At 43.6% G+C, this 72089-nt stretch overlaps 1 protein-coding gene and 1 long non-coding RNA gene across 4 annotated transcripts in view; both read right to left on the bottom strand.

The window, feature by feature from the left end:
• Positions 1–154, bottom strand: part of SOX9 (SRY-box transcription factor 9) — a 7923-nt gene extending 7769 nt beyond the window's left edge. The window contains exon 1 of the mRNA XM_081180902.1: positions 1–154. This exon is cut by the window's left edge and continues 788 nt beyond it. The gene's annotated coding sequence lies outside the window, so the exon portion shown is untranslated.
• Positions 155–26230: 26076 nt separating this feature from the next.
• LOC308579899 lies at positions 26231–48680 on the bottom strand. Of its 3 annotated transcripts, none has more exons than XR_014004613.1 (4): positions 48609–48680; positions 27908–28054; positions 26770–26888; positions 26231–26543 (listed from the first exon to the last, which is right to left on the bottom strand). It is a non-coding gene; the product is annotated as an uncharacterized lncRNA (long non-coding RNA). The 3 variants fall into 3 exon arrangements; XR_014004614.1 differs by having other exon boundaries at positions 26231–26625; XR_014004615.1 differs by lacking the exon at positions 48609–48680 and adding an exon at positions 44561–44711.
• Between the last annotated feature and the right edge of the window lie 23409 nt (positions 48681–72089).

Genomic DNA, 72089 nt, shown 5'->3' on the forward strand with positions numbered 1-72089 from the left:
GAAGAATATATATTAAAATATATATTCCACCCCTTTCAAAAAAGAAGGAGAAAAAGTTCCTCGGAGTTTGGAAGGCAGAGAAGGAGAAAAAAGAATATATATATATATATATATATATATATATATATATATATATATATATATATATATATATGTATATCTATATATATATAGGCTCCCAAAATCACCTAGTCGGCTTCAAGCTCAGCTCTACTAACTTTCTCTCTGGGTCTCTTTAATAAATACTCTCCTCTGCTATTTCACCTTAGAAACTTTCAGCCAATGGCAGGCCTGCCCCTGGAGGGCTGGCACACAGCTGATTGGCTGAAAAGTTTTTTCTCTCTCCCCCTCCTTCCTCGCCGCTCTCTGAAGGGAGGGGAGAAATGAGCGCAGATCTCAGAGAGGAAAATAGGGGGGAGAGAGAGGGAGGGAGGAGGGAAAGAGAAAGTTTGTCGCGCGCTGCAGTTGAGCCTTTGTACTTCTCAACTCTTGCGCTATATATTCCTCCGAGTAAACTCTTCTCCTTTCTTTTTCTACTTCTTGATCTGGGCAGATTTCTGCTGAAGAAAAGGCACGAAATCTTCCCTAGCAGATACGTCATCGCCCGGGTAAAACTGCAGAACAAATGCTTGCTCGCTCGCTCTCTCACTCGGAAAGAGCTTTAGAGATCCTCTGTATGACTCTCTGTCTGTCTGTCTATCTGTCTCCCCCCTAGCTTTGAATCCAGTGATTTTTCTGACTCACCTCTCCTATGGGAGGGTTTGTTGTTTTTTTGTTTGCTCATCCTAATGCTTTAACCATACTTAAAAGTTTCAGGAAGAGAAGGCGAGGGTGACTTCCTCAGCGCTGCACTGCAATTCACGGCGTGAGAATCTGACCCAGAGGTTCAGTTTTAAATACCACCACCCGTTCTACGCTATATACTTAGGCTAGGACGACTCCTTTTAAAAATGGTTATCTTTAATATCCCTAACTCTGGTCTTACACTGTGCAAAGTAGGGTTAGTTGTGTGTGTGTGTGTGTGTGTGTGTGTGAATGACAGTAACACCCTCCTCCAAAATATCACGCTGAGAGTGATCTGCTGTGTAGGAACATAACATGACCAAATTTCTATTTCAAGCAGATAAGACTTTCCACCGTAAAAGTCAACAGGTACAAGCTACTATCCAACCCAGGGGCTTAACTAGGGAGTAAGCGCCACGGAAAGCAGCGAAACTTACTTTCAAGTAAACCTGCACATGGGCTACGCATCTTTTTTAGAAAGGGTTGATCTTATGGGAATGATCATCAGCTACACATCCTGCCGGGAGGGATCTAATATATTTTAAATCCCTATAATTCAGGATTTTCTTCCTCAAGCGTGATCCTTCATCGTAAAGACAGTACTTGGATTTACTTGTTAGGCTCGCTGACATCCTCTCTTCCAAGGCCAGACGCAAAGCAGGCGCAAGGGGATGCATTATGCCTCGAAATTTATCCCCATCGCTCCCCGCCCCGCTGCTCAAACCACGGAGAAAGAGAAAGAAGTTTTCTTCGTTTCATATATATATTCAGATGGATCTCGTTTCAGAGACGTCTGTTGTGAAATGTTTTTGATTTTTTTTTGAATCAGATGCTATGCCTACTAACCTCAGGTCTTCTCTATATATACACACGCACATACATATAAATACCTATTGGCATTGCAATGTTTCCACAATATTTCCTTAAAAGTAGGTGACACAGCAGGAGGAAAAAGTTTTCCGACGGATATAAAGAAAGCACAGCACGGGGATGCGCTCTGGCACAGCCGAAAAGCTTGGCTGCGCCAGAGAAACGGCTAAGGAGAGAAAGTGGGCGCAGTTTGCGATTGATTCGCCTTTTGATAATCCATCTATCGAGACGTCATGTGCGCATCCCACTGTCTCGCTTAGCAATTCGACAGCCCGTCAGTTGTGGGCGCTTCCCGCATTGCAAACTCTTTAAATCATTAGCTGTCATGTTGCCTTCCCTAGGACAGACGCCATTCCATTGCCTTTTTGCTTTGCTTTCCGTGCACTTTTTCCACTCTCCTTTCAAACTTTTCTTGGAACTTTTACAGTGACTTACATATATAAACAAATCACCTTTGCTGCAGATCAAGTGTCCTTCTCCTTTCCATCCAGAGGGGGCACCATAGGCTCAGAAAAGTAACCCCGACGTTTTCAAGGCTGCTAGACGCTCCTTCAAGGTGGCACACGCGCGCGCGCGCGCGCACACACACACACACAGAGAGAGAGAGAGAGAGAGAGAGAGAGAGAGAGAGAGAGAGAGAGAGAGAGAGAGAGAGAGAGCACCGCACCATCTGAAGAGCACGCGCACACACTCGCACAGATTAGTCTCTGGCGATTTGATATATCAGGGCTCGACTCCCCCTTGCCACCCTTACACCATCCAATTGTAAATATGTAGCCAGCCTCTCCGGGTGAAACGGCTTCGGAGTCAAGGAAACTGATAAAGATATCAAAAGTTTCAGAGACAGTTCATTTTAAAACAAGCAAACTGCTTGGGATAACGGGGGTGGGTGGGCGCAGATCGTCACCTTACACGTCTCTTCTTTATCTCCGCACCCGCAAAATTTCCCCATGACAATCCCTTTATTTGCCTATTGCATTTGTGCCCCCCCTTCAAAAAATACCGATTGCTCTCGAAGACCCCTGACTATATCGACTTTTCCTGCCCCCTCCAACCTAGAAAAACTAAGTTATAAAGGGGAGGGGGATTAAAAGATGCAACCCTGTGTACAATTTCCAATTGCGAACGTATGTGTAATAAACCCCTATTGCTCCAAGCACAATAAACCCCATTACGCACAAGCCAACTTCTAAGCCAGCATGTCTAGGATCTACTGCAGCGATTCACACGTACACGACGTGTTCCACTATGGCTGAAACTTATCTCAGTGTGTCTTATCTCCCAGTTTAAGTGGTACCAAGGGAAGGAAAAAGGGAGCCACCCTCCAGTTGCTGCCTCTTCTCCTTGTTGGATTCAAGCGATAACTTAAATATTTTTTCCCACATCCTAGTTTCCCCTCATGTGTTTCCACTCTCAGGGTACATGGATAGGATCGGGCTGCAGGTATGTGTTTTGAAGTCCGGGGTGAAAGGACTCTATGCATCCCCCTCCCCAAGAGAGGACTTGATCGAGGGGCAATTGCATTGCTGCCTCGAGGCAAGGTGGGCGCATGTGTTTGCACTTAGTTGCACACGGAGAAGAGGGCTGAGCCCCTAGGCAACCTAGGCAGGGCTTCTTTTAAGGGCGGGAGGGGGGAGTCGCACAGGGGGGTGCCCTAGATGGTCGAAAGGACTGTCGTGGAAAGGATCAGGCGGAGAGTTGCCCGACGTCGCTTGCCAGCCACGGCGCCCCCGCCGTCAGTTTGGGAGGACGCGTCTTTTCCAGATTAAAGAAGGCGCATTGTTATTATTTTTTTAAGCAAACAAACCCGAAAGACAGCACGGGTTTCTGCCTCGGCTGCTTTTGGACTTGTGTCCTGCGATCAGGGAAGGGTAAAATCCTGCGAGGACTCGAGGAGTCAATCTAGCTTGGATCCCACTTAAGGGACCCAAATCTTCTTTTCCTTCCACCACCGAGGTAGGCAGCTTCCTGCCGTTGTCACGGGCCTGGTGGCGAGGAAGCCACATGCTGCCCCTTCCTGAATGGCACTTTTTCCTGGTGGAAAACCCTCGTTTCTTCCCTTCCCTTCCCGCTCCCCCCCCCCCCGCCCACGGCTCTTGTGCTGCCCAGCTATTCTGCCAGGGCACCCCTGGTCTGCGAGAATCTGCGCCTTTTATCTTGTAAAGTATGCCTTTAATACGACATTAGGACGATGCAGAAACAGAAGAAAATTAAGGGTATAATTGTGAGATCCATTTCCCTTTTGCTGTCTTCACAATAAAACAGTTATCTCCCCCAAAACTGCGTAGTTAACACTGGAAGAGTTGAAAGATAAATGGGCTTTGAAAACATGGTTTGGGAGGGGGGGGGAACCTTTGACAAAAATAACTCGAAGGGGGAAAGCCCACGTTTTCCAGAGTACAATGTAATCTTCTTATCCCTTGCAACGCTTAGAGTAACTTTTCACTCCCCTGGAGAGAGAAACAAATGATTTCGTTTCGCACAATATGTACCATGAGTTTTTCCTTTCCTTTCCCCCCTTTTAAACCTAGATTCAAATTTTGAGCAGCAACCGGAAAAGGCTTTTAATTTATTTATTCATTACAAAATATATACATGACTTTGGGACAAGGTCTTTTTCTTTCGTCGAGAAGGTGGCTTTGTTGCATTGATTTTCTGTGCTAAAAAGCAGAATATTTCAGCAAAATCGCAGCGAAAGATTACTATTCACCCGGCCCCCCTTGCTCGAAAAGAAACATACGGACTCGGTTGAAAACTGAGTAGACATAGAATCGGTCGGATGATGCTTGATGGGCGATTGGCAGAACTAAACCAAAAGAACAATAGTTTTGTTCGGTTGAAAAAAATAATCATGAAAACTACAGCCTATTTAAACAAGTTTTCATTCAAGAATAGAAGCTCTTCAATATTCTTCCCTCGATATATTTTTTTCAAGGAAGCGAAATATTCTAAGATAAATACATTAGCATAATAACCATGATACAAATTAATGATAATCCGAGATCCAGAGATCCGTCTTAAACTCGCTGGTCATCGATTCTTCCTATCCATACACAGACAGGAATCTCAACCACCTTCCTCGTTTCACGTTAGACCTCCCCTCTTTTCAAAACCCAAAACCTAAAAACACCCCAGCAGACCTTGAAACGATGTACTAATAAGAGTCGCTTTTAAGAGGCGTTTTATTTTTCAAAAGGAGCGTGCTTTTTCCTCCAAAAGGGGGCCAGACAGCGTATATAGCGTTAATTTCGAGGGCTTCCCTGTTGTGCTAATTCAGGTCAGTGTGGGATTCTCGTGTGTGTGTGTGTGTGTGTGTGTGTGTGTGTGTGTGTGTGTGGTGGGGTGCAAACTCTGTTTTTCAACCCACTGAGCGAGGAAATGAATTCCAGAGAGATGGCTGTCTCGCAAAACAACGGCAACCTTCGAGCGGTCCGCTTCCCCCCCGGGCGCTCCAGCGGCTCGACTTTTGCGCTCTAGGCGCATCTCTGCGAGGGGCAGAATCTCGCAACCTAAAGGCGCGCGCAAAATATCTCCTCCTCCGCCTCCTCTTCCCCTCCCCTCCCCTCCTTTCCCCCTGCAAACTTTAGGGATTTCTAAAGCCCCTTTGTAACGGATCCTCCTTTTCCTTCCCTCAGCCCGCAGGAGCATTCAACGCGCTGAAATCTCAGGCACCAGAGCCGCAGTTGGCAAAGTGTGATGTCACCCACAGATGCTGGTGACGGAAGCTTTGAGCAGACGAAAGTGGGTGGCGGCGGCAGCGGCGCCGGGGCGGTGGGGGGGAGAAAGCCGTGGGGGGGGGAATGCAGACTGTTTTGTATCTGCAGGGTTGAGGGGGAAAGGAAGGGTAGGCAGCCGAGATGATGCTCTCCCGGCCCGAAACTGCCTAAGAATGGACACTTATTTGGAGGAATAAAACTCAGCGGAGTTGGCCACGGTGCGCCAACACATCCCGCTATGTTCTGGAGGCGCACGAGAAGCCTGTTTTTTAAACACATGCACGCACAGAACCAGAGGCTAATGGAAAAAAAGGACCCTGGGTTTTGCTTTATGCAAATTGCTCTTAAACTAATGCATTCCACAAACGCAGAGATCACCGATAAGATTAGATGCCGTTTTATACACCCCGCTCCCCAGTATTTCCTAGGCATGCAAATATCCAAAGTTAAATAAAGTATATTTTAGGGACCTTTCCTTTTTTAAAAAAGTTCCCCTTGAAGCCTTTCTCTTGCTTTTTAAGAAGGGTTACTCATCTCATATCTCCGAATAATATTTTATGTCTTCCTAAACCCCCCCCCCCTACGTTCCAGGGGAGGAGCTGGAATAAAATATGCTAGATATATATCCAAATGGCATTCATTTAGTTTTTAGAATTAAACAAAAATGCTTTCATGGAGGATATAATATTTCTGTTTTGGCTGTTCTAATTCTGATAAACGGATGTGTTGGATGCTGTATATTTCAAGGATACTTAACCTGCTCTCTCACTTAATAAATGAAAAGAGATAGATGCTCATCTGACCATCTCCTAAAAGTGGCTTGCAACCCCTTCTATGAAAGTGAAAAGTAAAGTCAGATTTATTTATTTTTATCTGTAAAGGCTGAAGAATATCAGCGTGGCTGTCCTATAGTAGGAGAGATACTATATATAATATGTATTATACTACATACTTTACTGCACTAAATAAAGCATTATTATAGTGTGGCAGCTTTAGTGACTAAAGGTTGTAGCTGTAGAAGTGTTTCTCTTTATGAAAGACTGGTAATGTCTTGTTAAGGGGAGCAAAGCTTAGCCACTCAATAAGTCTAAATTCTACCAGTCTGGTTGTGGATTTGCTCTGCAAGTGCTTGAAAGTCTCATTATCCCCTTTGTTTTGCCACCACCAAGAATACAGCAAGGGGTGTTGATGAGGAGGGTTAATTTACATTTTGGTGCTAATGTGTGGATGAATATGATGCCTTGTTTTTGTTTTTGCTTTGCGTGTATTAAAGAATTAAGGGATACTATCTCAAAGCTGCCTTGAAAGTTTTCTAAAGATGCAACGTACAATTATAAAATAAGTAAATAACATAACTTAGAACTCTGGTGCAAGAAGGGTCCTCTTAAATCAAGCCATTCTCCAATATATACTATTTGTCAAAAGAAAACTTTAAAAGTCCATTAGTCTAAATTGCCTCCTACATGTAATGACCCAATTCAGCTGAAATGAAGGTCTTTTTAAAATCCTGCTGGTTTCAGTCGTAGATAATTTAGCAAGTGCTTAAACACTTTTCTCCTGCAAGCAATGGGATCTAAAAGTGCTGTAACTCTTGAGGAAGTAGAGGATGGCGAAAACAACAACAACAACAACAGCATTCCTGCTTTTATGTTTAAATTAAAGTTCAAATGCTGTAATTGGTTATATATGTTACATTTAGTAATTTAGTCAAACAATATGCTTTCCCTCCATTCCCAACATCACAATCAGAGTGTCAGGGTTCATTCTTGTATCCAAAAAAGGATCATATTGATACATTTAAAGAAAATAAAACTTCTTTTAAAAAGTCACACTGCTTATTAGAAAGTAGGATAAACTGTTGCATTGAAAGCAACACATCTAGGTAGAGGGCAAGTCTGCAGCCCTGTACTTACCTACCTGGGAGTAAGCCGCTTTGAAGTAAACAGGGACTTGTTTCTGAGTAGACATGTGTAGGCTTGATTGCATTGTGAATCATGCTATTAATTTGTAATTGGGGAGGTCAGTTTGATGCATGCATGCTCTGCAGAATAGTAAAAGGAGAGCAAGCGAGGGATTATTCACTTCCCTACTTCAAAGTAGATCAGAAATCCCACAACACCAAGATGTTAACTCAAAGTCATAACATCAGATTGATTGTATCATGTCACTTGTTTCCACAAGGCGCTCCAAATTCAGAACTTTTGAAGAGCTATTTTGCCTTGCTGTCAAACTCTAGAAGGGGTTTTGGTTATCTGAATGGCTTAGTCAATGTCTAAAGCAGTAAAATAATCAGAAGTTCAGATAAGAGTATGTTTTTCATAGAGTTTTTGTTTTTCCATGTGGCAGAGGCACACACGGAATCAAATAATTTTGAATAATTATGATATAAAGCTTCAGGTTAAATTTTCATAAGTCTGGCTATTGGTTTATCTGATTTTCTGCTTCTTTCATGCTTACAAAAACCTGTCAGCCATTTCCAATTTGTGTTTTTTGTGTGTATAATTTTTATATATAAACAACAATGGCAAAGTGGTTTTGTTTTTTTGGGGGGTGGAAGCTAATGGAAACAGTCCCAGCATGGGCTAGCAGAGCTTGTGCCATAAAACACTTAAATGACTAAATGGAATAAGTATAATCAGTTCTTTGCTCAGAATTGATTTCTGAATCAATAAAATTGCATTGTTTATCATAACAGATTCCTCTCGGATGTAATATTTATTTCTCCCTGTGTATTCACATTCCAAGAGTTGCTCAAAGAAAGCTTAAGTTGAAAAACTGGACTGTTTCCCCAAATGAGAACTTTTGCAGATTTATCCATAAAAGTGCCCATTTTCTCCTTTGAAACCCTGCTGAAATATCAGACCCACTTGATCCTGCTGGTGTGGACAGCTGGATCCTTCTCCTCCTTCAACCCACTAGAGGAGTTCTCGACAAACCCCACCCTGAGACTGCTTTTTGCAGACCATAAAGGGATTCTGAAGAGGCACTGATCTAATAATATCTGCTCATTATCCATCTCACATGATTTCTGTTGTTGGAACAGAGTTTTGCTAGAGAGGAAATAATCTCCCGGGATCACTTACTAAAGAGCATTGACCTGCCTTTCTTAAGAGAGACATCAATTGTATCTGTACTTGTATGTTTGTATAATTTCATGCCGACTAGCTTTTGTACTATGCTTTTGATTTGCTTTTAATGGTGTGCCTTTGTTGCTGCTTGCCTTGGGGCTGTCAAGAGAGGCAGGGCTGGGGCATCACCATCGCCATTAAAAATGCAAATGATCAGCCTGGATAGATCAGTTGGTTAGAGCGTGGTGTTGATAACGCCAAGGTGCCAGGTTTGATCCCTGCATGGGACAGCTGCCTATTCCTGCACTGAAGGGGATTGGACTAGATGATTCTCAGGGTCATAGGCGCCGACTCCATGGGGCTTGAGGGGGCTCGAGCCCCCTCAAAAATTTTTTTGGGGGGGCTCAGCCCCCCCAATAATTTCGGGCGGGCGCCCTTCCAGCAGAGCGCCGCCGCCGTCCCCCGCCTCCTCCCCACTGCTCCTTCGCCAGCCAGCCAGCCGCGCGCCCTAATCGGAGAGCCCCGGCCGGAAATCCCGCGAGAACAGGGGAATCCCGACTGGCCACACCTCCCAGCCAGCCAATCGGCTGGCTGGGGGGCGTGGCTTGCCCTATTTAGGGCCGGAGCCACTTTATTTGCATATTCATGAGCTTATTTATTATTCATGAGCTTTCCCGGGCCCCCCCAATATTTTTTCTAAGTCCGCGTCCCTGCTCAGGGTCCCTTCCAATTCTACAATTCCATGATCATGCTTTTAATCACACAGCCAATCAAAATAACCCTTTACAATATCTAAATATACACAATACTCAAATAATTCTGATGGCAGTTTCTGGATTCATCGCATCCAAGATGGTAGCTAACAAAATAGGAGACTCTCTTTGACAAACAAACATATCGCAGTTGCTATTGAGAACCAGCCAGCCATTATTAGACACATTTTGTTCCCATGTATTTTAATGAGGTCTGCAGAATATAAAACTGCTCAGATGTGGTTAAGATTGTGCCTACCAATACTACTACTTCTATAGCATTAGAAGTCCTGCCATGTGACAAACTAGTGTGTGTTTGTTTGCTTTTTTGCACATGAGGCTATATGCGCACGTGAAGCCCCCAAATTGTTTCAGAGGGATCCTCATTTACAAGGTGTGCAAACCTGGTTGCTCTACTTCAGAAAACACAGAATTTTGATTCCATGGGAGCTTCCTGCAATTTCTGGAAGATCTGATACACTCTGGTTTGAGAGCACCAAAGACATCAGAGTGCTTCCTCTTTTGGGGTGTTTTCCAGGACCCAGTAGATTGCACCCCTGCCTGAATAAAAAGATATAAATCATTGATAGCTAAGCTATCAGTAGGATTCACTCTTCCCAGACATGCAGTCCGCTAAATATTAGCATTTATTTCATTCTGAATGTTTATAGTCTAAGGCTGCACAGTTAGGCTATTTAAATCTTTTTGGCCTCGATCCATCCCAAGGAAGTTTAATCATGCCTTAAGTTCTGTTGCAGTCAGTAGGAGCAAGCTAGCTGTAACAACCTTAATGCCACAAATTTCAATGTGCTGTAGGTACTACTAACTTTTGTTGGTTTCGGGTCATTGACTCCAGTGATATTTAATCATTCTAACTGTATGCAGGATTGCAGCCTAAACCATTAATGCTTTCAGCCAATATAAAGTCATTAGTATTTTTTTAGTAAATTAGTCACATACAGCAAGGACATAATGGTAACATTGAAGCTATAATTCCTGTTCCCTAATTCTTTAAATTTTCTGTTGCTTTAACTTTTTTACTAGTTCAATTCACTTTACAGTTTTAGGATAAGCCCCTTTATTGGCTTTTAGCATGTGTTCCTTTGTGAATGTACTGTACAGATCGCAGTATTTTTCAGCGACATTCATGCATGAAAACATACAGTGATCTGAGTCTCTCAATACAATACAATTTTATACAGGACAAGAACTTGCTAGCTTTAAAAATGTTAAATTGTGTCAGAATGTTGTAAACAATTTGATTTTACTTATCTCCATATTCATAATCTATTCTTTTTATTTTCATTATTATTGCTGCTCCTGTTGGATTTTTCTCATTTAAAAATCCGTATTTTGGCAAGCGGCTATTTAATTATGACATGTACGTCAAAGCTAACATGCTGTGAAAATTATACACGATGTTTCATACAGATAAATAAATGACAGTAAGTTAAAGCTAGCCGTATTCTATTTAGGAACCAGGCTAGTTTTAAATTACTGCCAATGAATAGTTCAAATTACATGGCCAAGCGACGGCTTACGAGAAATCCATCAGAATTGGAGGAGAGAATAGAACAACCATTCTCTCTACCTGTTTGTGTAGCTCCTTGCTAATGCAGGACAAGCCAGATTGTTTATTTGGAGAAGTAAAGTTGTGGAAATATACTTGCAGGGTGTAATGTGGACAGCACGTGTTCCTATGAGCTACCTGAAGTCTGTGTCCTAATAGTTTGCAGATGTCCTTGGGTCATTGATTTCCTATGGGCCAAAGAGCACAGCCCCTCGTTTCCCTCCCCTCCCAGCTCTTCAAATTAAAAAAGAGAGCGAGAGAGGAGAGGGAAGGGGGATCAGGGAAGTATTCACTTCTGGAACTTGTAAAATTGTTTGTTTGAGTTGTTTCCAACACTGCCCCAAATATTGAATCATTTGGAAATTCTAACTGCCAGGCCCATGCTCATTTAAAGCAATGATTTATTTGAAAAATAGAGAAATCTGCTCTGCGATTGCTTGAAGTTTGCTCAAGGTGGGGAGTTTATTTACACTGGGGGAATTTATTTTAAAAATCTCAGTTTTGCTCTACTGCATAATAAACAGGGATTCTCAGGCATGTGGCTATATATGTGCATGCACACACAGACGGGGATCTGTGCTTAGGAGTGTGTGTTGCACACACATTTTGCACACACACATTTATTTAGATGTAATAACGGTCTGTATACCCATTGGTTGACCTCCGCCACTGCACAAAGATTAGGGTACTTTGTGTGCATATGCACAGACATGCCCAAAGATGGTTGGGCTTCCTTTAATGAATGAGTGACTTATAGGAGGAATAAAAGAGAAGTAGACAAAGTAAAGTTAGTACGCATGTAGTCTTAGACACTGATTCCTGGAGGTGTCAATAAACGAGATGCGTATAGGTCTCTTATCCAAAACAACACCAGCTTCAACATATTGTACTCCAGTCAGCAACAAGTTGGCTCACATGAAAGTGCCCCTTTTTTCCATATATCTCAGCAGTTATTCCTACATTGCCTCTTAATCCCATTCTTCCACCAAGGATTTCAGAGGAGCATGCTTGGTTTCCCCCCACCCCCACCCACTTTCTTTTTATAACTAGGGATGGAGAAACACGACAATTTCAACTTGTTTCAGTTTCTCATTTTCCAATCTTAACTTCAGTTTTCCACATCAGCTTGTGATTTTACTTTGTGAGAAAAAGTTCACCAGCACCTTAGTGCAAATTTCTCCCAATAGATGCAGTTTTGCATGCAGTTTCCGCAAAGGATTAGATTTTTTTTTTAACAAAGCAGTTTCCCACAATATAATGCATTTCTGTATGTTATTCTCACCAATGTATGCATTTATACGCAAGCTTTACCCAGGTATATGCTCTTTTTTTTTTTTTGGTACACATTACTTGGCTAGACAACTTTATTGCAAAATTCAGAGAAGTGCAAATTTCAAGAGATGGATGTGTCTTGGTTTGGATATTGTTTTGGAAACAGGGAACGTGGTAACTTTGCCTTTAAACACAAACAGAATTGAATTTCTACCCCATCCCTACTTACAGCAAATCTGAGCAGCTGAAGCAGCTGAAGGATGAGAGGGTGACGGACCGAGGTTCACCTGCTGAGTGATGATTTGAACTTAGGACTTGCTGATCGTAGTTTGACACCCTAAATACTGCACCACACTGATAATTCTTGGATCAGGGATGTGGAGTTTCCAGTGACCACCAGAAACTTACCTATACTTGGAAAATACAGGAACTAGCATTTACTTGCTAATGTGAAATGGATGTCTTTGTGCGTACTCTGTGACACTCCAGGCTCGATCCAGTCCTGCTATGTGAGCAGAATCCACATATACTGCGGGATTCCCAAAGAACATAATAGTGACTTGTTGTCCCTCATGCTTCTTGTGGCGCATGCAAGTGGTCACTAAGTGTCCTAGGTTGTTGTGGCAATACAGGAAGGGCCCATAGGTCTCCCTCCTCCAGAATGGTTTGGTATGGTAAAGGTAAAGGGACCCTTGACATTTAAGTCCAGTCACGAATGACTCTGGGGTTTGCGGGGCTCATCTCACTTTACAGGCCGAGGGAGCTGGTGTTTGTCCGCTTCCGCAGGCAGTTTTTCCGGGTCATGTGGCCAGCACGACTAAGCCGCTTCTGGCGAAGCCAGAGCAGCGCGCGGAAACACTGTTTACCTTCCCGCCAGAGTGGTACCTATTTATCTACTTGCACTGTGTGCTTTCGAACTGCTAGGTTGGCAGGAGCTGGGACTGAACAACGGGAGCTCACCCCATCGCAGGGCCTCAAACCGCCAACCTTCCGATCGGCAAGTCCAGTGGTTTAAACCACAGCACCACCCGCGTCCCTGGTTTGGTATGGTACCCACCCATATACAACAAGCTAACTAGGGGAGAAGAAGGACACAGGAACACAAGAAGCTGCTTTATGGATCCTTGGTCCATCTAGGTCAGTATTGTACGTACTAACTGGCAGCGCTCTTCAGGATTGCAGACCAAGGACATTCCCAGCCCTACCTGGAGTTACCATGGATTTAACCTGTAGCAGATGCTCTGCCACTAAGCTGTGATCCTTCCTCAAATACGGAACTGCACACTCAGTATTTTAGAAGTAACAAAGGCAAACCCATGCCACTGATCCGAAAACCTGGAAGAAGTATCCACTGGAAATACCATTCTAACCCAAAATCACTTTAAGCCTGAATCATGGTGTTTTCTAACCTTCTCTCCACTTTGGCAGCCTTTACAATTACAGTTGCAGAGACCCATAGAGACGTACTTAGGAGTAGGAGCACAATTGTATCTGTACACGAGTATAATTAGATAATTGCATTTGTACACGAGTGTGTGTGAATGGAAAGCGTACGAGTACGTGCTCGTGTCTGCTCATGTCTCCCCCTCCAGCTGTTTTGCATTTTGCTAGGGAGAGGACTTTCTCTCAAAGAAAACATTCGAAACAGCAGCAGCAGCAGCAGCAGCAGCAACTACCAATCCAAACTGTACATCAAAGGATTTCATTGCATCTTGTATTGAAAGGACTTTGCTTTTTACAAATCCTTTGCAGGAGAGAACACAGTTATCCAAATGGCTTGGGGGACATCCAGAATACTAGGATCACTGGGCATTGGCAACATGGGATTATATTAACGTGAGTCTGCATAGTGAAGTTTAAATAAACAGTAATTTGACAAGAATGAAATTGGGATCATGGAGGATTATTACTCATTATTATGTATGTGTATCATGTACACTTACCCTTTAAAAAAATCACTCCTCACTGCAATATTATTACAATATGAAAACAATATTAACACAGCCATGGAAGTTGCTACATGCTCCCATACCAGATGAACCACGATGATGGTGATAGTTACATTTATATAGTGCATTACTACAAACATTTACTTGGAAGCAAATAAGTCCAGTGAGGTTTACTTCCAGGTAAATGGGAATAGTATTGCAGCATTAGAACATTCAAAACAGTTTACACACCTTATCTCAGTAATCTGTACAACAACTTTATATGGTAGTCCGCTATTTTTATGTCTCTATTACAGGTGGGTGGTGGAAGAACATAGAATAGCTGTTTGCCCAGGGCCATCTAGTGAACTTGTGGCTCTGAATCAGGTCTTCACAGTTCACAGCGCAATACTTTTATCTCTGACGTGACACCAGCCCAAGTTCACTGCACATTTTCTCTAGCTGAAAAGTGCCACGGTAGGACTGTTCCATTTCCCAAACATGTGCTGAAAACCCCTTTTAAACTTCCCCATAGGTATGGACTAAAGGAAAAGAACCCCCCCACCACCACCACCATAAATAGCATTTCTCTGAAATGATGTATGAAACGAAAGCGGAAAATGTACCTGGGAAAGGTGAAAACATACCTTGACGGAGGAGGGCTTTCGGCTTTTCTCTTGCTATTTGGAAAAAGGGTTGCTGCCTTTTCCCCTTTTTGCAAAGGATTGTTTGACAGGAAGACTGTGGTGGAAGAGTTCTGAAATGCAGTGTTTCAAAACATGCTTCAAAACTAGCTACGATTATCCCCTCTCAAAGCTGTCCCCAGGTAGTTAACATTCACCAAAATATTGATGGCAGTCACCTTTCCTGCCAGAGCTTATCTGAGAGGGCTTGAGAAGGAGTTTGGCACAGCCTGAAAGGACCTATTGTATTACCTTGATTTTTTAGAAGAGAGAGATGGGTGAGGGGAGGGGAGGAAGCCTGGAGCACAGGTTAGCAACAAAGGAAGAATTTGGATACTTTCTCCCTATGACAGGCTTGTGATGACATTCCTTGACAATGGCTTATCCTCGGAGATTGCCTGGCAGTGTCCAATGTTGCTCTGACAGGGCCCGAAAACAGCATGTTTGATCATGGCTCCAGCAACTGGTGGTTCTATAGTTAGAAGCAAAAGGCCCATCCCGACAATCGTGGACTGCTGAGGGGAAAGTTGCCTGGACAGTGGAGAGAGTTCCAGGAGGTGAATTGTGTAACCTGTTGCTGTATCTGTATCAATCCTGTGTCAGAGGTTGGATTCAGGTTTTACAATCCCTCGAACAGAAATACAGCGATACCTTAGAAGTCAAACAGAATCTGTTCTGGAAGTCCATTTGACTTCCAAAATGCTTGGAAAGCAGGGCACGCCTTCCGATTGGCTGCAGGAAGCTCCTGCAACCAATCAAAGCTGTGGAACCCACGTCAGACGTTTGGGTTCCAAAGAACGTTCACAAACCGGAACACTCACTTCTGGGGTTGCGGTGTTCGGGAGCCAAACCGTTTGACTCGCAAGGCATTCAGGATGCAAGATATGCATATGCTTCATCAGAAGTAGTTGCATAAATATGCCATGTGTTTGACTGTGTGGGTGAGTGTGAAGGGAAGGGGTTCAAGTTCACATGTGCTTGCTCATGTCTCCACCTCTTGCAAGGGTGCCAATTCCATGGGGTTGATACCTCGACAGTCCCCCAATGTCTGGTGGGGTGGGGCTCAGCCCCCCCATCTTGAGGGGGCTAAGGAGGCCTGGTAGTAAGTTGACTGGCTCAGGGGTCTTATAACTCCGTACCCTCCACCATTTCTCTGATGAAAATAGAAATGTCCTTAGGAAAAGCGGGACATTCCAGGATCAAATCAGAAACCGGGATGGCTTCTGTAAATCCAGGGCTGTCCCTGGAAAATAGGGACACTTGGAGATCTGCATTTTAAGAAGAGGAGCACAAGACGGTACAAAAGCACAAAGTCCTTTTTCGATGAAGAGGAATTGGCCTTATCTAGTGCCCAACCAGATTCTTCATTGTCATTCCCCAGATGCTGGTTAATTTCAGGCATCTTGTGCCTGACTTAGTGATCTAAGATCATTGACTCAGAAAACAGGAAAGGTCAGGTTGACTAACATCCAGCCCAGAGGCATTAGGCCTCACAGCCAAAATAAACAGACGTTGCAGAGGATGCAGACTCCCGGAATATGATTCTTATGTCGCAAGAGAGAAAGAGGCAGATTCGGAGGGAGAGAGGGAGAGAGAGAGGGAGAGAGAGGGAGAGAGAGAGAGAGAGAGAGAGAGAGAGAGAGAGAGAGCAGACAAGCAAGAGGATATGATGTGATTTGTCAAGCACGTTCCTGCCATCATGAAGGAAAAATGAAGTTATCCATCTTGAGTGACTTCTCTGGAAAACAGATGGTGGTGGTAGCTGGGTGGATCAAATTGGGAGCTGGAAGAAGACAGGGCTGAACAGAAAATTAAGAGGATATGGCACAGGGATTGCTTTTGTTAATTAAGAGAAAAACACACAGTAATCCTTAAGAGATCCAAGACAAATAAAGCATCTTTGTTTGGGGCAAAAGACGTTGGCTTTTAATCCTCATTGAGCAACCTGGGCCAACACCCTCCTCCTCCTGTGCTTCTAAAGGAATGTTGGCCATCCCAGCAGAGCAGGTGGGAGGCACCCCAGACAGATCTGTAGAGAGGAACAATTCCCAGGGCTTTTAGAGCATGACTATCATGTTCTGTTTGTGCAGACAAAAGGGAATGCAGGTGTTTTCCTAAGTGGAAATGCTGCTTCTGAGTCATTAGCTGCCTAGTAGAGAGAAAAGAGGTGCTGGAGTTCCGGTAGAATCTGGTCATCATCTCGGGCAAAACAATGTAGATCATCATTTTCAGATGCACAATTGTAATACACTTGTTGAGTATTTTACAACCCTGATTTCATTTGTCAACATATCTCTTCAGTGAAGTAGTTTATATTTTTTTAGAGATGGAGCACAGAGGCAGAATAATCATGGCTTGCCCCAGGCAACTTGAAGAGTTGGAACAGCAACCCTGGCTTCAGTTTCACAGAACCCACCCTTAATCTTTCTGAAAGCACCTGGGCTGTTTTGTGGGTCCGCCTCTCCCCATATGAACAGATTCAGACCCTGCAATCATCATCGGAGGCCCTTCTTTGTGTGCCTCCTTCGTGAGAGGTCAAGAGGACAGCAATGTGAAAGCAGCCCTTTTCTGCTGTCGGTTCCCCACATATGAAATGCTGTCCCCCAGGGATGTTCGCCTGGCAACTTCATTACATACCGTATCTTTAGGTGCCAAGCAAAGGTAAAGGTAAAGGGACCCCTGACCATTAGGTCCAGTCGTGGCCGACTCTGGGGTTGCAGCGCTCATCTTGCTTTATTGGCCAAGGGAGCCAGCGTACAGCTTCCGGGTCATGTGGCCAGCATAACTAAACCGCTTCTGGCGAACCAGAGCAGTGCACGGAAACGCCATTTACCTTCCCGCCAGAGCGGTACCTATTTATCTACTTGCACTTTGACGTACTTTTGAATTGCTAGGTTGGCAGGAGCAGGGACTGAGCAACGGGAGCTCACCCCGTCGCGGGGATTCGAACCTTCGACCTTCTGATCGGCAAGTCCTAGGCTCTGTGGTTTAACCCACAGCGCCACCCGCGTCCCTTCCTTTTCCCCTAGGTCTAATTTAATTGACTAATTAAATGATCTGTGGCCTTTTAAACTGGGAAGGGGGTGATTTTGTTTTTGTTTCTTACTATGTCACATTGGCACCATCTCTTGGGGCTTCTGGATGCTGAGGCACCCACAACATTTTCACTGGGGTTGCCTGGCTGGGTGACGCAACACATCACACGTGTGACATCAAACGATGCACTGAGGTCCAACAAGGCTTGTCACAGCTGTAGAAGGGTCCGACAGGGCTCATCACACCCTTCATCGCACCCCATGGGCCCTGTTGTGCCTTGTGACATGATGCGTTCACTGCATCGGGAACATTTCTAAGGCTTTGATAGGAACACAAGGCTATGGCCATCCGAGTGCAGTCATCACCCGAAGCATCAGAAATAGCAAGGCAAGAACCACCATCAGGGGCGGAGCAAGGTGGGGTGTTGGGAGCAGACCGCCCCGGGTCTAATCACTGAGGGGGGTGACATTCGGTGCACTGCCCGCCTGCGGCTACAGCCCTACCCCGAGCTGTCAGGGGAAGGGGGGCAGTTGACTGCTTTTTGCCGCTTTGTTTTGACAGCCCTGTGCTCATGGGCTGGTGGAGGAGGCATGTAGGCAGGCAGGGAGAGGATGGGAAGAAGAAGAGTAGTTTGGATTTGATATCCTGCTACCCAAAGGAGTCTCAAAGCGGCTAACATTCTCCTTTCCCTTCCTCCCCCACAACAAACACTCTGTGAGATGAGTGGTGCTGAGAGACTTCAGAGAAGTGTGACTAGCCCAAGGTCACCCAGCAGCTACATGTGGAGGAGTGGAGATGCGAACCCGGTTCACCAGATTACGAGTCTACTGCTCTTAACCACTACACCACACTGGCTCTGGAAGGAGGCAGGCGATCAAACAAGCAGAGGGTGGAGGGAAGGAGAGAAGCAGAAGCTCTCTCAATTCAGGACCATAACCCTGCAACCCCCCAAAAAGCTCAACAACTTTGGTCAATCCTTTCCTAAATCCTTCCCTCAACAACTCCTGGCAATGACAATGGGTAGATCACAGCCAGTCTTTTTATACTGTGAGTAGATCACAGTCTCTTGGGAGTCCAACTAGATTTCAATGTGTGTGTGTGACAAGAAATTTTCCACACCGGGTACCACCTGACCTTGCTACGCCACTGGCCACAGTAAGGCCCTTGCAGCAGTAGTTTGATGCTCTGGTCCCTCTTAGCATGCAGCCATAGCTCAGCAGTTGATTTGACTTAAGCATTTATTTCCTTTCACAGCAAGGACTGGCCAAAGGTCTCGCTACCAGAGAGCTATGCTCAGGCTCCATCCGACAAATTAATTTATCCGAAATCATTACTCATCTTCAACTCTCCTGTGGCAGATTGGAATCGCTTTCCCACACAAATGGGTATCGGAAGGCAATCCATGATGTTGTATCATTCTTTGATCATGAGCATGGATCGGGGTGGGTGTGAGCAGGGCTGCAAGATAACTAATGAACAGCCTGGGTTCTTGATTAACCACCATTAGCAACCTGGATGTCTCTAGGCATTCATAGCTGTGAGGCGATTCCGACATTACCTGTGGGAACTGCTGCAACTGCGGCTGCTTCCCACGTTGCTCTGGCAACAGTCATAAGGAGCAGCCGTGTGGGTCAGGCAGATGATGTGGCTATTTCACTTTGAGTCATCAATGCTTCTCAGCGGCTGGGAAGTTGCATAGCACCACGCAACTGTTTATTGCAGATTCTGTTGCCAGCAGTGTAAGAAGAAGCAGTTTCAACAATGTAACTCCCTTGAAGATTGGGTTTGACATATGTACAGTCATACCTTGAGTTGAATGCGCTTCGGGTTGAGCGTGTTCGAGTTGCGCTCCACGGCAACCCAGAAGTAACGGAGCGCGTTACTTCTGGGTTTCGCCGCTCGCGCATGCACCGACACTCAAAATGACGTCACACGCATGCGCGGAAGTGGCGAAACGCGAGCCGCGCACGCGCAGACGCACCGTCGCATCTTGCGTTCCGTTTAGGATGCGAACGAGGCTCCGGAACGGATTCTGTTCGCATCCCGAGGTACTACTGTATTGATCTCTTTTCCCCCAATCACAAAATTGCTCACTGTACAACCTAGGCAGCCCCTTTTTGAATGCACCCATAGTGAACACATTTTTTTAAAAAAATTATGATTGTCACCAGATTAAAACAACCCTCCCATCAATTAATTATAATTTTAAAATCATTTAATTAGATCATAACTTAAATTATTAAAATATTACAATTCATGGGCAGGATTCACCTAACAAACCTACTCAGTGGAAGCCCTGCACAACAAGGTTTCCCTCCCCCTCTGGAATTGACACAAGGGTGTGTGTGTTGAGAGAACCCCCAGAACAGCACAAAGCTGGGGAGGAAATCATTCTGTCTGGAAACCTGATATGCTTGCACAGAGAAAATGTTTGTCTTAGTGTGACATTGAATTCTCCCCATGATTATTAATTTTAGTCCATTAACTGATTGATCAATAAATTACTTCTGAAGGGGAAACAAAAATCTACACATACCTTGTTTCTAGATGATACACACGTGTGCCACCAACATAGAAGTGGCATTTCCTTATGTTGGTGAGACAAAGGTGACCTGCCTCTTTCAAGGACTAAACTAGATGTTACTTTCATAACATAGCAAGCAGCTATGTTGGTGGCTTTTCATTATTCTGCTGCAAGTGCAGGGGACTCTGATTTCTACCTGGGCCACAGTTTGCAGAGTGTAAGCCAGGATCCCAATGGAAATGGCTCCTCCACGTGGCTAGCATGCTTGGGGAGGCAAACTCCCATTGGTGTCAATGGGAGCCCCTCCCCCTCCCTCCCCTCTCTCTCTGTGTGTAGCCAAACATGGACAATTTTTGTGGGGATTGCAGCTCTGGTAGGGAGAGCTATACATGCCCTCTCTCCATGCTATGGTCCCAGTAAACCAGAAGTGGTTTAGTCGTGCTGGCCACATAACCTGGAAATCTTTCTGTGGACAAATGCCAGCTCCCCCAGCCTGAAAAATGAGATGAGCGCCACACCCCATAGTCGCCTTCGACTGGACTTAAAACCATCCAGGGGTCCTTTACCTATAGATGCTTCTATGTGATGTGTCCCCCATTCTTCTGAGCCTTGCGGATTGTTTTGCAAACAGCTCTAGAAAACCACCGTAAATCTTCTGATCCCCCCCACTTCTATATGCGCAATGGGACCTTTTGATGATAGACCTACAATGATAGTGAAATGAATAATCTTTTAATGTGGGAAATCTTGCAACACCCCAGAACCTAAAGGATGGATACAGGACACAGAAACATAGGGAGATGTCTTATATTGAGTCCTTGGTCCATCCAGCACAGAATAGTCCGCAATGATTGGCATGGGCTTTCTAGGTTTTTAGACATGGCACATTCTCATTCCTACATGGAGATCCCAGGGATTGAACCTTGAACCTTGTGCAAATGCTATACCACTGAGCTATGGCTGTTCCATTCCTGGAGGACCTTTTGAAGCTGGCAGCCCACACACAATGACATACCCTCCAGCATTTCTCCAATGAAAATAGGCATGCCCTATTCTATAATAATAATATTAATAATTTTATTATTTATATCCCACCCATCTGACTGGGTTGCCCCAGTCGTTCTGGGTGGCGTCCAACATATACAAAAACATAATAAAACATTAAACATTAAAACAAACCTTCCCTATACAGATGTCTTCGAAAGGTTGTATAGTTACTTATCTCCTTGGCTTGGTGGTAGCATAACTCCATACCCTGCAACACTTCTCTGATGAAAATAGGGCTGTCCTAAGCTAAGGAAAGGGACGCGGGTGGCGCTGTGGGTAAAAGCCTCAGCGCCTAGGGCTTGCCGATTGAAAGGTCGGCGGTTCGAATCCCCACGGCGGGGTGCACTCCCGCTGCTCGGTCCCAGCGCCTGCCAACCTAGCAGTTCGAAAGCACCCTCGGGTGCAAGTAGATAAATAGGGACCACTTACTGGTGGGAAGGTAAACGGCGTTTCCGTGTGCTGCGCTGGCTCGCCAGATGCAGCTTTATCACGCTGGCCACGTGACCCGGAAGTGTCTCCGGACAGCGCTGGCCCCTGGCCTCTTAAGTGAGATGGGCGCACAACCCTAGAGTCTGTCAAGAGTGGCCCATACGGGCAGGGGTACCTTTACCTTTAAGCTAAGGAAAAACAGGACATTCTGGGATCAAATCAGAAACCAGGAAAGCTTCTGTAAATCCAGGACTTTCCCTGGAAAATAGGGACACTTGGAGGGTCTGAGCTGGCTGTTCCTTTCCCTTGTTTGGTTTGCCTTCATTGCCAAAGTAATGTGGTTCCAATGGCTAGAACAGCTTCATAGTTCGTGACATGGTGTTTGTCTCAGGCTCTCGTTGGCTTTCTGAAATGCCATTTTGTTTGCCTCTGTTCTTGGCAGTGTCAAGCCAGCTCTCAAGGAAAAGCTTGTCATAGCTTGAGAACGTGGTCTAATGAATAATGAGGAGACCAGCTTGCTGGCATAATTGCTCCATGTTTATATTTGAAATGGGATAGCATGCTTCTACTACAATCCCACCATCCCAGGCCCTTTCTCTACCTCCCCACAGAGATTAGATTTCTAAATAATCTAGGACATTAGAGAGAAATCAGTAGCTGATTAGCCATCCCACTTGGCTGCAATCACACCTTTCAATATTAATTATCCATTCCTTGAGTCTGATGACATTGAACATTGGCGGCAAGGACCACTCAGTGTTTTGCATCATCAGTCTAAGACAATGATTTAAAGAGACAAAATAACCTGGCAAGCAGGAAATGAGAGCTCATTTGCAAATGTGATTGGAGAATCCAATCAGAATCTCCAGTATGTACATATATAGCCTGTGGTGGGTAACCCAATTCACTAACACCACTTTGTATATGTAACACAGCAGGAGCTATTGCATAGTAGACTTTGTAAATGTTTCTGGACACATCCTGCTTAGACAGACCAAGTCCAGCTAATGTCAGCACCATTTTGCACTATTGGAAAACCCATAGGAGCCTACTCCTAAAGGCAATGGTCCCTTCAGCCACCCTAGTACATTTCTGAGCACAATTCAAAGTGTTGGTGCTGGCCTTTAAAGCCCTAAACAGCAACGGCCCTGTATACCTGAAGGAGCGTCTCCACCCCATCATTCAGCCCAGATGCTGAGGTCCAGCTCTGAGGGCCTTCTGGCGGTTCCCTCACTGTGAGAAGCGAAGTTACAGGGAACCAGGCAGAGGGCCTACTTGGCAGTGGCACCCACCCTGTGGAAGGCCTTCCCATCATATGTCAAAGAAATAAAAAACTATCTGACTTACAGGAGGCATTTGAAAGCAGCCCTGTTTAGGGAAGTTTTTAATGTTTGATGTTTTATCTTGTTTTTAATATTCTGTTGGGAGTCGCCCAGAGTGGCTAGGGAAACCCAGCCAGATGGGTGGGGTATAAATATTAAATTGTTATTATTATTATTTACACCCTTCCCCCAAGTTGATTTGCATTGCCATTCAAATAGTTGTGTGCACCACATCATGTGATCAATTATGCAGGGTGGAGCTTACTCCCCCCCCCATTTTATTCAAGTTGGCACCTCTGGGAGAACCTGATGCTCTTCTCTAATGGTGGGAAAAAAGGAAATCCGCACAAGGGAGCATGACATATATCTACAATACACAATGATGTGATGATGCAAAAGAAGCCAACTTATAACAAGTTTTGTGTGGGTGCATGAGAACTCAATTAAAATATGGCTAGAGACGCTTAAGTGTGACCAAGAGCCAACAGCTGGGTTGAAAGCCATTAAAATCTCAACTTGTTGTAGAACTAAAAACACTGTGCTTTATAGGCTCATTAGGAAAAGGGACTGGCCACTCCAAATCCAGTCTCGGCTATCATGCTGTACCAATTTTCCATGCACTTTTTTATTATATCAAACCCAAGGAGAAATGTTAGGAGGAGAATCTTGGCTTGTTGAGACTTCTTCTCAATCGGCTTTTGCTTTTAACAGTGCAATCCTATGTATGTTTACTCAGAAGTAAGTCCTACTTTGTGGCAATTGGACAGTAGGATTTACCATACTTTAGTAGCAAGAAACAGTTCACAATTATGGATCAGTAGAAATAGTGCTTTTTTATGCACTCTGCTCAAGTGCTTTTGCTTGGTTGGAATGTGTCCTTGAATTCTGATCATGTTTTTTGCTTATCTGGATGGATGATAGAGGATGCATGAGATTGTGTAGAGACAAATGGATTGAACAAAGGTAAAATGAGCATCTGTGTAGCCCTGGAAGGTTGTCCAGCAGGGAATGCAGCCCTTGGGATGAAAAATATCTCCCACCTCTGCATTCGTGTGTTTGTGGTTTCAACATCCTTGGCTGAGCGGCTGTTCTCTTGCTTTTTGTTTCCTTTCCTCCTCCTGCTTTTCATTACTGTTGCTTTAGATGCTATTTTCCATGGTGCTATTTCTTTTCCTCCTCATTTTAAAATAAATATGGCAGTATTTCTTATATCTCAACCTCAATTGTCTGAACTCATTTTTAAAAAAATGTTTTATTGTATTTTTAAAAATTGTTTTTCATATTGTAAAATTATTGTCAAAAGGCAGTACAAAAATCTTTTAAGCTGTGTTGTCTATTAATGTTGCCTCTGTTTTTATTGTATTGTCGTTGCACTACTGTTTTGTAATCTTCACTGGCTGAAGGCACCCAGGTTGCAGCTGAAAGAAATGGAATAAAATAATTCAGTTAATAAATTTTTAACCTATTACAGTGGTACCTCAGGTTACAGATGCTTCAGGTTACAGACTCCGCCTACCCAGAAATAGTACCCCAGGTTAAGAACTTTGCTTCAGAATGAGAACAGAAATTGCGTGGCGGCGGCGTGGCGGCAGTAGGAGGTCCCATTTGTTGGGATACTGCCAGGGAGACAAAGTCCATCATGTCCCCAAGCCGTCTGCCGGACGATCCATCGATCTCCCGTAGGCACGCAGTATCAGCAATTAGCGACACGAGTTTCCTGAAATAGCTTGCCACATTCCAGAGCTCATGCACACTCTATCAGCAGATAATGCACAGCAAAAGTTGCACGCAGGAGAGCATTATTTACAAGTTTTATTCTGCGTTGATCAGAACAAAGAAAAACATGACTGCCTGCATCAGTGTCTCCAGACACAGAGAGAAAACGAAAGCAACAGGAAACATAAACATCCTGTGAACAGGAAATACACAGACTCTGTGACTCTCAAAGCCTGCTCCCTTTTAAGGTGGAACGGAAATATCCTAACACCATTATCTAAAGTTGTACCTCAGGTTAAGAACAATTTCAGGTTAAGAATGGACCTCCAGAACGAATTAAGTTCTTAACCCGAGGTACCACTGTATATCTATATTCTGTCCTGTTATGAATGGTTCTCTCTTGTGCTATATAATCCTCATAACAACCCTGTTGTAAAACTGAGAAAGCGTATGGCCAGTGGTGTAGCTAGATGCTCGGGTGCCCGGTGTGGCCTGTGCGTCCTGCAGCCGGGTTTGGGGCACACTGTGTGGAGCCTATCTATCGCCTCCCCCTCAGCTGTAGGGCAGCTGAGGGAGAGGCAGTGGGCAGATGCAAGCCCCACACTGCTGTTTCAGGGAGCGCGGAGCCTGCAGGCACCCAAGCCATCATGTCACTCCCAGGAGAGACGCATGGCTGAGGCGTGCTGCAGGCCCTGTGGTGAGTGCCACACAGCATTTTGTCACCCCCCGCACTGCGTGCAGGGCCGGATTTAGGTTTGATGAGGCCCTAAGCTACTGAAGGTAATGGGGCCCTTTATATGTCCAGCTGTCGTTTGTCAACAACAAATTGCAGCTTTTTGTGTGTTGAATATATGCTATATGGTAATTTATGGACCTAATAGGTATCTAAAGCCATTTGCACATACAGAATGTAGGCACCCTAAATATAGAAATGAGCAAATGATATTTTAGGGAGCAGACTAGCAGGCGGGGCCCATTACTTACATCACAGGAGCCTACACAACACAAAACACTGTTGCTGTATGAAGGTTTTATTTGTTTTTAATATTATATTTTGGAAATGTACATCCAGGTTTTTTCCCTTTACATTTTTGTGGGGTCCCGAGTCATAGCTTGCTAACTTATACATAAATCCGGCACTGAATATGTGTGACTGGCTCTTGTTTTTTTCCCCCTTTCCCTTTTCTGTTTTTTCTTCTTCTATATGTTCCGGGGATTTTTGTTTGTACAGTATTATTTTGGATTCAATGTTTGTAATTTTTGTTATGATTCTGCATTGAAAATAAAAAAATTCAAAAAAAAAAAAAAAGAATATGTGTGACTGGCTCAAGGTCATTCATTCAGATTTCTGGCTGAGTGAGGATTTGAACCTGTGTCTTCCAAGCCCTGATCTAACACTCGAATCGCTATGGCACACTGGCTTCTAAATAGTGTATGTATACCTGTGCCAATAATAGTCAGGAAAAGGATTGCCATTGTCTTTTAAATAGGAAGAATTCAGCTTGCTATTATCCTTAAAATGCAAACATGGATTTATTACAATGTGCTTTGAATTGGCACCACAGGTCTATATAGTACTAGCTGTTTATTGAAGTAATGCATTTCATTGTTTGGAATCAAAACAACATCAATGTCTGGTATTAGAAGGGCTAAAAGCAACTTAAAGCACTGCATGAACTGTCTAGCGTTGATTCTTCCAGGATAGGGTATGCGATCAGGAGGTGAATTCCAAGCACACAGAAAAATAGCTTGATATGTTCCATGCCGTCACTGTTCACTTGACTTAGGAGGGGCCTATGTTGAAGTGTTGCCACTTGAGGATTTTGCCTGGAAATGTTCAGAACCTTTTATTTCACCCTGTACATTGTTTTTTTCTTGAGGAAGAGTTCAGTCTGAGTCTTTGTGACAGCTGCAGTTAGGTTTTTAGAAAAAATGTTGGCCGGGATTTTCAGCGATCTGCAGTAAACTGACATCCCACCCCCAACCACGAAGGGGTCTTGGCCTAAAATCTAGAACAGATCCATCCCTTCTGCTCTGTTTGTAATATACACACCTTGGTGAATTGCCGCTGAGTCAGGGCTCGCCCACACTTAACTTTTGCCCCACACTTTCTAGGCACAGATCCATGCTGTGCCTGTGTGCGTTCCTTTCCTTTTTATCCTGGTGCTTTCCCTGTGACAATTCAAAGCAAAATCAGAATACAGTTGTACCTTGGAAGTTGAACGGAATCCGTTCCAGAAGTCCGTTCGACTCCCAAAATGTTCGGAAACCAAGGCACAGCTTCCGATTGGCTGCAGGAAGCTCCTGCAGCCAATTAAAAGCCGAGGAAGCCACGCTGGACATTCGGGTTCCAAAGAACGTTCACAAACCAGAACACTCACTTCCGGGTTTGCAGCGTTCGGGAGTCAAACTGTTCAACTCCTAAGGGATTCGGCTTCCAAGATACGACTGTATACAGTGGTACCTCGGGTTACATACGCTTCAGGTTACATACGCTTCAGGTTACTGACTCCGCTAACCCAGAAATATTACCTCAGGTTAAGAACTTTGCTTCAGGATGAGAACAGAAATCGTGCTCTGGCGGCGCAGCAGCAGCGGGAGGCCCCATTAGCTAAAGTGGTGCTTCAGGTTAAGAACAGTTTCAGGTTAAGAACGGACCTCCAGAACGAATTAAGTACGTAACCAGAGGTACCACTGTACAGGAATTTGAGTTCCCCGTGGATTGCTATTTGCTCCAATTCAGTGGAGCAAAGGGGGGAAAGTGCTGTGGGGGGGGGGAGGAGTGGCTGGAGTTGGACACGACAAGCGTGAATCTGTGCCTAGAAGCGAGGCACAAAAGGAAGCCTGGATAAGACCTCCGTTACACTAAGCAGCTTTGCCCAGAAATGCAAAGGGATGAGGAAGATCAGGGAGTCAACACACTATCCTATGATACAGTTCCTTGTATCTTAAGGGGAGGTAGATACCAGGGTTGGCATCTGCATGACAGACCTCGACACTTGGAGAAGGGCATGGGAGACTTCTCAACTTGATTTCTAGCTGCACCGTAAAAAATTGGGACAAACATTGGAGGTAAACTGACAAAACGGTATAACCCCATGCTCTGGAGCCCAGATTCCATTCCCAGCTGCTTGAGCAGGACATCTAGAGACGGGATGATGATAACTTCAATCTGTTTCATTCATCCTTACCTTTGCATATTCTGTGTTGCCAACCATAGAAGGAAGGAGTCATTGTTACTGACAAATGTGCTGTTAAGTGAAGAGGCCTTGCCTCAGCGGTGGCTGCCGGTACAGAGACTGGCTATGTAAGCTAACATTTGCACAGGAACCTTTTTCCTATAAGGGAGAGAAATAGGTTTATTGGCATTGGAAAAGACCCAATTCTGGTCCCTTCATTCCCTTCCTTTGCTTCCCTCTCTTGGTCCATTTTATAAACAGCATCCTAATAATTTTAAAGGACTCCAATGGAGAAATAAATAAACCGCTTCAACCTTCACTGAAAATAATTCTGCTTGAATGAACTAAGAGCCTGCTGATTAGTATTTTAAAGGTTTTAGTAATAAGGGGTGTATTCTCTCCTGCCAAATGTTACTTAGCCATTTCGCTGTTCAAGTCACGAAAGCATGCTTTGGAAGCAAATCTGTGGGCAGCTACCACCCGATTTACTGACCCTGTTCACACATAATGCTAAGGCTTAGCATGAATGAGAATGTGTGGGGCCCCAGAGCAAAGATCACAACTGATGTGTTTCTCCTGTTTCCCGCTTGCACTCCTTCCAAACCTCCATCCATTTTTTGCTGTCTCCTGTTCCCCCTCCATCTCTCCCTCCAGGCCCCCCTAAAAGGTAAAGGTAAAGTTACCCCTGCCCGTACGGGCCAGTCTTGACAGACTCTAGGGTTGTGCGCTCATCTCACTCTAAAGGCCGGGAGCCAGCGCTGTCCGCATACACTTCCGGGTCACGTGGCCAGCATGACGAAGCTGCTCTGGTGAGCCAGCACAGCACACGGAACGCCGTTTACCTTCCCACTAGTAAGCGGTCTCTATTTATCTACTTGCACTTTGACGTGCTTTCGAACTGCTAGGTTGCCAGGCGCTGGGACCGAGCAACAGGAGCGCACCCCACCGCAGGGATTCGAACCGCCGACCATGCGATCGGCAAGTCCTAGGCGCTGAGGTTTTACCCACAGCGCCACCTGCGTCCCTACCAGGCCCCCCTACACATGTGAAATTAATCTGAGGGCAAGTTTCCACCCCTACTGTAAGATGCTGTGGAACTGCCCTACCCTCGTTTCTCTGTTGTAGGTAGCTAAGGTATCTCACTGTGAATCTGAGACAGTGAATCTGAATCAGGACTCACATGGCAAGTGGGGAGTTCTCTGTGCTATCTCACACTTCCAAAGGTGGAGATGGAGAAACTTCCTTAATACTACGAGTGGTATGGCCAACAAAGGGCACTCACGCATTTGGGAGTTACTGATGACATATTTCATGGGAAATGCTATGTCTCTTATCCGCCCCCCCACCCGAAAGTACAATTGTAAAAAAATAGCATATGGATGATATAAATCTGTATTAGAACTGTATGACCTATGCACCAAGAAATTCCACCAATGTGACACTCTTGGGGTTCTCCTTAAAAATCCCCAGATGTTCTGCTTGAGGGGAGACCCTTGAAGATGGTGTAAATTTTGCTTCAGCCAAAATTCCAGTGACAACTCTCCATCAATGAATAGGTTGCTTTTAAAGCGTGGACACCTTCAGATTTTTCTTTCTCTTTTTGGGGAGTGTTTTTTGCAACACATCATTTGCAGCACACCATTGACACAACAACAGTATATTAATGGTGGATTTATACTAGATGGTCCAAATATGCTGATGGGAATAAGATGTAACTTCTTTGCCTGTTTCCACTCCTTGCAGAGAAAAACTCTGCCCAAATTATGTAAGATTTATGTGTTTTCTTTTACATTCCAGCAAGCAAGAAGGATAAGTATTATCCTTAGGCTGCAGATAAGGAACAGTGAAAGATCTGTCAAGAGATTCAGAACACTCTGTGCAATATTACCACCCCAATTAATTAAGTTCTTAAGTCCTGATATTGTCAGGACTTCCACTCTTCTGAGATGCTGCCGGCCTTGTGCTCCTATATCTGTCAATGGGGAAGCTGTTCAAGCTTGAATTTCCTGCGTAATCAGTTGCAAAATAAAGAAAGTGAAAGGATGTCTTCTTGAAAGACAAGTCATCGCTAGGGACTTGGCGTTCCAGTAGATAATCTGTTGGACTTGGACTTCCAGGGAACAAATTGACCCAAAGCTCATCACAAGAATGTGAATAGAGCCCGGCATTATCAATTCAAAACCCCTGGTTCAGCATACTGTTCTCACATCGTCCAATCAGATGTCTATGGGAAGCCTGCAAGTAGCTTCTGGGTCCACATCAGAGATGCAAGGAGTCAGGAATGGCTCCTCTGCCACCCTCCCTCCCTCCCTTGTTGGTTTGAAACACTTGATCTCCTACCCCTTCAGTGTCACAACTTCCAGGATGGCTTATGATTAACAGCAGAGCAGGACACACACATACACAGGCTGGGGAGATACCAGGTTTTCAATATTGTGATCTCTCACCAGCTAAACATCACAATATATATATCACCAATATATCACAATGTCTGCAATAAGGATGGAGCTATGTAGAAGCATTGACTGGTTCACGGTTTCCCTGCATCATGATTTTTGCTGGCGCCTGCTCTTGCGATCCACTGCTCCCTGCATGAGAAAGGCCAGCAGAGCCAGCAGAGTTAACAGAGGCTGCAGGAATCAAGGGAAGCATCGGCTGGCTTCACGGTTTTCCCCACATTGTGATTTTTGCATGGCACACACACACATCATGATTCGTGTTAATTGCCAGGTCAAAAATTATGAAACTGTTATCATGATATGGACTTCAAACCGGCTTTAGACGATATATTGATATACTGCCCAGCCCTAACACACAGAAAGAGCATTGGATCACCCAGACAGGACTAACTCATGGCACATACAGGTTGGCTGCAGAGATCAGACACACTTATATATACACTACATTCCAGCCTTAGAAAAAATGCCCCATGTTGGTGTGGTTTCATATGAAGTGACCCCATTCACCTTTAGCATGTTGGTGAAGATAATTCACTTTTAGGAGGATTGGAGGGGTGGCACATTTCTCCAAACTCCTGTTTGCAATGCAGGAGGAAGAGAGTTTTACAAAGCATTTTTTTTTTTGAAAAAACATAGCTTCAGATGAGAAAGGAAAACATCACTTTCATTCTCGGCAAAGAGGATGTAATAGGTCATCTTCTCCTATCAAGATCAGATTCCTCTCTAGTGTGTCAAACCTGGAGATTGTTGTTTGCTTTTCGAAGCTGCTACATTTGGGATTGATGTGGCAAAGGGCATGTTTTCTGAGTAAAGAAGAGTGTAAGCCTCAGCCAACGTTTTCGTGGAAAAGAGGCAACAAAGATCAGAGTTGCACCAAACTCTTGAGGGTCTGGATGATACTGAAGCGAGGCGGTAGCAAAGTGGGCTGCTGCCTAATATTTAGGCATTATGTACCAAAAAAGCCCTGTAAAGTAAGGAGACATTATTATCCACCATGTTGCAGATTGGTGTTGGGGTTGAGAGACTGCAAGTTGTCTAGTGAGTTGATGGCAGAAATGAAATTTGAACCAGGGACTTCCTTACTCATAGGTAAAGGGACCCCTGACCATTAGGTCCAGTCGTGGCCGACTCTGGGGTTGCGGCGTTCATCTCGCTTTACTGGCCGAGGGAGCCAGTGTACAGCTTCCGGGTCATGTGGCCAGCATGACTAAGCTGCTTCTGGCAAACCAGAGCAGCGCACGGAAACACCATTTACCTTCCTGCTGGAGCGGTACCTATTTATCTACTTGCACTTTGACGTGCTTTCGAACTGCTAGGTTGGCAGGAGCAGGGACCGAGCAACAGGAGCTCACCCCGTCGCGGGGATTCGAACCGCCGACCTTCTGATCGGCAAGTCCTAGGCTCTGTGGTTTAACCCACAGTGCCATAGCTCTGCCCTTTAGCCTTCAGGCTGCAAGGGTAAGCACCAATCTGGACTGTCACAATGTTAAGAAAAGGATCTTAACAGCAAACAGCAAGTAAGATTTTCCCTGGATTGTCATTTGTTCTGGTCTATCGATAAAGAGTGGGGTTTCCCTGGGAAAGGAGTGGGGCAAAGAGAATACCACTCAGTCTAGAAAGTGAGGGTCAAGCGGAAAACTTCTTGGCCCCGTGCTTTTTAGGTATGGCACAAGTGGAAGTGTGGATGAGCTCATAGACTTGAAAGGTGTTTGAGGGCCTCTTGGATATAAGGCAGGACCAGTCCATGTCAGGACAGGACCAGTGGCCCAGCCATTGGGCAGAGTAAGCCATCTGCCTTAGTTGGCAGATGCTAGGAGGTGATAGTGAGGTGCCTACTAGTTTCTGTACATAAAAAGTAAGTGGGTGGTTGCCCCTTTGTCCTTCTCCCATGACAGTAAAATGTTTGGGGCTGGTCCTGAGATCAGATAATCACCAACTCTCAAACCGATCAACACTGACAATCTTGTGTCCTAATAATGGTTTGGTAGAACATGCTGGAAGGTTCAGGGAGGCAGGAGAGGATATATTATTTATTAATATCCTTCCTAACTTGTGCCAGCAAGTTCCTTTACTTAGCAGAGTTTCACATTCCCCCTTTGAATGCACAGCAGATAGCTGCTTGCAGGCTTGTTTAAGCCTCTCAATATTAGGTTCCTGGTAAGTTCCCTTATATCCCTCTTAAAAGAATAAACACGCCACAATCTTGTGTAAAGTACAGTAGTACCTCAGCTTACATATGCTTCAGGTTGCAGACGCTTCAGGTTACAGACTCCGCTAACCCAGAAATAGTACCTCGGGTTAGGAACTTTGCTTCAGGATGAGAACAGAAATCGTGCTCTGGCAGTGTGGTGGCAGAGGGAGGCCTCATAAGCTGAAGTGGTGCTTCAGGCTAAGAACAGTTTCAGGTTAAGAACGGACCTCCAGAACAAATTAAGTTCTTAACCCGAGGTACCACTGTATATAAAAGAAGTTTACTCACATCATCAGTTCACAGTTGGATCCCTGAAGGCAGACTTAGTTACAAAGTATATACATGTGGATCTATATGGAGATAGTCCCACTGTCCTCTTTCGGCTCGAAGCCAACAGAGCATCTCTAGCTAAAAGTAGCTGCTCTAAAAATGGAGGAAATCAAAGAGAGGAGGTGTGCTGCTTGACTTGCCCTTCTGTTACCTGGACAGATAAGGTCACACCCACCTCTAGTCACATACAAAAGGAAGTATGTCCCAGCCAGGAGGAAACAGGAAGTTTTCAACTGGCTGGACCAAACATTCCCCTGCATGTCCACTCTAGGAAAACAAGGAATGTTGTACTTGACTGCTACTTATGTATCACATCCCACAAAACATAGTACAACTTTCAGGTGTGTTTTTTTTTTTTTTACAATAAAACATTCACGCACCCTGTTTCTCATGCAAACTCCTTTTCTCACCTCAGAAATGGCCAATCATTCACTCCAGAGTGTGGCTGATGTCATGCTAATCTTCCTTGCCTTTCAACCTTTCCCCACAACACTGGCTTTAGCATTGCTTTGTATATACAATTTGGAGATGTCAACTCAAAAAAATAATCTCCGCAGCATTTCGCTCCTCTGCCTTTTCCAGAGAATGTGCTCACACATTTTTGAGTTATGAGATGAGCTCTATCACCAGGAAACTCCTATGCAACTCCCCCTTCACAGAGATGGCTCATCTCTCAACCCTTACCTCTGACGAGCTGTCTTCTCAGACTGAGCTCACTTCCTTCCTATCCAATCTTACCCCTGATTGCTATTGGTTTTGGCACTACCACTTAGGGGCAGGCAGGCAGGCAGGCAGGTTTCTGGAGCAGGTGCATCAGGATTGATTTCCTTGCTTGCCAGGTAGAATAATCTGAAGCAGTTTCAGCAGCTGCCATAGGTATGCGGATCTACAAGGGATATATTAGTACTCCCCACCCCTGTGAGCAGATTTACCACCTTTAAAACTGCTTCTCAGGTGCGGGAGGCTGAACCCTGTGAAAGTGTCAGTGTCAGAGCATATTGGGTCAGAAAGCCACCTTTGGCACCATCCGAAAGTCCTTGACATGTTGGGTTACAACACAGATAAAAACAGATAGCAGAAAGTGTGGGAAAGTCTGCCAGATTGATTAGGCCTGGCCTCTCTCCTCTGCCTCCCTGCTCATGGTCTCCCAGGAATGCTTGCCTCGTTGTTTGCACTGAGTGGTTAAAGTCCTTGTGAAGAATGAGCGGCATTCCTCAGGGACCTCACAGAGGTGATTTATGACTGCGGTGTGTAGGAGCTTTAAGGTGGATGAGGTTTGACAAGATGGCTGCTTTTTCTATTTGATATTTTTCAGCTGTCCCCATTGGCAACTGAGCAAAGGAAATAACTTGAAGAGAGTATCTATGGTCTATGCATAGCTGTCAACTTTTCCCTTTTATTGTGAGGAATCCTATTCGGAATAAGGGAATTTCCCTTAAAAAAAGGGGGAAAGTTGACAGCTATGGGTCTATGAGGTGCGCAGCCCTTTCCAATCTTTTGGTACTGAGTCTAATGTTTCCTTTTGTGTTTGTTTTCTTGAATGTTGAAGAGCACCTCCCATTTCGAATGGTTTGGATGCTAAGAATGAAATGTCATCCCATTGCCCTGTGTTCTTCCCCTGGCCTGGGCTCCAGGGCACCATTTTCCTTCTTTGCTCTTAGCCACATTTACCCTGACAGAGTGATAGAGTGCTGATGACATCACAACACTATATCTGATCTGATAACATTATGAACATCTGTGAACAATGCCACATGCCATCACAGGCAATCAGATTAAATGGTGCTTCAAACAAGGTCAAGGACATTGTGAAAGGAGAAAGAAAATGGCACTAATAAAAAACAGTGGAAAATGTTTGGTGCACCCTGATTCCTAAAGGCATTATTGCTGTGCTAGTGCCAAGTCTACCTGGGTATGACAGAACTATGTTAATACTTCTAACACAAAAAAATGAAAGTCTGAAAGCCTGTATTTCAGTATATAAAGATTTACTGGCTTCTTAAAAACAACAACCCTGCTGTGTGTTCATAAATATTACCTTTGCACTTGAGAGGCAGAACACTATCAGTGTGCTCTGCCATATGTTCTCATTAGAAAGTTCATTGCACAGTTTATCTTGGGATTATTTAGTATTGATTAATAAAAGACACTGTGAACTTCAAATGTGTGTATATTTAATGGGGGAGGGGGAAATGTTGATGATTATTATTTTTAAAAATCTGGCAGATGGTGTTTTTCAACCTTTCTTGAGATCATTCCAAATGATCTGGGTTTGTTTGCTGACAGGATTTGTATGTGAGCTAATTCTAGGGTGATGGGTTTGGACTCTGGAATTAACGGACAGATGCCTAATGAACACTCAGCTGTTTAAAGCAGACAAAACCCACTTACTGTTTTTTATAGTTGGAAAAAAGGGACCTATTTACACATGGGCTCCCAGCCTGAGGTGGGCTGATCGTGCGGTCTAATGCTAGGTGCAAGATTCAGTACGTTGGAAGCTGAATCCTGCCTGTGGCAGTACTGGCTGAGAGCCGCTCAGATCAACATGGGCATTCAACTTCTCAAGTGACCAGCAGTGGCTGCCATTGCAGGTTGTAAGATTACACATTGAATTGGCATCAGTCTTAATAGTGGTGCGAAACATAAGTTGTGTTTTTTTAAAACAGCAGCAACAACAAAACATTAAAAAGTGCCTATTTGTTTTTCTCTGTCTGGGGAACCCTGGAAATAAATCCCAGCTTTTCTGTTTCAGATATTTAGTATGCAGCTGCACTGCACTTAAACGAGAGATGGGATGACCATGCAGCGGATGAGATTCTCCCACTTCACTTGCTGCAGGAACTTTAGAGGACAAATATAAGTGCACTGTATCCACACTCAGGGCCGTCTTTACCCAAGGGTGCAAGGGGTGCGGGGCACCCTGGTACTGAATTCTGGGGGCGCCCAGAGCCCGCCACTGAAGCCGCCTAAGCGTATTGTACTGAGCTGCTATGCGGCAGCGGGGTAGCACCTTGACACGACTGATCTTGCGCCGCCTGCTTGCTAATGCCGCTGCAGGGAGAGCTCTGTGGAAAGTCTCGCTCACCAAAGCCAAGAGGAGAGGGAGTGACAGGAAAGAGGGAGAGACAGACAGAAAGAGAATGCGCCTATTTAGCGACGGGAGTGCACATAGGCGCCGGAACTCGTATATGCACGCTCACAAGGGCCCTCCCAGCTCCTCTAGAAATAAGGTTGCTCCCACAATGAAAGGCTGCCTGATATGGCTCTCCCATTTATGCGCACAATGTCCGCCCGTCTCATCTTTCAGACACCTCCCTACGACCATAAGTGCATGCGTGGAGTCTTTACACCGACTCCCAATGTGTTCTTTGTCTTCTTTAGAAAAGCTGGTTTAAAACAAAAAATGCACAAAAAAACCCCTTTTGGAGCTGCGCAGGTGTGAGCACTATTTATCAAATGATAATAGTGACATAAGGCATAATAAAAGTTAATTTGGGGGCTAAACTGGGTGGATCTTTGCACCCCGGCGGCACATATGCTAAAGACGGCCCTGTCCACACTACAGCTGAAATATGTTTGAAGGGAAACAGTATAGATTAAGCACATAACTTGCAAGCAACGCTTGGGAGGTCGGCCCACTAGAGTGAATGGGGCATTGACCCACCAACCTCGTTCCGCTTTGCCTGCCTTCCTCTTTGCAACCAGCCTAGGTGCGTGGCACTGACTGTCAGCTTCCTCCTTCTTAGGGTTCACCCACACCTGCCTTTTGTCCTTGTGCTTTCCCAGTCGGTGTGCCCTTTTCTTCTTCTTTTGCCCTGCCACATTCTTTAGGAAAACCCTCTCTTCACTGCTGAACCAGAGCAAATGGCAATTTCAGACCCTCCAAGTGTCCCTATCTTCCAGGGACATCCCTGATTTAGAGAAGACATCCCAGTTTCTGATTTGATCCCGGAAAGTGCCACTTTTCCTTAGGATGTCCCTATTTTCATTGGCGAAATGTTGGAGGGTATGGAGTTATCCGACCCCTGAGCTGTCTGAAGGCAATTGGAAGCTGCCCAGAGTGGCTGGGACAACCCTGTAAGATGTGTGGGGTATAAACAGTAAAATTATAATTATGGAATGGGACATCCCTATTTTCATCGGAGAAATGTTGGAGGGTATGCAATTTGGGTTTTCCATGAATTGCCATTTGCTTTGATTCAGTGGTAAAGAGAAGGGTTATTTTGTGGGGAAAGTGCTGTGGCAATAATAATAATAAATAAATAAATAAATAAATAAATAAATAAAATATATAAATAATATAGAGGAGATGATGGAGGCAAAGCTAGAATTTTAGTTGGATCTGCCTGTCACTGGCCCTAGCTCACCTACTGGTAAGGCAAGGTAAAGGAAAAGGACCCCTGGACAGTTAAGTCCATTCAAAGGCGACCATGGGGTTGCGCTGCTCATCTCGCTTTCAGGCTGTGATGGAAGCTAGAGCACACGGAAACACCGCTTACCTTCCCGCCACAGCGGTACCTGTTTATCTACTTGCACTGGTGTGCTTTCGAACTGCTAGGTTGACAGGAGCTGGAACAGAGCAACGGGAGCTCACCCGTTGTGGGGATTCGAACCGCTGACCTTCTAATCAGCAAGCCCAAGAGGATCAGTGCTTTAGACCACAGCGCCACCTGCGTCCACCTACTGGTAGCCACCTCACCTTCTGTCCTAGTAGTCTCAACAGGCACAAGCCCAATGCTTCTGTTATGGTGTGGGGGAATGCCGTGCCATAGAATTGGCAAATTTGATAGCATTTTGAAAGATTCTGAATAGCTTATAAGCACTCAAGAAACCACTGAATGGGGATGCTTTAGGTATAAAATACCTGTCTCAGGTAGCTGGAGGTAAATTATTCAAAGGTGCTTGGATAGCATGGGAACTAGAGAGTTAAAGCATTCCCATCTCCTTTGCATCACAGCTTTGATGTCCTCTCTTGATTAGATGTTTGCCTACTCCTGTGCGGAGAGTTTGGGCATGAGCTACTGTTGACACTCGATGTTTAGCTATGGGTAAAGTTTAAACAGCACTTATCACAATTGTGACACCTCTGGAAGGCTACACTAGTTTAGCAGAATGTTTCATGCCACCACCTGCTTTGAATTTTGTTCCTGTCCACCTAGCCCTTAAAGAAGCAGGGACAGAACTGGGAACTGCACTGGGGTTCCTATCATTGTAGGGCCAGGGCTATTCCCTATCTGTCTTGCTGGCTGATGCCCTTTAAGTTTCCCATTGGAATCAGCTGTATACCATATCAGTTCGCAGACCCTCCAAGTGGCCCTATATTCCAGGGACAGTCCTGGATTTACAGAAGCTATCCCGGTTTCTGATTTGATCCCAGAATGCCCTACTTTTCCCTTGGACGTCCCTATTTTCACTGGAGAAAAGTTGGAACTCTGTAGAGTGACACCTCGTGTTACATACCATCCCCCTTACGGATGCTTCAGGTTATGTGCTCTGCTAACCCAGAAGTAGATGCTCCTTGTTGCGAACTTTGCCACGGAATGCAAGCGGAAGTCGCGCTCTGGCGGCGCGGCAGCAGTGGGGGGCACCATTACCCTCATGTTACAAGTGGTTTCTGGTTACGAATGGACCTCCGGAACAGATTAAGTTTGTAACTGGAGGTACCACTGTATAGGGAAGGTTGTTCTTTTAAAAAAAGAATGTTTAATTTTTTATTATTTTTTTTATATGTTGAAAACCACCCAGAGTGGCTAGGGCAGGGTGTAAATAATAAAATTATTATTATTATTATGGAATAAAGGTAAAGAGAACCCTGACCATTAGTCATGGACAACTCTGGGGCTGCGGCGCTCATCTCACTTTATTGGCTGAGGGAGCTGGGGTACAGCTTCCAGGTCATGTGGCCAGCATGACTAAGCCGCTACTGGCAAACCAGTGCACAGAAACACCGTTTACCTTCCCGCCAGAGCGGTACCTATTTATCTACCTGCACTTTGACGTGCTTTCGAACTGCTGGGTTGGCAGGAGCTGGGACCGAACAAAAGGAGCTCACCCCATCATGGGGATTCGAACCGCCAACCTTCTGATCGGCAAGCCCTAGGCTCTGTGGTTTAGACCACAGCGCCACCCGCGTCCCATTCCATTATTATGGAATAGGATGTCTCTATTTTCATCAGAGAAACATTGGAGGTTATGGCTTAGTACTGTGGCAGTGGCAGTGGCTCTCCAGGATTAGTCCCCCAAAGGGGCATGGCAGGGGCGTGGTGGTGGGGAGGAGACTCACCCCCCTTGTGCCGGATTTACATATAAGCTAAACAAGCTATAGCTTAGGGCCCCACTCTCTTGGGGCCCCCAAATTTTTTTAAAGGAAAAATAACACCTGGTTGTACATTTCCAAAATATAAGATAAAAAACAAATAAAATAAAACCTACATACAGCAACAGTGTTTTGTATTGTGTAGGCTCCTATTTGTTATGTGCAAATGACTTTAGATACTTGTTAGGTCCATAAATTACCATATAGCATATATTCAACACAAAAAACTGCGACAATTTGTTGTTGACAAAGGACAGCTGGACATATAAAGGGCCCCATTACCTTCAGTAGCCCAGGGCCTCATAAAACCAAGATCCAGCCCTGCTTACCCCTGTTCCAAACTCTGTTCAGCTTGATCACGTTCTCTAGCAACCCAGCTGAAGTTAACACTGACAAAAAGGAGGGTGTAAGTCAAACTCTATTTTAAAGGCTTGTTTTCCCTCTGCCAGGCTCAGAGTGGCTAAGCTGGCAGTAGCCCCTCTCCTGAACCAAGTGTGAAAGAGGGTGTGAATTACCCTGGTATAATTTACTCTGGAGTTATTTACACTGACAACTTATAGTTTTGATTGCTGTGTTAGAGGCTTGCGTGTTAATTTAGTGGATGATATACACGATAGTTGCAGCATCAGTGTATCCCCCCCCCCTTTTAAACTCACATCGAATAGCGTTGAACTAATTGAATTTTATGCACCAGCTAGTAGGAATAACAATTAAAAAGGCAACGAAACATAATTGCATCACCTTGAAAGCTGGTGTTATATTGGGCCAAAAATTGAAATGAGCTTTAGATATGACAGTCCTTTTATCTGTCATCTGATAGCAGAGCTATTCAGGGTATTAAAAGTTTGCCAAAGGAACTCTGCTGAAAATTAATCCACGTTTGTCATCGGAGAGAATAATATCCTGGCTTTATTGCCTGGAATAAACAGAGTACCTGGAGTTTATGCTTTTGGTTTAAATGAGGTTAATCAAGAGTTGAGAGCAATGTATTTGAACAGCAACCCAGAAAAAAAAATATTGCTGAGAAAGAGGTGAGACAGGAATGGAAAGTGGTCAAACTGTAATTGCTTAACATCATTGGCTTATCTTACTGCATATAATTGTGAAACTACAAAGGCAGCAACTTATTTTTTTTTTAGATATCACCTTGAAAAGATACCAATGGGCAAAGGGGGTTGGAACAGAATTTTAAAACAACTTCACACTCAACCTTTGCTCTTTTTGTTTTAATTATTGACATTTCTTGCAACTGAAGCATTTAATGAAACATTTAAGAATTTAATGAAATGGATCAAATCTGTATTGGAGTAAACCCATGCCAGAAGTAGCCCATTGAGGTGTGGCATCAGTTAGAAGGTGTTTTTTTGGGGGAAAAAATCTTCCAATGGGCAGCTGGGATCGCATAGAAATCTAATTGGTCTCTAGTTCATGAATGCTTACAGCATAATAAATTGGTTAGTCTCTAAAGTTCCAATCTTTCCTGTTTTAGCCCTTTAAAAGTTCAATGGAACATACCCCCCAGGTAAGTAGGTACAGAATTGCCATCAAGTACAGTGGTACCTCAGGTTACAGACACTTCAGGTTACAGACTCTGCTAACCTGGAAGTAGTACCTTGGCTTAAGAACTTTGCTTCAGGATGAGAACAGAAATTGCACTGCAGTGGCGTGGCAACAGCGGGAGGCCCCATTAGCTAAAGTGGTACCTCAGGTTAAGAACAGTTTCAGGTTAAGAACGAGCCTCCAGAATGAATTAAGTTCTTAACCCAAGGTACCACTGTAGCGTATTAATTAATTTTTTTAAAAAACAGTCTAAGTCACAAATTCTTTCATAGGGAGTTTTGTTAACAAATAACGTTCTCGGAGATCAAGATGATCAAGGGTCTGGAAACCAAGCCTTATGAAGAATGGTTGAGGAAGATTGGTATGTTTTGTGTGGTAAAGATGAGACTGAGAGGAGATAGGACTCAAACCAATGGCTTCAAGTTACAAGAAAGGAGATTCCAACGAAACATCAGGAAGAACCTTCTGATGGTAAGAGTTGTTTGACAATGGAATGAACTCCCTCGGGAGGCTGCGGACGCTCCTTCCTGGAGGTTTTTAAGCAATGGTTGGATGGCCATCTGTCACAGATGCTTTAGTTGTCTTCATTGAATTAGATCAGTGTTTCCCCAACCTTTTTCGGACTGTGGCCCCCTTCCAAACTTGTTTCCTTCCTGTGGCCCCCTCCAGTGGCATAGCTGCCCACCAGATAAGTAAAAATCAATACAAATCTTCGGATCTCTCCCCCGCCCCAAGTCTGCCCTCTTAACAAAAATCCTGGCTACACCCCCACCATCCTACCGGTAGAAAACGAACATGTGTTTTTTATAATTTTTATTTATTTATACAAAATACAATTACATAAAATGAAAGGAACATAACAGAATTTGGTTGAAGCAGAAAAACAGAGAATCATCTTTCTAGTGCAACCCCCTGCAATGTAGGAAACTCAGTTAAAGCATCCATGACAGATGGCCACCCGACTTAGAAACCTCCAAGGAAGGAGATTCCAGCACCTCCTGAGGGAGATCCATCTTCCATGTGTTATAAAAAGGAAACAACACTTATTTGACCCCAAAGGGCGAAACCTACAGATAGTCCAAAAGTTGCAAAGGGAGTTCTGTATATATGGGACAATTCTAAAAAGCAAGTGGTCCTCACTGACCTGGTGCAAAAAGATCTTGTCATCTGGAGGAACCCTGACTGCCTAGATAAAACACTATAGCCCCACACACCCTTACCTGGAGTAAAGCCCACTGAACTCAGTGTGGCTTTCTTCTGAGTAGACACTTAGTTATTTACTAGATGCAAGTCAGCAGCACCAGATTACCCCAGAGGTGGATTTCACCTGGCGCCTTGCAGAGCCAGGCTGCCGCTGCCAATGAGCCCTGCAACATCTGAAGGCCCCGATCCACCAGGTGCTGGGGTGCACCTCGAGGAGTCAGGCCCAGGCTGCCAACGAGCCCAGCATTGGTGGCAGCAACAAGAAGCTCCGGCTTGCCCAGCCCTACCCATTGCTACCCCACCACCGCACTTACATGACCAGGGGGTTCTGGCATGGGCTCTACTGGTCAAAACACTCCCTTCCCCACTGGAAACAAAGCAGGACTCCTCAAGAAAATGCATGTGGCAAAAAGGAGCACCAGGCCCTGGCAGGCTGCCCCCTTACCCACTTGTGCTTGGCCAGGCGAATAGCCAGCCAATCAGGATTTTTTAAATAAAATAAAGTTCTCTCCCCATCACTTCTCATTTCCTTCTGTGGCCCCCTAGCCATGTGCTGTGGCACCCCCATTTACGCAATTTTCAACTGTGGCCCCCATGGAATATCCCAGGGCTCCCGGCCAGGAACCACTAGATTAGATGACCCCCCCCCCCGGGTCCCTTCCAACTGTACAGTTCTATGATCAGGATTCATTTAATTTTTGCTGCCAGAACTTGCTGAAAGTCAGTTCTGGCACCTCTCAGGTGGGCACCATTGCAAATTCTGAGAGAACAAGGGAGGTGTTCATGGTGAGTTCCCACACCTCTTTTTCTATAAAAATAGCACTGTCAATGATTCTCTATACAGTAGTACCTCTGGTTACGTACTTAATTCGTTCCGGAGGTCTGTTTTAACCTGAAACTGTTCTTAACCTGAAGCACCACTTTAGCTAATGGGGCCTCCTGCTGCCGCCGTGCCACCGGAACACAATTTCTGTTCTCATCCTGAGGTAAAGTTCTTAACCCAAGGTACTATTTCTGGGTTAGCGGAGTCTGTAACCTGAAGTGTATGTAACCTGAAGTGTATGTAACCCGAATTACCACTATATTAGGTTTTATTACGGCCATTGTTTTTTATATCTGTGACAATACCCGCTCACAACTTCTGGCTGAACCACCCTCAGCAGAAGCAGCCGCATCGGAGGCGTTTTGGAACGCCGGTGCAGGATATTTTCCTCATGCCAAAGCATTTTAATAATAAGGTGAATACCAGTGGTACAATTAACCTGTGTGGTTCTCTATCATCACATATTGTCCCCTCAAGAAATGACTTGGAAGGCTTTAATTATGTTATGTGCCTTTCCTTTCAACCCTTAAAAAAAATAAAAAAAATCTTTCCCTGAGTTCCCTTCGGGATGGGGGAAGGGTCACAAATTCTCTGAAGGCTCTTTGTTTTCCTCGCTCAGGTATTAAATTGATGGCACAACAATCTTGGACTACGTTCGGTTCACTTTCCTGCTCTATCTAAATGTAGTCCTTGTATTACCTTCCACTCCTCCCGCCTCCCTCCCTGCTCACCGTTCTTCCACCAAGTGTAAATCTTATGCAGGGCACCTAAAGAATGGACTGCACAGGAATGTGATAGAACAGAGACAAATTGTTCAAACTGTGTGAAGAAGGGGGGGGGGAGAAAAGAGGGAGGGGGAAAGAGGATGAAGAGGGCAGCTGGGAAAAGAAGAAAAGCATCCCTTGTCAGTCGAGGTTCTTTGGAGATATGTGCAGAATAGCAAAGTTATTTTTTTTAATGGGTAAAGGGGGGGGGGGAAAGAAAAAAAATAGTGTCTTCCAACAAGAGCATGGTTTCGCCGGCACAGTGGCCTATACAGAAAGGTGACATTTGAGAGAACAATTGCTAGGCTGTTCCTCCATGCCTGCTGCTATGAAAGAGGCTTAAGAAAAGGTGTCCTTGGACTAGAGCTAATAGTCATCTTCATCATTCCTTCCTTCATGTGCTCTCTTAGCAAGCACTGCCTTATGAAATAGGGGCACACAGCTAATAAACAAAGAGGTATAAAAGATCAGATGGTGGTACTCTCCTGCCTCACTTCCCTGCTGCTAGAAGGACGGAGGCAACAGCCGGCTGACCGCAATTGCTGCTGGCATTAACCCCCAACCTGGTTCCATTTGCCCCTTAGGCCTCTCTACCTGTAGGACTAGCACACTCAGGTCTGTTAAGTTCAGCTCTCTCTTTTTCCTCCAGGTTATAAATCAGCTTATCAATATAGTTCATTAACTTGGTAGGGATTGTGCTAGTTCTCTGTTTGCAATGGGGTTTTGTTTTTATTTTCAGTTCCATCATTTGAGCATCTGCATCCAACCCCTTCCTTTTTGTCAAAGTTGGCAATCTGATGCCTGGGAAATGCGTTATTGATCTACTAGCTGTGGTGAAGGCCTTGCTGGCTCCTGGGAGTATATGCTGGAGACTCCACTATCTGCACTGGGGCCATGACAAAGTTTGGCTGTGAAAGAAGAAGAAGAATAAACCAGTTGAAATGGCATCTTCCTATCCCAAAGACTGGACAAGACCTGTAAGGGAGTGAGCCCAATACGTCATGTTTCAAGATACATACAGGAAATGCTGGATCTTCAACCTCAGGACCTTTTCGTTGAAGGACTCTGTATGCTTAAGACACACCAATCCACTGGCTACTTAACCCGGATATCTGAAACACATTTCTTTTCTTCAGAACTGCATCAGAAAATACAACGAAGTTCATGAAACAGAAGGTAAGGAGAAATAATTAAAAGCTTGACAATGAACAGAAGACGACACTCTTGTCTTCATGTCCAGATTACTTTGTGCTGAAAGCAATATTGTGAGCCCAGCATCTGAAATAGGTCTTCACCTAAGGAAACAATTATTTGAAAACTGAATGAATGAATGTTAGCACTCCTGGCTTATTTCCCTGACTGGTTAGAAACTCACAAATATGCTTCAGGCATTATGGGTATGTTGACATGTGTGTATTTTGTACACCGAATATATAAAATTGTGTGTGTATGTGTAGAATCATAGAGACCAAAAGAGGCAGGGAGCCCCCCCCCCTCAGTGCAAACCTATCTATTGACTAAGGAATTGTGATTCAATGTCTCTTGGTTTTTTTAAAAACGTAACTAGTTCTGCATTTGTTCCAACAAACGTGTGTTGACACTGCGATACCATGAGGTAACCTTTGTATGGTATCTATATTTCCGCCTCTTGCCCCAACGCTGTCCACAGTACCAAACTGAGTTTTCTCTGCTCCTTGGATATATACGAATGGGATTTCACAACAATTGTTACCCAAATGTGCGGCAACAACTGGTGAACAGTGAGATGATTTGCTATTGTTTTCTCTCCCTAATTTTACCCTAGGTCTATAATCCTATACTTTCCCTATAAACTACATCATCCCTTCCTCATTTAGTTGACATGCTTGAGCTGTTGCATAAGGTTCCCTGCATGAGGAAACGTATTCTAGGGCAGTGCCTCTGGTCTCCAGAGATTTACTAGGGACTGCCACCTGTACAGCAGTGTTCCTGGCAGGGGTGGAGCTCAGCCAAAGCCAGCAATATTGGCCGCAAACCATCAATTATTTTTGTCGGCTGGTGGTTTAAATCTCTTTTTATGCCCCATGGGAAGTATCATGTCTTAACAGAAGGGTCTTGCCTTGCTTGTGAGAGACTCTGACATTTCCTGGGTGCCGCTGTTCTTTGCTACACTAGCCTGCAATATTCTTTCCACCTGGTGCAACTTTGCTATGTGTCAAAAGGAGATACTATCAGAGAACAGGCGTTGCTAAATAATTTTCAATTGCTTTTTAATCACATGCATAAAATTATTTCATAGAGATGAAGATAATAGTTTTGCTACAAAGTGGTCCCTCTCTCCCTTTTTAATTGCGGAAGGGTGTTTTTGTTTTTCGAAAGGGGAGAAGTATATTATCTCAATCGAGAAAAATAAAATAAAATGGCATTGTAAGCAATGCCCCTCTGTATACCTGAATTATAACTGAATTTAGCAAGCTGCATATTCTGAGGTTCCTAGATTCTCATTGTACTATTTAGGTTCTTCATAAGAGGAAAACATCTCACCCCAGTTGCTTTCCTATGGTAGCATACTGTAGTTTGCAGAAGGAAAGAAAATGCCAAATAAGGAACAATGCACCATTCAACGATTGATGATTGCAACTTGTTTTCTAAAAGCTGGTGTCTGAAGAAATCAAGAATGGGTGAAAACTATTGCAATGACAAGGACTTCATTAATGGCACAGAGAGTGGTCTGTGCTCGGCTTATATGCCAGTTGGACTTCCTTAGAGAGTGTGTGAGAGAGTATCTGAATGGTTGTGGTGATATTTGAAAGATTGCTGCCAAAGACTGTTGGTAAATAATCCCAACAATGTTTCCTATGGCGTGCTTATTCCACCACCCCGTGTGACAATAGGAGGACTGTGCATTTGGGCTTCACTAAAAGACAGTTGAGGAAGGTGTGTCACATGGCTAGTAATGGTAAAGGTAAAGGATCCCTGACTGTTAAGTCTGGTCGCGAACGACTCTGGGGTTGCGGCGCTCATCTTGCTTTACTGGCCGAGGGAGCCAACGTTTGTTAGCAGACAGTTTTTCTGGGTCATGTGGCCAGCATGACTAAGCGGCTTCAAAGCACAGTATTTGATGCTCTGGCCAAGTTATCGCAAAACATTTTTTAATGTCAACAGCAATTGGAATGGTAGCAAGTCTGGGAGTAAATGAACAATGCACTGTGCTGCTTTCTGGAGATGGAGAGAGCAAGTAAGCTGTTATACAGCAGAGGATCAATGTGATTCAGTAGTTGGAGTGTAGAGACCTAGGTTTAAATACCCGAGCATTTAGGAAGTTCCACCGGTGACCTTGAGCCAGCCTCTCTCTCTCCCTCTCCCACAGCTTCGAATACCTCACAGGCTTGGCATGAGGATAGAATGCAAAGTGGGGAACAACTTGTAGACTGGCTTGATTTTGGAGGAAGGGCAAGCCTAGCTGCACACAACAATTGCTCTATGGTTGCAGATATTTGTTTGTGATTAAGCCATAGAATTGAATGGCGCTGTCAATATGGGCTCATCCCCCTTCCCCTGGTTCTCTTGAGCTTTACACTGTTCCAGCTCCTTCAAAAGCCCTGCAAACAGCCAGAGATGGGCTTCTGCAGCTGCACTAATCTGTTCCTCCGAGGAAATAATGAGTTTGTGATGACATCCCACCCTTCCCCCATCTATGTGTGTGAATCTTCTCCCTACATTTTTGAGTGACAACCTAATTAAAGTAACAATAATGTCAAAAGAGGGAGAGGACAAAAAGCGAACTGGCCTGAAGACCGTCTCCCTTGGGTCTCATGGAGCAAAAGATTCTTATCCGAGTGGGGGACGGAATTGTCAATATTTTGTAATTTATTTGAGCAAAGTGTAGGTGGGAAGAAGGAGCACTGCTTTTAGGTCTCTCATTCACATTCCTCCCTCTTTCACACACCTGAAACAGAACTAAGAATGTGATATGTGAATGTAGATATAGCATTACTGTGAATCAGAGCAGAGTATCCGAAACAGATGATATTAGTTCAGAGGTGGCCAGCCTTCATAGACTGCCAGGTTTTTACTGTGCACTCTGCAGTAAAAATGCTGTCCTGTCCCACCACACTCTGATGTCATTTCACCTTTATGCTGAAAATGGCAGCCATCAAGGTATCAGCCGAAGGCACATGAGACCACCAACTTGCTGAAGCTAAGCAGGTCTAGGTGTGGTCAGTACCTGAGTGGGAGACTTCCTGGGAGCCAGATGGAAAGTGCCTTGGATTGTGCCCACCCCCCAAAGATGCCTAACTTATTTTTGTATGCAACAACAGCAGCCAGAATCTTGTATGCACAGAACAGGAAAGGAGAGAACACACTAATGAAAGAAGAATGGAAGAATGCAAACCCTTTGGGGGATATCTGAAAACAAATTCATAATCAGATGAAATCATGAGTAGGATTTGAAATATGAGCAGTGCTAGAAGACTGATAATATATGAAATGGAAGAATATGTCTTAGGTGAAATGTTTATTAGAATGCAGTATGTAAATGGGATGGGATTAAGAACAGCGTAGAGGGAAAGGCAGGGAGTCAAAGTTTAAAGAGAAATGTATAACAAATTTGGAATCTGGAATATATATGTCAAGATTTTAAAATTTAATAGGAAATTTGACTCAAAGAAAGAAGGAAGGAAAACGACTTGGATTGCGGGATTTAGGCATATATAACCATATCATTCCTCACTACAGGAGCCAGTGATTGTGAGAAAAGGCATGCTGTGATAGCATCATGAGATGGGTAAGGGGTGCCTAAGCATTATGGAGAGATGGCTTTTACCTAGGGCTGCTATTTTTAGTGCCAGATGTGATGTCCTGTATGGTAATTCCAAGCAACCTGGAGATCCAAAGAGGAATGTAGACAGGCTATATGTCATAGGCCCTGCTGCTTCTGTTTAGGTCTGCCAAATCCTGCAGCCTATACCACTTGAGGTACCAGGGCTCCAAGCTGGCTACCCATTTAGTGAATTGCATTTCATTGCTGTAACTGAGATACTTCAGCACACTGTCAGGCGTAGTCCACTATAAATACAGTACTACCTTGCGAGTCGAACGTTTTGGCTCCTGAACGCCGCAAACCCGGAAGTGATTGTTCTGGTCTGCAAATGTTCTTTGGAACCTGAATGTCTTTCGTGGCTTCCGCAGCTTCTAATTGGAAGCTTCCTGCAGCCAATTGGAAGCCACACCTTGGTTCCTGAATGTTATGGAAGTCAAGTGGACTTCCGGAATGGATTCCGTTGGACTTCCGAGGTATGACTGTCTGGGGAAAGCAAAATACTTGCAGAAGGATCTGGAATATTTTACGTGAAGCTCGAATTTGTTTTATTGTGGATGGTTTTATTTGATGTTTGAATGTGTTGTAAACCACTTTGACATTGTTTTCTTTAAAATATAAAGCAGTATAGATATGAAATTATTATTATTATTATTATTATTATTATTATTATTATTATTAATCTCACCTAATACGTTTCCTGAAAACCCAGTCAATGGGATTATGTAAGGATGGCAGTGAATATAAGAATTAACTTATGATTTCATTGATTTTCTCTGTATTTCTGCTGAAAAGTCCTGATCCTGTTGGATAAAGGCTACAGTGGTACCTTGGGTTACATATGCTTTAGGTTACATACGCTTCAGGTTACAGACTCTGCTAACCCAGAAATAGTACCTCGGGTTAAGAACTTTGCTTCAGGATGAGAACAGAAATCGTGCTCTGGCAGTGCGGCAGCAGTGGGAGGCCCCATTAGCTAAAGTGGTGCTTCAAGTTAAGAACAGTTTCAGGTGAAGAACGGACCTCCAGAATGAATTAAGTACTTAACCTGAGGTACCACTGTATTGCGCTGGGGGGTTCACTGGTATGCCTGACTCAAGAGGGTAGTCATTATGTTCATAGCAGCACGTGGAATTCGTTGTGAGATGAACTCTTCCCCTATTCCAGTAGAGAGAGAAAGCAGCTCAGCATTTGAGATGGGGCTAGGGTGAAAGCTGGAGAAAGCAGGTAGGCGACAGCTTGAACCAAACCAAAGTTCCCTTTTTCTGTTCTGCTTAGATTAGATTTTACTCAGCAGGGTGAAATCTTAATTAGAGCAGCCCAGTCTTGCAGCTGCAGGCCTGTCCTTCGGACCCCTGCTCTGCCTTCTAAAATTTCATAAGGGAAGTTGTCATGCCTTATTTCCTGAGCTCTATTATTGGAGCAGTGAGCGGTGATTTCAATGGGAGGAAAAGACATGAAATTTAATCATCTTTATTAGATTCTGGGTAAGGAAGAGGGCACATTGGGTAGGTCCTGGACTTGTGCTTTGACTTTTCTAGTAGCCTTGAAGGGCACACGATAGCTTCTTTGATAAGGAAACAGGCTTGGAAACCTAAATGGTATCTCTGTAGAAAATAAGTACCGGTACTTCAATATGATCTTAAGTTTGTAACACTGGCCTGTTCTTTTTTCTCTCGCCTTGGACCAAATGGGACTTCTGAAATGGATACATACATCATGTATTTATTAATACCCAGCTGTGATTTGAATGTTTGCCCCTTTGACGGTGTGACATGCATAATTTCTCAGCAGTCTGCTTGGGGGGCAGATGGCTGCAGAAAGATGAGATACATAAAAATGGACAAGAACTCCCCTTACCCTGTTTTTTAAGTTTCTCAGAGCAGCAGAAGGATGCTCCCAGCTTGGATGGGTAGGGATGGAGGTGGCATGCAAGAAACATTTCCTGGAGCACTAATGTGCTGATTTCAGGCACAATGTGCTATCAGCTTTGAAGCTGGCTAAAAGACGAGACAGCTGAGATGCTAAAAAAATGATTTGTCCCACGCAGTGAAAAAGAGCTTTATGTTCTCATGGTGAATGTCCCCGGCAGCTTATAACCATATTAAAGAAATATGTGTAATTCAGTATGCTGAACTTGCAGTTAAGAAACTATAAAAATAATTGTATGCCAAAATTGCAATATATATCGGAGACAAATAAAAAATCAGCTAAGCAGTATTCCAGAGACTACAAGCAATGGTCCAGAATGGTGGGAATTCTCAGAGCATTTTCCTGAGATGGCTGAGGTTTGAGGTGGGTCTCCTGTCAGTGAGAGACATATGTCAAAAGATTGGAGTCACCAAACCTTATGTCCCTAAGACTTAGGGCTCAAGACATGTGGATTCCATATTATTTAGGGTTGCATTCAACTCAGTAAATTGTCCCTTCCCTTGTAAAATGGAACATTCGTCCCCCCTCCCCACACCCATACCCCCCCCAAATCTGTTCTCAGAGAATATTTGGGGATGGCAAGCAGGAGTGCCAGCTTGAGCCCACGACTCTGGGTGCCATGCAGTGAGCATGGCCCTGGCACCAAAATGTATGGGTGCCTGGTCCCTTCATGGGGAATTTAGTGGGTGCTCGGGCACCCAGAGCCCCAGGGAGTTGGCACCTATGATGGCAAGGGATGCATACCACAGGAGGAGAGTGGGGGAAACCTAGCTGTGCATGTGCTAATCCTCAAGTTAGCACCATTGTTTAGTTGTATGTGGCCTATTGTGTTTGGGCCCTGGAATTAACTAGTTGCAAGTGCATATGTTCTCATCTTTCTCTTTCTGTCCAAGGGCAAGCAATTGCATTCTGTAGGTGTGGAAGTTTCTGAACAACATACCTGGTCATTTTAAATGTAGACAGCATTAGTTCAATGGGTGCTTAAGGTCATCAGATTCTTTGAGGTTATAGGAAAATACAGTCTCTGCTACAGGAGTCAACTCCTAGGGGCTGCTTCCCCCAAGCTAATGGGCATTGCTATTCAAAGAGTGTGTTTGCGCCATGTCTTGTGATCAATCATGTGGGGCAGGGCTTACCTGAGTCTCCCAATGTTTTATTCAAGTTGGCATCCTTGGTCTCTGCTCACTTCACTTTCCTCTTACTCACCTCCCTTGTTTCCTATTCACTCTGGTTTGCCAGTTTATCATAGTCTGAAGTGTGGTCTGGAAGCAGCGATTCTGCAATTGCAATTTAATCACTGGTCTAGATAATGCGAAAGATGTTTCCTTTTAAGTGTAGAGCACCAGTGATATGAGCTCATTCGGCTCCTGTCCACAACACACTTATTCCATTTTAATACGTTAATAAACTTGAATATCTGAATAACCATATGAAAGATCTGAGTTTTTAAAAAAACAATCCAAGCCATAATGGTCCCATTTCCAGCACAATACTGGAAAGGTACACCAGTATCACAAAATCTCAGCAACTGTATCTATTGGAGTTCTCTAAGAAAGGTGAAAAGAAAAGAAAAGAGGACTAAATTTAAAGTGCTAAAAATTATTGAGCAGCTGTGTAACTCCAAAGTATGAACTCAGGATTCAGAAGCATCACGGACAGCAGGTCTAGGTTAGCAATACAGAAGATGGAAATTAGAAACAGAAAGTGCTTCCTCATCATGACTTCAGGTACACTAGCTGTTATTTATTAAAGCAATGAGCCTGGGCTCTCTCTGCACGTATCCTCAGTTTCAAACGACACCAGAGAGGAAACATTATCTAGTGGGATCTAGAGAACATTAGCTCTCCCTTTCTCCCTCCTTCCTGAGAATGTAAGAACTGCAGGAGGAGGTAGAAAAGGAAGAGGGGGAATCAGGGAAGGTCACCTTACGGTGCCCTGGGAGGGTAACCAACCCCATTCAAAGGTCCAGGTTGATCTCTCCAGGGTCATTACTGCGAAAGCCTGTGAAAGGTTAGGAAGGAAAAAGCTTTTCGGAAGTCTTTGCCTACTAATTGATTGAGAGGGGCGGAAGGAAGGATGTATCGAGAGAGAGAGAGAGAGAGAGAATGAGCCCCTGCAATTTTTTCTCCTTCTTCCCCTGAAATGTATGATATTAGAAATCTGTAACTTTACCTGTAACAGGGCAGAAGGGAAATCAAATCCAACAGGAACAGGGCTTTCGTTTCAGTCTATTGACATAGCTGAAAGACGCCTTTCCTTTTACTGTTAAAAATAAATGTGAAATTTGCAGCAACAACAAAAAGAGGTGAAACAAACCCTGGAGCTACAAACTTTAATGAACATTCCTGATAGCATCACCTGGTTAAATATAGCTTGTTTATCTAACAAAACAAGGAAATGGTTGTAATCACAGTGGTGTGTAGCTACTTCCAGCTTTCTGCCCACTTATCTGTAAGTAAAAGTAAAGGTACCCCTGACCGTTAGGTCCAGTCGCGGACGACTCTGGGGATGCGGTGCTTATCTCGCTTTACTGGCTGAGGGAGCCGGCGTTTGTCCACAGACAGCTTCCAGGTCATGTGGCCAGCATGACGAAGCCACTTCTGGTGAACCAGTAAACGTCGTTTACCTTCCTGCCACAGTGGTACCTATTTATCTACTTGCACTGGTGTGCTTTCAAACTGCTAGGTGGGCAGGAGGTGGGAGCGAACAATGGCAGCTCACCCCATTGCGGGGATTCGAACCACTGTCCTTCTGATCGGTGAGCCCTAGGCTCACAGCGCCACCCGCCCCTTGCAGTATCTGTAAGTACTGAGGTAAAATTTAGATACTTCTTTTAGGGAAGATATTTCAGCTTCCCGCTTTTTCTAATAATTGGGGTACCATGGGCTACGTATCTACCTTGGGCTGTGATTTAAAGCTCAATTTCCAAGCATACACACACTTTTCTCTCTCTCCAGAGCTTTCCCTGCTCTTTAAAGCTCTATCAGAGCAAACAGCAACCCGCAGAAAACCTGAAATAATGTTTGGTCCGATTCAGCTGTAAAGAGTGGGCTTTTGCAGGAAAAGATTGGGGTAACACCCACCACAAATGCTCAGACATGGAGTGTTAAAGCGTGAACCTCTGGCTGGAAAGAGCATAGCAAACAGTGAGTAATCCCTAAATTGCCTCAGAAGGATCCCATGGTCAATAGCATCAAAAGCTGTTGTGAGATCAAGAAAGAATAACAGGAGCATACTTTTCCTGTTCTTCTGATAAAGACTCTCCTCCCTGCAAGAGAGGGGAGTGGTTGTGTCCGGGAGCCGGACTCCGCCTCCCTTTGTTTTTTAGACTCACCCCTCTCCGAGTGGGTGGAGTCAGCTGACGTAATCCAATGCCTAAGCCAATACCTTTTCACTTGCTGTAATCAATAAAGTTGTGGCCTTTTCTTGCCCATTAACCTTATATCACGTGTCCTTGTGTTTCATTCCACTGCGCGGGGTTCGGGTCCTCGAACCACAAAGCTCATCCATGGTGATGAATTTTATAAGTCCCTAGGGTTACAATGACTTTGTTTTTTTTTTAATAAATTTTTTATTGGTTTTACAGAGTTTTTTAAAGACAAACAAACACCTAAAAAGACATACAAACACGTATAGTTTCATAACATTTTTTCATAAACCTCTTTTCCAGGACTCCCCCATACCCCCCCCTTTCTGCATCCCAATGTCCATAATTTTACAATGGACATTGTATAATTTTACAATGGACATGGAGGGTTACAATGACTTTGTGGCAACAATAGTGTTTTCTAAAAAGCATTTTTTTTGTCATAGGTGGTTGGAATTTATGGTTTGTAATTTGCTGCTATGGGTTTAGTTTTGTTCTTGAATCTACTGTTTTGAGTAACCAATACAGTAAGTTAGTAAACTGTGTTTTGTTTTTGTTGAACTTTTTATAAAGCAGCTTACAAAACAACTTGCATCTTTAAGCTTTTTATAAGGAAAAGTTGGCTGTAGATACTTTAAATAAAAGTGGGTGCACACCATCCACTGATGAGATCTTGCTCTTTGAAATTCTGATCATCTGGCTTTTGAGCTCTCTCCCTCTCTTTTTGCTAGAATGAGAAATTAGCTCAAAGAACAGACAAGCAGCAGAATATTTGTTCTGCAGAGGAATATTCATGTGATCTAGCACTAATTCATTTTTCCATCTGTGGCTGTCAGGTAAATAGGACCTCTTCTTCTAAATAGAGAAATAAGAAAAACCAGGTGACTTGTTCAGAGTTTTGCAGAAAGAAATTGAAAACAGCAATACAACAGAGTGGTTTGATAAATATACCATATTGGTACCAATACATTTCTTAGATGTAGTTAAGACTACTGTTGGGGCAAAAATCCAAAACAATGTTTTCAAACATTGGGTTGTATTTAAAGTAGTGCTAAGGAGAATGCTCCATCTGTGTGGAACATTCTCCCTCTCCCCCCCCCTCTCCCTGCGTGCCCCCAAAATCTGTTCTGGGTTCACCCCAATCCTCTGGAGCAGATTTGGGGATGGTATATGGGAGGAGAGACAAGAAAATCCAATTGAGTTATTGCAAATCTTTGCACTTGTGAAGCTATTAGTTAAATTTCACCCACGGTGCCAGATTCAAACTGAATTCAGAAAGCCTACATTTTGGCACAATAACTCACATTTTTTGAAGGAACCCCTCTTTCCCCCTCTCCTCTCTTATGCAAAGACATGTTCTTGCCACTAAAAATTGAGTTTTCTTGCCTAAGGGTAAGGAATTTTAAAGGTGTTTTTTTCCTGGAGCGGGGGCATTTTAGGAAGAAGTTCCCAATATTTTTTTTAGTTGCATGCATAATATACCAGACTGCTCACTGTCCCATTCTGGTCCTTAAATTTTATCTTGAATTTGGAAATATTTTGGGAATAGCCAGGGAGGGCACGTGACTGAAGGCGATGTGGAGAGCTGATGGGAGGAGCACTGAGCTAGGTAAGCAGTGTCATGAGTTAGGTAAGAAAAACAAATGGATGTCAGGCTTGTAGAGAGAAATGTCAGTGTTGGTGTTGTTCTAGGCCTCCATTCTTGAGGTGTTGACACACTGAAAGCTCTGCTGTATATCCTAGATCATGCACTTTTAGGGAGAAATCTTCACGTAGGCCATAGAAAATAATTAACTGTGGTTTGGTAATATCAGTTACAGGAGCAGCTAAAGGCAAGAAAAAAAAATGTCTATAGTGCTCAGTGTATCAGAATGTTTTGCGAAGAGGGAAAAAAATAATAATTAAAGGATGTATTCCCAAGTTTGACTTCCAGGCAAACGTTACAAAATGGGATAATAATGTGCCCTTTCATTTCAATTTTATATGAAGGTTTTACTTCAACTTGTAATGGAGATGGAAAAATCTTAAGTTTCTAAGGCTACTGGCACTGTGCCTAATACACTCAGATCTTTTTTCCCCTAATAAAAAATAGATTCCAACCCCACACCCCTCTATCCAGTCTCCCAATACCAGCTATAAAAATAGGGAAGAGTTAAGAATACTGTAAATGGTGCAGGACGTAGGATATTGTTCTTTGTAAAGCAAGGTCTATTCATCCATGCCATATAATTAGTTCATTAGCTGTGTACTAGAACCCTAAAACCATATTACCAAGTTTTCCATCCTCCCCCCTCCTATTTTTTTTTTTAATGCACTTAACAAATATCCAGTGCTGAAGTCACAGACTAGTTAACTGACTGGTGTAGCCCACTCGACATTGCAATTATTATTGAGGCTGTCTCTAACTTCCAGTCACCCAACAAGCAGCCTTCTCTCTTAATACGTTCTATAATGCCACAAATATATTATACAACCTCCTATTTCCAGGTGAACAGCCAGTCAGACGCTCCTTAGACTTTCCTTGAGCAGTGAATCATGAGAATCTTTGTGCTAGGTGTTGAAGACCCGTTGCCTTTTAATCTCTCTTTAATTTGCCAGACTTTTAAATTTTATTTTATTCGAAAGCAATGTTGTTTGTTTTTCATTTTTAACCTAAAAGAAGCAATGTTGCCTGAAGTGCAGAACTCCTTTTTTAAAATATGACATTTATTGAAAATTTTTGAAATTACAAAGAAAAAACAAAGCAAAAAAAGAAAATAGAAAAGACAAAGAAAAAACAAACGACATCAAACAATGCAAATTCAAAAAACAAAAATACACCGCAAACAAACAAAAATAAATCCATCATTCTCAAATCCTCAACTCTCATTACCTTCTTTCTTTGACCTCCTCCTCCTCCCTTTTTTTGTATCCTGGTTAATAATTATGCAGCAAATCCTTTCCATATTTCATAGTATTCTGTCATTACATTACCTTAATCTATTTCATCTTATCTTATAGAAAACCTTAAAAACTTAAATCTTATTTTTACCGACTTCTCACAACTATAATATTCTTACCTAATTCTTTAAACATTTTTGCTAGAGCCAAGTAATTTCGTTCCCACATTTTTCTAACATTCATCAATTTTATAAAACAATCCTGATAATAAAAAGAGAAATAAAAACAATCTAATCTTCATCCAGCGTCCCTTCCTCCTGGTCCCGGGTTTTGTCAGTCCTTTTTATCCCATCGATCTAGTGCATTAACCTGGTAACCTTATATCCGAGGCCCTTAAATCTCTTCCATGTCCCTTCCGCAGCTCTTCTTCATATTCTCCTTTCACTCATGGGAACTCTAGGTGGTGATGTTTTTGACCCTTTTCAACAAATCAGCCCCTTTTCCATAGTCCAGACTATGTGGTATTTAAGAAGATGTTTCAGAATCCCTCCAAAATTGAGAGCCCCCACAGCTCCAAACATCTCACGGCCCATTGCCAGACTCGGAAAGTCCAAACATCCCTGCATAGGGGGGGGTCTATCCAACCCCCCATTTCCAAACCAATCCAAACTTTATCTTTCCAAATCTGGCTTTTTCCAAGTTCATTTGTCAAATCCAAAAGCTCTTGTTCCTGCAAGGCCACAGCTCCCTCCATCTCTGGCGCCCAAGATTCAGCAACATCCTCTTCTCTCATCTGCTCTGTCAGGACACACTCCTGATCTAATTCCTGGGTGGGCTCCACATAGTTTCCCACTGCCTGTTCAAAAATTCTGGCCGCATTAGTCATCAAATCCATCTTCTCACTTAACTGTTCCAGTAGGGCACTTGTTTTACAGAGAGCACACAACAGAGCCTCTGAATACATTGTCCTACAAGGTCCCAAGTCCATTCCCACAATTGTAATCTGAGACAGCTGCAAGCTCCCTGGAATTAGTTACAGTTTCACATTCTCCCTCTAGGGGAAGAACTTCTATTTGTTCTTGCAACAAAGTATCCTTTTTGAGATATTTTGTCAATATTTGTTCCTTTAAAGTGCAAAAGGAAACAATGGAATCACTATGTTTCTCTTCCTTTAACTATCTGTCAAAAAAGTTTGTCTCTGGTCAATGAGCTTCAAACATCAGTCCTGACACCCCACTCCAGGATCAGGACGGTGGAAAGTTACTTTGCTTTAAACTCACTTCTGCAGGTTTAAACAGTCCAAAAAAGATCCCCCTTCTTCTCCTGCTGCCGAAGGGGGGTTCAACAATTTTAAATGATGAAAGCCAATCCTTTAGAAGCGATTTTCTAAGCTCTAGTTTACGTTGTCTTTGCTTTATTCTGTCTACAAAGAAACGGAAGGCTGACTTCCTGTTTAGACCTTCCAGTTTCAGTACCAAATTAAAGTAATTTTTAAGTCCAATTCCTTTCTGCTCGCAAGTCCTTATTTAAAGTCCGATTGTTCAAAGTTTAAGTACTCACGGGTGGTTATTTTAGAAGCCAAATTGTCCCAGGAAAAAGGCAGCGCTCTCCGGCAACGGCTGTGCAGCTTCGCTCCACGGAAATAGCAGTTGATTCACAGCACTGCGCCACTTCCCCCTCTTCACTTCGGAGCCCGTTAGTGGGTTCCTTTGCGGGTTGGGGGGGCGCTAAGGGTGCCCGCCGAGTCCCATGGTCACAGGCTTCATCCGCCTGTGATTTTTAGCAGGGTCCCTGCTTCGCCGTAGCGGAAAAGACCCGTTTCACGCAGAGCTAGTCCCTCCAGTTCAGAGGGAGTCCGCCATTGCTGATGGCGCCACCCCGGAAGTCTTGCAGAACTCCTTGTGCCCTCTGATGTGCGCACACAGGGATGGCATGTATATCCCATTCATAGGAGCCAACTCCTAGGTGTCAAGGTCTTTTCACCCCCCCTAAAATATATGAGGGGTCTGGACCCCTACAAAGTTGATGGGTGTGTGCCATTCAGATGGTGTGTGCCATTCAGATGGTGTGTGCACGCTGAGTCTTATCATTGATTATGCAGGGTAGCCCCCCCCCCCACTTTAGGCTTCAGGGAATCTGATCACTCCCCTGGTGGCAGCCAAAAAGCAGATAAACAAGAAGAGTTCTTACCATGTGATTTATTCAGTATTCACAGAGAGAGAGAGACGTGAACAAGTTATGTTTATAATTCTAGCCAGGCCCATAGCTAAGTGATATAAAGCACTACAGTGGTACCTCGGTTTAAGAACAGCCCCGTTTATGAACTATTTGGTATAAGAACTCCGCAAAACCGGAAGTAATGTTAGTGGACTTTACCTTAGTCTAAGAACGGAATCCGAATGGTGGAAGGGCACCGACGGTGGGAGGCTTTGTTAGGGAAAGTGCACCTCGGTATAAGAATGGCTTTGGTTTAAGAATGGACTTCCGGAATGGACTAAGTTCGTAAACCGAGGTACCACTGTCTGGAACTCTGCACAAGTGTGCCTCTCCCATTAACCATGGATGCTTAAGTGAAGCAGCCTACTAGGTTTATACAAACAGCAGCTCCCCACACAGGCAAATTTTTATTTTAAACATATGTTTCTTATTCAAAAATGGTCAGAACGAAAACTTCAATCGCCTCACACCTAAGGATTATTGTGTATATGAGGGCGCAGTTTGTTTCTGTTAAATGCTGGACAGCATCCAGGGAATAATGGGTGAAAAAAGCATTGCTTTCTGTTAAAAACAAACACACAAACACATCAATTAAAAAAGAAATTAAGAATGCAAGCTGTCACTTTTCGGTTACCATAGCAGGACATGGAGGGATGAAATCTGAAGACCTGCAAGTACAGCTTTTTGAGAGTTAAATTTAAGCCTTTGGGGAGTTAATTTTGTTAGGCTGCACATTATTTGATGAATGGAAAGTGATCTGCAGATAGATAGCTTAATAAAACCTTTGAAAGGGTGGCTGTATTTGGGGTTGCAGTGTCTGACATACACTCTGGCTTCTATATATATTTTTGTATTTAGCTAGGGCAAAGTTCTGGCATCGTGGTTGAAAAGTAGGACTTAACAGGGAAAAGGTGTTAGGTGAGGTGAATACCTCTCTGGAAGCAACGTCCTCTGAGGTATAAAATGGTTGTTTAATCCCAAAGATGTGGGAATACACTTTGTCAATAGTAAAAGACTAAACTTGTTCAGAGGTGGACTGAAAACAGGAGCAGCGGTTACCCTCTGGTGAGCCTTGGAACAAATTAAGGTCCCATGGGAAAATACAGTTGTAAAATACCCACGAAACTTGGGAGTTCCTGCACATCTCTACCCCATAGTTGTACGAATCTGCCCTAAGTTAGCAGAGTTATTTGAATTCATTGCATAGTTACTGGATCAGTTATTTATCTTATTATGATTATTTGTTACAATTATATTCCACCTTTTCCTCCAAGCAGCTCAAGGGGGTGAACATGGTTCTCTCCCCCCACTCCACGTTTTATCCTCACAGCACCCTGTGAGTTAGGTTAGGCTGAGAGATGGTGTTGGCCCAAGATCATTCATGATTCGAACCCTGGTCTCTCAGGTCATAGTCTTACACTCTAACTTTTATATCACACTGGCTCTCTCCAGGTAGTATAACCTTCTTGCCACTGAGACAGGATGGCAACCAATACACATGTTCATGTTTATCATTTTGAATACAAAATGTCCAAGCTATGACGAAATGCACGCACAGTAAAAATAGACAGTAAGCGGTGTAAGGAAATCACAGAGGAGACTTGCTCAAAAAGGCAAAATCCAAACAAAAGTTAGGCTAGATGTCGCAGGGCCCTGAGATCAGCTTGTAGACTCGCTTCCAAAATGCACCTTCCAAGGTGCCACAGTTACCAGGTTACACACCCAGGTTTTTCAGATAAAGACACTATGGCTGTTTCTATCCAATAATTGACCTGAAATGGTAATTGACTGCATCATATGGCTGATCGGCAATAAATAAGTGTTGTTTGGCAAGTGTGTGTTTTGCAAACTCACTGACATAATAAAACCATGTGGTGCAGCTTTTGCAAGACTCTGCCACATGACTACAGGTGAAGAATTGTTTGTGTGGATGCCCTCCATTGGAAAACAACATGTACATAGCAAGCGAGCATGTCAAGAAGAAGGGCAGCCTTCTTTCTGACACACTAGCTTTCTGTATGCATAGTAGCTGGCTTTGACTTCATTGTACAAAACAACAGCCAGAATCTATAAAACAGACTCTCAGATCAGTCTTTATTAAATATTAGTTGCAAATAATGTCATATTTGCAAAGGACTTCTCCCCTTTCTTCTTTGAAAAGTTCTGCTCCTCTGTTCCTATCTTCTCCAGTTTTCTTTCTTTCTTTCTTTCTTTCTTTCTTTCTTTCTTTCTTTCTTTCTTTCTTTCTTTCTTTCCTTCTTTCTTTCCTTCTTTCTTTCTTTCCTTCTTTCTTTCCTTCTTTCTTGTTTTTTTAACTACCGAAAGAAAACTAAAAGTATTTTGTCATCTCTTGCCAAATGATTTCTATCTCGGTTAAAAAGAACTTGCTATTTCCTGAAAACCTACCACTTTTTTCTTCTCTAAATACGTTTTGAGCATTGACTCAAATTCAAGTAACTTGATAAGGAATGAATGAAAACAAATGAATTCCGGCACACTGGGGAGAATGACAGTTGTGCTGGCAAGGGAGGGGATTGTTGCTGTGACGACAAAAGTCCTTAGATGTCCAGACGTCTAATTTTATGGTTTAGAACACTGGTCTCTCTCAGTGCCAAAATGTTATGGGTAGAAAAAAAAAGCTATCTGGATATTGCCAATTTTGTAAATATGACTATTTTCAAAGTGTGCTTTTAAAATGAAGCATGTTTCTGAAATTCTTTGAGCAACAGTTTCACGGCGGGATTTTGTATTGTATTGTTTTTCTTTCATGCAAATAGAATACCAAGACCTGGTTGACTTCAAACCTCTTTCATTAGGCTGTTATTCTCACTTACAAAATTCAGTAATGGAAATTTAGGAAGGAGGGCCTCAAGCTGCAGTCCTCTGCACACTACCTCAATGGGAGTTACTCCCAAGTAGACATGCACAGGACTGCACTGTCAGGAAAACATGCTCTTTACTATACTACATTAGTGGGGGTCTCCAGTGGGGTTTGAGTTTCAGAGACTTCAGGTTTTGATGTAATCTCAAAGTATCAAAAATATACATTCTTTGTTGAGAATTAAAAAGGCACTAATTGATAGTAAGAATACAAAAGGAATAACATATGGCAGAAAATGATCTCTGAAATTATCAAATACTGCTGCAAGAACATACATCCCACAGTCCCTTTTGTATTCTTTCATTGCCTCAAGACAGTCTGTGAATTGCACATCCATCCTGATTTGTTTGCAGGGAAGTGAGAAGATGTTGCAACAGGAAAGTGTTGCACACATTGCAGTGCATTTTCCTATCACTTTCCTTATTGCAAAAGCCCGATCTTTTAGGAAAGCAGATATGTTGCATAACAGCTCCCGATCAAATATAATTGTGCAGCTTGAATTTGCTGTTATGTGATGGAATCCCACCCCCAAAGAGCAGCAGTCTTGAAGTACTGTTAAATTAAGAATTTGACCCCTTCTTAATATAGCAGTTTAACAATTGGTCACCATTGGTATGGTTCAATAAAAGTTAAATAAAAGTTTGAACCTACCTTCCTTGCTGTTTGCTTTACACTTGTTCTCACATGCCGTTCTCAAGCAGTTCACTAGTATCTTGACCAGGGATGCGGGTGGTGCTGTGGTCTAAAGCACTGAGCCTCTTGGGCTTGCCGATTAGAAGGTCAGCGGTTCGAATCCCCATGACGGGGTGAGCTCCCATTGCTCTGTCCCAGCTCCTGCCAACCTAGCAGTTTGAAAGCACACCAGTGCAAGTAGATAAATGGGTACCACTGCAGCAGGAAGGTAAACTGTGTTTCCATGGGCTCTGGTTTCCGTCACGGTGTCCTGTTGTTCCAGAAGCAGTTTAGTCATGCTGGCCTCATGACCCGGAAAGCTGTCTGGGGACAAATGCCAGCTCCCTTGGCCTGATGAGCACCGCAACCCCATAGTCGCTTTTGACTGCTCTTAACCATCCAGGGGTCCTTTACCTTTTTATTTTTAGTATCTTGACCAGTAATGAGAGATGCAAGTGGTCTACTCACACAAGCAATGCAACATGGCAGCCGGCAGCATAAGATTGTGACTCCTCTTCTGTGATCAGAAAAAATATATATGCAATTTTCCTGTTTGTGGAAGTGGCTAAAATGAAGGCAGAGATTTCTATGAATCAGAGGAACTTTGAGAGCTGACTCAGCGGTTCATCACCCAAGGTGGAACAGGACTTTCACAAGGCAGTGCATATGCTATTGATAGAGATTGGAGGTGCATAGTACCCATAGTAAGATTTAATCTGCATTTAGTGGAAATGCCATAAAACACCTATTTCTGGAAAGAAAGTTTATTGCCTTTTGCATTATACACAAGATAATGTGCCCTACTTGTCTTTCCTTTGTTAATGGAAATCTGAAATCAGCTGTATGTTCTTCTAGATCGCTTTTTTAAAAAAGCTTCGGAAGCTATTATGCATCTAACTAAATCAGGCATAGGCAAACTCGGCCCTCCAGATGTTTTGGGACTACAACTCCCATCATCCCTAGCTAACAGGACCAGTGGCCAGGGATGATGGGAGTTGCAGTCCCAAAACATCTGGAGGGCCGAGTTTGCCTATGCCTGAGTTAAATAAAACCTCCATTTCTTGATAGCTCTGAATACTGGACAGTGTGAACATGCAGCAGGGGAAAGAAATCCCTTTCATATTCTGCTTATGAGTGGCCAGTGGCTTTTGCATAGTTGCCTAGACCAGAGATGGAAAGCATGTTGTTCCAGCATATGTTGTTCTAAGTGTTGTTCCAGAAGAGTATGTATGGTGGAAGAAAGAATATCAGTCTTCTAGTTTGGGTGAAACAGCCATAATTTGGTGGTGGGAGTCATTCATTGCGTGAAAATGCAATAAATCGAGAATATGTTGCTGATCAGGTTTTTTTTAGCCATCTATGCTTCTTCCAGATGTTTTCAAGAGATCCGCATTAAAAAACTAAGTGTGTCATAACTACATTTAATTAATATTTGCAAAATGTGGAGCACATTTTTTTTAAAAAAAACTTTTAAGTACCTGGGAAGTTTATTTTTGAACAAGTCACTATGTGCATTCATTTATTTCCGAGGGCTTTTCCATATTCCAGTTTGGATTTCTGTTTACCTTGGGGCTTGGAATGTCTCTGGTTGAGGGATATGGAGTTTTGATTGGTACAAAGCATTTGCACGACACAACTCCCTAAGACTGTGCAGTATTTTTAAGAAATGGATAAACCGCCTCCCCAATAAAAAAGTAAGTTTTCACATGTACTTTCTTTAGAATTTAGATTGGAAGCCAAAACAACTGAGAGGGAGACAGAGAGCGAGAGTGAGAGTGCGATGGAGGAAATCAAGACTGTCAATAAGCGCTAAAAATATTTAGTGTGGCAGCTTCTGTATTTTCTTTTTTGTGAAATGCTGATTAATATTCAGTGGCTGGAGGTTAATGCACCATTCATTTTATTCCCTTTACATCCTCTGCACAGCAGTTGCCGTTCCAATTTTGACTCATAATTCTAGCAAGTCTGGTTCCAATCAGGATATTAGTAACTCACTGAATAAGCGATGGGCGGTGTGTGTGTGTGTGTAGCTGAAAAAAGAAGAAATAGCACAATTGTTAAAACATGTCTTTCAATACAATCACAAACACTCACCCTCCCAAAAAGGAGAACAAATGTTAAAGTTCACCATCAGGAGAGGATGTCTTTCATATGCTTATCTACAAGGTAAAAAGACATTTCATCATTAGGTCAAGGAAACACTGCGAGAAATGGGGCCGTCCAGTTTTGTCTTTCATTATTGATGCTGACACAATGGCAGCAGGAGATGAAGTTTAGGAGAAATGGAGGAAAAGGAGAGTGTTTCTTGCCTCCTTTGTGGCTGCAGATGTTTTTCAGTAGTGCTGCAGGAGTTCCGTGGAAATTCAGCACTCCCTTCATGAATGGGGTGCAGAAAATGACATTTTAAAGAAAAGTTGAATCCAGCATCAGAGGGACTTGGCAGCTGCTGTCTTTACAAACTGCCCCCCCCCCATCTGGTTCTTCCACCTTCTTCCCTGATGCAGCCATGTTTTGTACTGTGTTAGCAGACCAAGGTGGAATGAAAGTCAATATGAGTACAGTGGTACCTCGGGTTAAGTACTTAATTAGTTCTAGAGGTTCGTTCTTAACCTGAAATTGTTCTTAACCTGAAGCACCACTTTAGCTAATGGGGCCTCCTCCTGCTGCCGCGCCGCCGGAGCACAATTTCTGTTCTCATCCTGAAGCAAAGTTCTTAACCTGAAGCAATATTTCTGGGTTAACGGAGCCTGTAACCTGAAGCATATGTAACCCGAGGTACCACTGTAAGGGATAAGGAAAAGCCATCTTCATCCCAACCACTTCCAAGCTCTGAGGCTAAAGAATGACTTAGAAAAAGTTCTCTAGCCCTGACTAAACCTAAACTTAATTGTCAATAGCCTAATATATTCCGTGTAAACTCATTCCAAATATCATTGTATTTATCCAAAGAAAGTCTGTGTCTATAAGATGTCTGTTCATATGTTGCCAGTGTTGTCATGTTGCCAAGCCATTGATTAAGGGAAATTATATCTCTATTCTTCCAGTTCATCTGTACTGTATCCTGGCCACCATTAGGGCACATAGAATCCATTTTCGCTGTCCTGTTGCCATTTCCCATACAAAGGGTATATAGCATAATCACCGCTGAAAATCTTATTTTTTTTTTCCGTAGTGGTTTGCATACCCTCCAACATTTTTTTCTGATGAAAATATGGATGTCCCATTCCATAATGATAATTTTACTATTTATACCCCAGCCCCAGCCAGTCTGGGCAGCTTCCAACATATATAAAAACATAATAAAACATTAAACATTAAGAAAAAACTTCCCTATACAGGGATTGCCTTCAGATGGCTCGGAGGTTGGATAACTCCATACCCTCCAACATTTCTCTGATGAAATTAGGGACATCCTAATGAAAAGTGGGACATTCTGGGATAAAATCAGAAACTGGGATGGCTTCTCTAAATCAGGGACATCCCTGGAAAATAGGAACACTTGGAGGGGCTGGGCTTATTTTTATATTCTAGCACTTTCTCCCGAGGGTTGCCATATTTCAAAAAGTACAATTCCTGACACCCACAAAGTTCCCCTACCCAGATTGTTGATCTTTTTTGGGGGAAACCTAACCCAGAAATAGTGATTTTAAGCTTTTTGAGCTGTTTCTGCTGTCATACATCTGGGCTTTCCCTGACATTTTGCCAATTCGGCACCCCCCCCATTTTTATACCCCAAAACCAGGAAAAGTCAGGAATTTTCCAGACATATGGCAAGCCTATTTCTCCCAAAACTTCATAAGTGTGAAACTCAGTAAAAGCATGTTTCAAATGGTTTGTGTTTCTATAAAGTCAGTGGTCTTCAGAATGATTCAGATACAGTGGTAACTCGGATTAAGAACTTAATTCGTTCTGGAGGTCCGTTCTTAACCTGAAACTGTTCTTAACCTGAGGTACCACTTTAGCTAATGGGGCTTCCTGCTGCCGGAGCACGATTTCTGTTCTCATCCTGAAGTAAAGTTCTTAACCTGAAGTACTATTTCTGGGTTAGCGGAGTCTGTAACCTGAAGTGTCTGTAACCCAAGGTACCACTGTATGTGTTAACGGCCAGGATGTGTCATAATCTGTTAATTGAATAAACTGCACGGTTGACAGAATATATGCCCTACATGTTACTTACATGGGTTCCCCCCTCGGGAGGCCTAGATAAGCCTTTAAATTCCAGAGAATAGCAAACGAAATAAAACAAAAGCTATGTCAGTGGAGGAGGTTCCATATTTTGTGTCTAATCATTTGCACGGATGGAAACGCTTTGTGTCCTACTCATACAGGTGGGTAAACATGTTTTCATCCCAGATATGCTTCTCTTGTGCAAAAGATTCTTTCTGTGGAACAACTGGGGATTCCAACTTCTCTGAACAGGCTAAGCTTCAACAGGCCTGGGCATGAGATGTCTAGCCAAAATGCAAAAATTGACCACAGGGCACAAGTGTGCTGTTTGTAGCCGAGCGGAGAATGCTCCCCGGGTCCTTTCATCACCTTTCCCCTCCCCGCGTTTCTCCAAGGATGATTTAAATTGGAGGCAATAGCACAGAGAAAAATCTAATAAAAATGCTATTTAAAATAATTCACAGTATTAAGCGCTTTTGTGCTACCTCTCCACCAGATTGCCATTATTCGTTATATTGTTGCTAAGGATTCCTTCCTACCTCCAATAAAAACTCATTTGTACTAGCAGAGAGGAAAAGCCACCATAAATATTTAGCTTCATTTAAGAACTTTAATGGGGGCTACAAGTTACATTTACCAAGCCAGTGACCATGAAGCCAATAATGCTCATACTAATGTGAATTATTGTTACATATATATGGGAAATACCCAAACATAAAAACCCTGCCCCTGTGTTACCTGTGGTCTGAGGTGGTACAGTCCAGAAACAATGCCACCATTAAAATATCATTTTGCCCCTGTGGAATGGGTTCCTCATTTTGGTAATTTTTCAGGAGATGAGGGGCTGTGGTGGATCTCAAGAAGAACGAAACATTTCCACTGCTTAGAAATGTGTCTGCCCCTTGAAATTAAGAGGAAGAGACAACAACGAATTTAAGGAAGAATGGAAGATGTTTATTGCATATATACAGAAGGATTGGACACAGGTTAATACATTAGCAGGGTTTTAAAAGCACTTGTAAATTTATTATGAATGAATAATAGATAATTCAAACGGTTTTTAAATTTAACAATGGACAATGCTGACAAATAATTGAACCAAGGAAGGGACTAGAGGGAAGTCAATTTTTTTTGTTTTGTTTTGATTTTGTATTGTTGTTTTTATTTCTGTTAATTTTTGGAAAATTAATAAACTGTTATAAAAAGAAGAAGTGTGTCTGCCCCTTTAAAGGAGACCACCTTCAGTATGATGCGCATTGTGATGCAATCCTAGTTGGTCATTGCCAAACTTACCCCACCAGTTCTAATTGGGCCTTTACTCTTGTTTTCTTCTCCCTGCCAACCCGTGCCCGCTTTGCACAAAACTGGGCATGGATCATAGAGCATTACAGCACAATATTCCCAAATGAAAATGGACTCCGTTTTGTGAGACAAGCAGCCATGACCCAAATCGGGCAGCAGAATGGAGCCATACACTCCCCGCAAACGCTGGCACCTTTATTATTATAATGGCACAACCCACAAGGAAACGTTTCCTGTGCGTGCCTTGTTAAGACGCATAGGAGCACAGAATGCGTGGTCTGTGTTCAGATCAGCACAACTGCAAATCCCATCCATTTCAATGGGGCTTGCAGTTAAAAATCCTAGCAGTTCACACCAGCAGGTTTTAATCATGAGCTCTTTGCCATTTGACTTGACTCATCATCTGACTTCAAACGTTGGAATTTTCTAAAGCCTCAGATGGAGAAATTTGCTGTGACCAATGAACGTTCCAGCTTCATCTTTTGCAAAAGTACAAAAGTCTAAAGCCCTCTCTCTCTGCATTGGGTGGTAGAGAAGTTTTCCAAAGTGTGACTTCGGAGAATCCAAAAAAGGCTCAGAAAACAGCAGACATAAGAAACCAGAAGAATGCAGTTGCCTTAAAATTAAGTTCTTCAAATCCCATCACATTTAAGCAACATTTGTAAGGGGGACTTATTTTGTTGCTGCTGCTTTTAATGTCTGGAATTGGCCATCGTAACACCAGTGTCTTCTTTGCTATTTAAATATACTTACAGTGCTGAGGAGCTGGTCTGTCATTCAGCTGAAATGGGAGTTACTTGTGGCGACTATAAATAGCTGCCATTGAGCAGGCTTCAGTACTGTGGATGGAAAACGTTGGGACTCCCTCACTTGTTGCAGCTAATCATCATAACCCATGCCATAAACATGTGGTTGCCCCACACCGTGCCAGACACCCTGTGACATCGGCAGTCGGGGGCAGCCACTCCAGAGTGTTGCGCCTGCAAATTGAAGCTAACCAAAATTGATCTAACAAGCAGATGGAGCTTTGCAGTCCCAGACTGTAACAGGGTGTGTGCATGTGTTTGTCACCGCAACAGGAGATCCCTGAAGAGGTTTCAGGAGGCATGCCAAGGAGGGGAAGTTATGCCAGCATAATCCGATCTGTAGCCTTGTTGGAAGGATGTGGCTCACAGTCTCTCCCTTGCCAGGCATTCTGAGTGCCAGAGCAATGCTGGTGGAATGAATTTGTCGCTAACACTCCCTTTGGGAAAGCTTGGTATACAGTCTTACTCCTAAGGCACTGATTCATAAATTATGTTAAGGCTTAAACAAACAAACAAACAAACAAACAAACAAACAAACAAACAAACAAACAACACCCAGCATTCCCCTGATCTCACTTTGCTTCATTTTCACCACTATCCAATCTATTCTTTGTTACGGTTTTGCCTCTTCCTCTTGGAATGTGCACAAGCTCTACAAATACTCCCAAGAAAGTTTGATTGAAATCAGCTGAGGGTTCATTCAGATTTCCACTTGGAGCGCCGCTCCCCCCCCCCCCGCAGGAAAAGCCACTCTTTAGTAATGACTCAGAGCAAATGTCTGTTGGGTATTCTGCAGATTAACATTTGCTCCAATTTAGTGCTAAGGGCTGAGATTTCCCTGAGAAACTGGTGGAACAAGCTGAAAACAGCTTAGACCCATGCTAGCTAGGCATGGGACACGCAGAAGTGTGGACGAGTCTTCAGTTATCTCTTGATTCTCCTCAACAGTGTATTCTCTATTGACTCATTCAGTCAAAAGTTTTTACAGTGGTACCTTGGGTTACATACACTTCAGGTTACATACACTTCAGGTTACAGACCCCACTAACCCAGAAATAGTGCTTCAGGTTAAGAACTTTGCTTCAGGATAAGAACAGAAATCGGGCTCCGGCAGCACGGCGGCAGCAGGAGGCCCCATTAGCTAAAGTGGTGCTTCAGGTTAAGAATAGTTTCAGGTTAAGAACAGATCTCCGGAACGAATTAAGTACTTAACCTGAGGTACCACTATATTTTTTAAAATTCCCTTCTCTCCATCATATGACACTTCTCACCCAGTGGGGTGCGGGTGGAGCTGTGTTCTAAACCACCAAGCCTCTTGAGCTTGCTGATTGTATGGTCAGTAGTTTGAATCCGCTGTCCTGTCGTTTTGTCCCAGCTCCTGCCAACCTAGTAGCACAAAAGCACACCAGCACAAGTAATTAAATAGGTACTGCTGTGGCAGGAAAGTAAATGGTGTTTCTGGCGCTCTGGTACTCATCACGGTGTTCTGTTGTGCCAGAAGTGGCTTCGTCATGCTGGCCACATGACCCTGAAAGGTGTCTGTGGACAAACGCCGACACCCTCAGCCTGAAAGTGGAGATGAGACCACATCAGTGGATTCCGAGCACAATTCAAATGTTGGTGCTGACCTTTAAAGCCCTAAACGGCCTTGGTTCAGTATACCTGAAGGAGTGTCTCCACCTCCATCGTTCTGCCCGGACACTGGGGTCCAGCTCCAAGGGCCTTCTGGTGGTTCCCTCGCTACGAGAAGCCAAGTTACAGGGAACCAGACAGAGGGCCTTTTCGGTAGTGGTGCCCGCCCTGTGGAATGCCCTCCCACCAGATGTCAAAGAGAAAAATAACTGCCAAACTTTTAGAAGACATCTGAAGGCAGCCCTGTTTAGGAAAGCTTTTAATGTTTAATAGGTTATTGTATTTTAGTGTTCTGTTGGAAGCCGCCCAGAGTGGCTGGGTATAAATAATAAATTATTATTATTCTGGAAAAATCTGTGGCCCACCAGAGGATATTGGACTGCAGCTCCCATCTTCCCTAGTCATTGGCCTAGTCAAATGGGTGGGGCTGATGAGAGTTAAGAGTCCAGCAACACATTCAGCTAGGTTGGACTGGCAGATTTGCTATTTATTCAACGAGTGTCCAGAATTCTCTTCGTAGCCAAGATATAATGAGCAGGAATAAAATAGTAGACATTCATCCTGATCCAGTTAAATCCTGACACCTCCAGAAGGATCTCAGGTAGCAAGTACTGGAAAGATTCATGCAGGGGCAAGGCTATTATTAGGCTAACTAAGCAGTCATCCAGGGAGCAGACTTCAGAGGGGTACAGTTTTATACAGATTAGTTTTTGTTATATACCATAAATTTCTGATAATAATTTACTTTTATTTTATATTTTGAAGAATCTTATAATTTCTATGAGACTTTTTTTTTTAAATGAAGCTAGCATTTAGGATGGGGGCTGCAAGTAGTTAGTCTTGCCTAGGATGCAAAGTAGTCTGGTACCAGAACTGGGCTCATGCCTAAGATCTTAGAAGACTTTTGGCCTTGAGTATTGGATTAGGTGAACTCATATTTTTAGCCAACTTCCTGTGTTTATATGTGTTTACATGGCTCCCTATGGGTAATTTATGAACGAAAAATGTGAACACCATTCTTGATGAGTTCACTACAATCTGATTTTGGGGGGAAAGTTAAGAATTTGGAATTTCAAATCTTAGATTTTTATTTGCAAATGCAAAAATAATCCCAATATGGAAAAAACTCCACCTGGGTTTAGCTCAGTGTGGCATTCTCTGTATGGATTTCTCAAGAATGTACCTAGCCAGTTAAACATCAAGGTAAATAGGGAATAACTCTTAAGAAAGTTGGCTTCATACGGCAGTTGATTAAAACAATAGCTTAGCCCCAGGGGTACAGAAACGGTCAGTGCAAATATGTGCTATGGCTTGTAAGTGGATGTAAACATCAGTTTTAAAATCATGTATTTAAACAACGAGGCCTGTAGCCCTTAAGATAAACATGAATGCTATGTAAATCTGATTCACAGTTTCTGCTCACAGAGAAAGCAGAGGGAGAGAGAACCTGTTCCTTTTCTTCTTCCAGGACTATTGCTCTTGAGAATAACAACCCTGTCAAAAATCAGGGTGGAAGAAAATGATTGGGTTGGGCAATGGGGAATAGATGGGGTGACTCCGGTCCTATCATTAGGTAGAGTGAGGCAGCTGCCTCATGTGTCAGATTCTGAGGGGCTTGGGGCTGATAAATTGTGTGTGCTACATTCTGCTGCATTCAGGTATGGTGGAGTAGTAGCATTCAGTTGTCAGACTCATTGGCTTTTGTTTGAGGAAACGTGGGAGATATGCCATCTTGTCTTTTGCCTCAGGCAGAAAAATGTCTTGAGCTACCCCTGGGGATGGGATGGGTACAAAGATCCCTTATGATTCTTTCCAGGTTCATAACAGCCTTGGTGTATTGTATGACAATTGTCTGTCTACTGTTCAGGAGATTGCAGAGAGCAGGAATACC

This window comes from Podarcis bocagei, assembly GCF_964188305.1.
Source record: "Podarcis bocagei genome assembly, chromosome: 2".
Classification (NCBI taxonomy): domain Eukaryota; kingdom Metazoa; phylum Chordata; class Lepidosauria; order Squamata; family Lacertidae; genus Podarcis; species Podarcis bocagei.